Genomic DNA, 72089 nt, shown 5'->3' on the forward strand with positions numbered 1-72089 from the left:
AGGAGTTTTGAGAATATTATTGTTTGTTGTATAATATTAGTTATCATCATGGCACATCTTCTTTATTTTTTATCCAACTACTACATACCTGCTATATAGTATTTCTGCTCTCAAGGTGTGCAATTCATTAACACCGCAGAGACCATGCAACTTCGACCAAGTAAGAGCATTTCCATCTGTACTTACAAGGTGACTAGCACCTCCTTCTCTCTTCCACTCCCTCCCTCCCTCTCGGCATGCTGCACCTCCATCTTATTGGAAGTGAGCTTTGATGCATTGAGAAAACAAATAATTATGTACCTTCATCTGCATTATGACTGAAGACAGTTTGTGATTATGTACATCCTTCAGTTGCCTGTTGTAACCCGAGAAATTGGGAAGCACTCAGTTGTAACAGTCAGTCATGTATGTATGTTTATACATGATAGGTGTTTGGGCATGAGTCAATTGGTCATAGCAGCACTTAGCGCTACGGGAGATGTGGCTATTGTCATCATAGTGTATTTATTGCCGCTATTTACATAAGAACTACATTTACGCATGATTACATCATACTGTAACTCCATTCCTTAAATCCATGATCTGTTCTCTGCTCCATTGAATACAAGATTTGGAATCAAATAAAGTTTACTCTTATGATGTATATATAAAATTTCCTGTGCAGATAATTTAGGAACCATGCTGCACGTGTAATGTTAAATTCTTCTATCAATTTCTCTTCAACGGAAAGACGGACGTGATGCACAATCTCATGGGTTGCTGGCATACTAATGTATTACTTCATGATGGTACGCCTCCTTTTTGCTGTATTTTCTACAATAATCTTGCTCTTTGAGATTTTATCCGGTAGGGAAATAGATTGAGATCCTCTGGTCTTGCCTGGAGATGTTCTGTTATCCATAGTAATTAAGTTTCCAGACCGTGTAGATTGGTATGAATATGAGCCATCAGGGACCTTCTAGGTTTTTCCGTATGTTCGGTTATGCATTCAACGGTTGTGCATGTTAATTAACAAAAAATATTATGAAGTACTACACACTTGAAAGTATGCATATATAATTTGACTTTATGAAACAAACCATTCATCGGCTACTGAGTCAGATGATGATTTACGACAATCGACCTAGCACAAAAGAAATAGTAATTTCACTATTTTTTTAAATTGCACTCAGCTGAACTTTGGTGTAACTTCTTTCTTATTAGGGTATTTTAAATTTTAAGTGACAGTCCTAAACAAAAATATCGTTGGTTTCTTCAGATGGCTATTGGACACTCTCCTTAATCAATGGAAACAACACATGATTGCCTTCATATAAAAAACACAATCTGAACACGTACAAGGCGATGTATAGCAGGAATAGAAAAAAATAATACTGCGCGAAGGTGAGTGCAAGTGTATGATTTTCTAGAATTATTTTCTTGGCAGAAGTTACTATATTCTCAATATACATCATAAATAATTATAGAATTCAAAAAAGGCCCGAAAATTTTGAAAAAAGATAATTTTGAAATAAAATGTTTAATAAATCAAAAAATGTTTGTTGAGTCAAAAAATGTTCGCGATTTTGTAAGAAAAATGTATGCTTATTCAAAAAATGTTCCAAATTTTGAAAACCAATGTTCATGATTTTTTTAAAAGGTTCGTGTATTAAAAAATTGTAATGAAATTGAACAGAATTTTGCCAATTCAAAAAATGTTTATGAATGGAAAAATGTCCTTAAAATTTAAAAACTATTCATGACTTACAAAATAGTTTATTCATTCATTAAATGTTCATTGATTAAAAAATGATTATGCATTTCGGAAAATGTTCATGGATTTCAAAAATTGTTCCACCAATTTCCAAAATAATGTTCGTCGATTCTAGAAATGTTCACCGATTCAAGAAAATTGTTTAAGAAGTTGTTGACACTTAAAAAAATGTTTTAAAATAGAATACAAATGTTCATGAATCAAATAATGTTCTTGATTTTAGAAAATGTTCAGAAATTTGTAAAAGTGTCCACAAATTTGAGAAATGTTTACGATTTCAAATATGTGCACGAGTTTAAAAAATGGCATAATTTCACGAAATTGAGAGTGATAGTGTATCTCCCCGATGCAACAAAATGTGGTCATGACCATTGAAGATTATATATATATATTCTCCCGTTGCAACGCACGGGCCCTTTTGCTAGTTTCTCCGAAGAGGAAGGGATGATGCAGCACAGCGACGATAGGTACTTTCCTCAGTGATGAGACCAAGGTTATCAAACCAATAAGAGAACCAAGCAACACTACGTAAACAACACCTGCACACAAATAACAAATACTCGCAACCCGACGTGTTAAAGGGGTTGTCAATCCCTTTCGGACAATGGCGTCAGAAATTGGCAAATAGGCATGATAAAAATTTGATAGATGGGATAAATAGATCTCAAATAAAATAAAGTGCAGCAAGGTATTTTTGTTTTTTTGGTTTAATAGATCTGAAAATAAAAGCAAATAAAATAGATCGCAAAGGAAAATATATTAAAGAAGAGACCTGGGGGCTGTAGATTTCATTAGTGGCTTCTCTCGAGAAAATAACAAACGGTGGTGAACAAATTACTATTGAGAAATTGATAGAAATTCAAATAATCATGACGATATCCAGGCTATGGTCATTATATAGGAATCACATCCGAAATTAGTAGACCGACTCCTACCTGCATCTACTACTATTACTTCACACATCGACAGCTATCCAGCATGCATCTAGTGTATTAAGTTCATGCAAAACGGAGTAATGCAATAAGAACGATGACATGATGTAGACAAGATCTATTTATGTAGAAATAGACCCCATCTTGTTATCCTTAACAGGAACGATACATACGTGTCGGTTCCCCTTTTGTCACTGGGATCAAGCACCGTAAGATCGAACCCATTACAAAGCACCTTTTCCCATTGCAAGATAAATAAATTAAGTTGGCCAAACAAAATCCAAATATAGGAGAAGAAATATGAGGCTATAAGCAATCATGCATAAAAGAGATCAAAGAAGACTCAAATAACTTTCACGGATAAACTGATAGATCTGATCATAAACTCAAAGTTCATCGGATCTCAACAAACACACTGCAAAAAGAGTTACATCATATGGATCTCCAAGAGACCATTGTATTGAGAATCAAACGAGAGAGAGGAAGCCATCTAGCTACTAACTACAGACCCGTAGGTCTACAAAGAACTACTCACGCATCATCAGAGAGGCACCAATGAACATGATGAACCCCTCCGCGATGGTGTCTAGATTGGATCTGGTGGTTCTGGAACTTGCGGCGGCTGGAATTGATTTTCGTTGACTCCCCTAGGGTTTCTAAAATATTGGGGTATTTATAGAGAGAGGCGGTTCAGGGGGCACCCGAGGTGGGCAGAACCCACCTGGGTGCGCCTAGGCCTCCAGGCGTGCCCTGGTGGGTTGTGCTCCCCTCGGAGCACCCTCGGGTGCTTCTCTGGCCCACTAGATGTCTTCTGGTCCAAAACAAATCCCAAAAAAGTTTCGCTGCGTTTGGACTCCATTTGGTATTGATTTCCTACTATGTAAAAAAACATGCAGAAAACAACAATTAGCACTTGGCAGTATGTCAATAGGTTAGTACTAGGAAATGATATAAAATGACTATTAAACGATTGGAAAACATCCAAGAATGATAATATAACAGTATGGAACAATAAAAAAATTATAGATATGTTCGAGACGTATCAGCTATATGATGGAAAAGAATTAGCAAATGAGATGCAGAATAAGTGAAAAGATTTTGAAGACGGATATAAATGATTTCTTACAGGTGGGGCCGGGTTGAGCTTGCAGAACGGTAACATCCCTGTCTTGTTACAATTTTCTTGAGGTTCCCCAATCAAACTCTTCACTGTTTTATTTACCTCATCATCAGTAAAATTACTAGACTTGTACCGCTAAGGATAATTTGACTCGCCTGAGTATTCACACATCAAGCCAAGATGGTGACTTAAGGGGAGGATTCTCCATTTAACCTGACATCGGGCCAGATCAACTCCTGTTAGCCCATTGGCTAACATGACCTTCACCTTTGGGTAGGACAGGAGTGCTTCAGCATGTTCTTCTGGAATGAGTTTGCTGGGTGGGTTAAAGTCTATTGGAAGTCGGTCAGCATGATAACCCGGCAGAGGATTTTCATCAGCTGGGGCGGTATTTTTGCAATAAAACCAAGTCTTAACCTAGCCTTTAGGGTGACTTGGTAACTTAGCTGAAGGAAAGTCGCCGTCCTTGTGTCTCTGGATTGAGATTCCACCCAATTCCTGACTTGGGCCATCCGCACACTCAGTTTGGCGGTTCATGTAGAATAATTCTTTGAAGAGAGCGACAGTGGGCTCTATTTGCAGATATGCTTCACAGAAAAATTGAAAGTGTCAAAGATTTGATATCGAGTTTGGGCATATATCTTGAGGATGAAGATGGAAATAATGCCAGACATCTCAAAAGAACTTTGACTCGGGCGGTGTGAAGCCTACTTCCCCTTCGTCGGGTCTAGGGACATTTCTCCTTTACTGACCCGCCAGCCGATTTCCTCCTGAGTCGCCAAAATACTTTGGTCTTGAAAATCTTTAAGTATGGCTTCGGTGACTAGGGAAGGCCCCTAGTTGTAGAGACTGGCTTTTGACATATTGGGCCGCCTAAGTACGATGGAAAACTACAGAAATAGAGTATGGTGGGTTACTTGAGAAGAAATGACTCGACATCAATAGTTATATGAATAAGGTAGTATAATGTTAAGCCGCCTTAAAACATAGAAGCGGTTTAGCTACATATACATTTATTGAAACTTAGCGGGTTGCAAATAAGTGGGTAAGTCGCCTGAGTTCTAGAGGCGAGTTAACTAAGCTTGGGATTGCTGAATTTTTTCTAGGTCTGGAGCAAACAAGGTTCAGATTGAACAACTATATTTATGGATCTACAGGAAGGTCAAAATAGAAAAATAATCGCTAAACCTAAAGGTGCTGATAGAAGGGTTGATGAACTACCTATAGATTCTGAACGAAGCAGGGTCTATTCAAGGGCAAAACTAGTGTTGAGTCTATTGCCGCAATTTTTCTATAGTGGTTTTCATATTAAATACCAAGATTTATTCGGGATACTATGGAAAGAACATAAGAACGTCGCTGAACATGATGAACTCTAGCGAGATAATGTGGATCTCAGACGGGGAAATTTTAGTGCCTGGCGGCGGTGGCCGAAAGTGGAGAGGTGCCGCTGAACTCTGGTGAGGGCGGAGCGGCATTGCAACCCTGAGTGCGGCAGCTGGAGAAGGTTGACGGGCGCGGCGGAGCTCCAGTCGCAAAGAGGCTTTGCGAGGAAGAAGAAGAAGTGGAGTAGACAAGGTAAAAATGAAAGGAGGGGCCGTTGTGCCTATTTATTAGGAAAGGGTAATAGTAAATGGTAGGCATGAGAACCGAGGAGGTGCAGTAAATTTTGGAGCAAATGGCACCTCAATTTTTGGGATAAAGGGATTTGCACAAGATTTGCGATGACATCATAATGAAACTTCCTGAATTTATGGAGGTGACATCATCTTTCCATATGGCGGGTTGTGAAGGCTCTTTTAGAATTGAAATTTTGAAGGCCTTAAAAGAAGATTCGCTAGATTGAAGGGCAGAAGATTGGCATGAACAACTTCAAATCAATTTGGAGCCTAATGTTGGGGATATAACCCCACGGTGTAACCCGCCCTGAAAGGGCTGGGTCAAGACATTGGCGGCTCTTGAAGCTAGGCCTCAGAGAACTAAGACGATCAAGACACAGGGCCGGAGAGGGTGGCTAACGAGATGGGCCGGCTTAGGGCCCACGGTCAGAAGGCCGTAGGTGAACCGGAGGTATAAGTTTCCCTACAATGCCTTCTCGTAGAAGGCAAGGTGAGCTAGAGTTAGGCTTGGTCACGAATCGTGACCCGACCCGGACACTTGTAAGCCAGAGGTCTCGACCTGTATATAAAGGTGAGTCTCTGGCATAGAATAGGACAGGTGACAATCAATCGATAGCTAGGTCAAGCAAATCCGCTCCCTTGTAATTGGTACTGAAGCAATAAGCAACAAGAGCAGGAGTAGGCTTTTACCTCCACTGTGAGGGGCCGAACCTGGGTAATCTCGTGTCTGTCGAACCGCTCAACCCCGACAAGTTAATCACCGTGACGATGGCCTCATGTCTAAGCCCTTTCACAAGGATATCTGCCGTGACAAAACCACGACAGAACCGATGATAGTCGAAGTAGGGCACCATTAACATCAACACGGAAGTGTACTGCATTGCGAATGGGTAGAGACTTCGCATCCAGCGAGGCTTCTAGAAGCCATGCTGAATCGTCGATGGTGAAACAGAGAGCTCCAAAGCGGACTTCGTTGCTCGGTACCATCTCAACATCGAAGACCATAGAGGATGAAAAATCCACATGCACCAATGATTGCAAGATAGGAAACCCCACTGTGTGCGCCAACTATCATGAGAATGAATCTGATAGTGAGAAATAGGGGTACTAATCGGGGATAGATCCAGCTATGGCGCAAGAGTGACACAAGGATTTACGAGTTCAGGTGCCTTATGGCGGAGATAACGACACTAAGTATCGAGCTCTAGGCTATTGTTTTTCCTTTGTCTGATGATTACAAAGGATTGCAAACCCTTGAACTCGAGTCAGGGGGCAACTTATATAGAGTATGCTACCCCTTTGTTAGCGGCATTACAAAGGGTTTAAGACAGAGGGTATTGATAGTAAGCACTACAAATGATAACGCCTAAGTTACAGTGAAGGTATTACGTGTCTCTTGGCGGTCTAGATTCTCCGGCTGAAGGTTTAGCTCCCTGTCTCCGAGCAACTTGTATGGCCGAGCGGTTCTGGTATGACCGAGAACCGAAGGATCTCAAGGGTTTCTGACTAGATGGGTTCCTGGATGTCATCTCGCTAACAAGGGTACCGAGGTCTCTCGAGTAGATTAATGTCTTGAGTTCTTTGCCTTGTTGTTGCAGGTCCTATATGGCGGATACAGTATTTTTCATGGGCCTACTTGTTATGAATATCCCAAACATTTGGCGCTGACTGTGGGGACGAATCTGACAGTGGGAAGTGGGGTATGAACTGAGTGACACAAATATAAATTGGAGACCTCAATTGATTGTGAGACCTCTAAAATTAGGAAGCATAATGCATTATATAGATTAGAGCCTCGACAAATAATTTGTAATCTTACTTTTGGACTAATAAATGTTTCCAGACTTGTGCACAATGTAGTGTGTATGGTACCACCACAATACGGTATTTGTAATGCTAGATATCTTATCTTTCCTAATGTTGAAATAAAAAGGCCGCAATGGAGCAGAAGATGTGCGATATTCCGTAGTATACTCAACACAAAAGGCACCAAAATGCTAGGATCCCCACCCCCCACCTTCACTGGCGAAGCTACACGGATGACAAAAAAACACTGAAGAAAGATGGGAAAATCCCATCCCCTCCATCCTCCTACCACGAGGCACCAACTCGCCCCCCTTCTTCCTTAGCTTCCATCGGGTTTGTTCCCGAAACCAAAGATAGAAAACCAAAAGACAAAGGGGCAACAGAAAAACAAATACTCCTTGCACACGAACAACTTTGGGGGTTTCTCTTCGTGTTGTCCTCAAAAGAACAGACAAGAAAAGAAGCTTGTCCTCATCCATGGTTGCTCCCCGAATGAATCTAAACTAAGTTTGGACTCAGATCTGTCGAGTATCGTGATTGTTTAGAAAATATATCACTTAGGATTTATTATACCTTGTCTTATACTCCCAAAAAAGGTCATGTACTCACTATATATATACACCCACAAAGCTCAGCAATAATAATCGATTTCACCAATCTTTCCTTTATCCACTTACATGGTATTAGTCCAACCCCGATCCAAAACCCTAGCCACCGTCACTTGCACACCGCGCCGCCCCAGAGGCGGTTGATCTCTATGATCGCTAACGGAGACTGCACCGCCTGTACCAGGGCTCGTCCGCTGATTTTATTGATCGGCTGCTTTTGAGAGTCTTTTTTATGATCCTTTGATCTGGTTTTTTCATCTCTGGCTGATCGTCTTGTTTGGCATATTTTTGGTTTTTTGATTCAAGATTGATTTACGTCGCCCACCGCCCGTCGACCCTTCGCATGGCTCTACTTCGACCTCGCGGCGACTACAACAGCGTCTTCTTTGATTGGGCAGCCTGTCCTGATACGTAGCTCGGTCATCCGCGCGTCGGAGTTGTGCCACACATTAGGCGTGGCGGACGCGTGGATCATCGTCGTCCCGTGCCTTGTGGCCACTCATCCCCACGCGGGCGTAGTTTGATGCTCGGGTGCACGAGTGGCCCATGGATCATGTGTGCATGTCGTGCAGGTCCTGTTGCTCGCTCGTCGTTGCATCCTGTGCAAGTGTCACTGCTTGCATGCTAGCACGTCGTATGGGTCAGCTTCCACGATTGTGGTATGCTCCCATTCTACCGTTGTAGGTGCCTCCCGTATCTTCTCGGTTTCACATTCACTCATCGCGGCGCAGGCGGATTGATCATCTGACCGCACGCTATCTATTTCATATATGCCCTGTGACCGATCTAATCAGCTGTTTGCATGCGTCTTGGCCAGTTCCACAAATATCATCATAAAATACTATGTGTGTCTCTTCACCCATTTAGTTGTAGGCTGCCGTTGTATCATCCTTTCAGACCGCAGGGCAGCAGCCCTAAGATTTTCCCGACGATTGCAATGACACGCGCCTGTCCCTGCATCGTCCCTTCACGCCGTAGCGCTGTGGCACACGGTCCACATCGCCGCCATGACATCTTCTCGTCATTGACCTAGCACGCACGCTGCCGATACATTGTCCCTTTGAGCCGTGGCCGTGGCATGCAATCCATCCCGTCATCCCCGCATGTTGCATGGTATATGCATCGCGCCGCCTCCCTAGGAACGGGAACAACACCATCCATGCTTGGTCTTCATCATATTGTTGGGTTCTTCCTCGCCTACTTTGAGCACCACCGGCGCATTTCTACACGCGGTCGATGTGGCCCTTCACGGGCTACCTCTGGTTCCGCGGACCACATCTTCGTCTTTGTCTAACATCACCTCATCACCAGCGTCGTCGTTATCTTTCCTGACTACTTCATCTACTCCCACAATCGTGGGCAACATCGACACCTTCTACACCCCGCCGATTTGCGCCACAATTGTTATCGATTTCTCCTCCGCTAGTCCCTCTGACATGGCGTACAACTCGTGTTCGTCAGCATCTGTGCATATCTGGTGCTGGCAACACCGATGCATGCCTTCATCCACAACGTGTCCCCGGCCATGACAAACCTGGTGCGACGCCTCATCAACATTGACTTCTTCCCGTCTATGCATACCCGGTGTTGGCAACACCGACGATGCCCTCGTCCACGATGTGCCCCGGGCTTGGCAAACCCGGTGCGACACCTTGTCAACACCATCCTTTTTATCGCGCAATACTGCACCCCTGACTACATGACGCTTCCTTGCGGTCGCAGCTCCACGACGATTACCTCGACACTGGCCACCCCCGACTCAACATCGACCATGGCATCCCTCGCATGGCTCCCTCGACCACGACTACACCACCCTACGCTCCCGGTTACCTCGACATCGGCACAAAGGGCTATCGCCTTACTTGAGCAAACTCGTCGGTTTTCACTCCACCCATAACTTCCATGATGCATCGATCAGTACGACTGTGGGGGGATGTCCGTCGGCCTTCACCCTTCGGATTCTTCTCCAGTCTCACTGCACCGCTACCGTTGTGACTATGGGGCATGTTGAGTATCGTGATTGTTTTGGAAATGCAGAATAGTGTCCTATTTATACTATCTTGTTTTGTACTCCAAGAAGATCATGCACTCATTATATATACGCCTACGATGCTCAGAAATAATAATCGATTCTACCAATCTTCCCATTAATCCTCTTACAAGATCAACTCTTCTCGTGCCCAATTTTAAACTCTGCCATACATCATACTTTTCATGCTAAAAGATAGAGGTAATATCACCAGGAGTCATAGAACTTGTGTTGGATGTTTAATTTGGTGTTAGAGCTTCCAAAATACGGATTTGTGACCATCTAACTTGTTGTAAGGTGCAAATACGGTGCTTTCTACTATATCCAGGCGTACACATTGCCTTGCCAGCATGGCAGTGGCCCACATGTCAGTGAATGGGAGTACTTCCCGCAAAAAAAGGATGGGAGTACAATTTTTTTTAGTTAACTCCCTGGATTTATTTTAGTTATATAGAGAATCCCAAGTGAAGAGTATAAAGAGAAAAATTAAATATTACGCAGAGAAAGGGCGGAGTTCGAACCAACGTCCTTCTGATTGTGCGCTCGCCTGGTGAACATAACAATTTTTTTAGAGGGGTGGTGGGGGAGCATAAGGGCATGTACAATGGTTGATAAGATAGTCTTATCTTAAGTCTTGTATGTAATTTAAAGATGACAAAAAACATGTCTACCATGAGTCATCTCTTAGCCTTATCTTTAATAACTAGCTATTCATAAAAACACGGTGAGACATATTGTGATAAGAGATCATCTCTTGTCTTCTCTTGAATAAGAGAAGACAAGTCTTTTCTTATGATTTCTTTTCCCTCCACCTCATCAATTATCCTACGTGACATTCCTAAGATAGAACGATTGTTCATGCCGTAACAAAACTAATACTGTTGTTCAATTTTTTTAGGCAATATTGTTGTTCTACGTGGGTAACTACATTTGTATCCATTTCCCTAAAACACGTGGGCTCAGCAACTCTATGTTCAGTGCAGCCCATTTCACACCTTTGTTTTTAAAAACTTGTAGATACTACATCAATTATGATCTCAATAATAAAAATAACATTTAAACATTCATGTGTTATAAATATTTTAAATAAAAATGAAATAACTTACTTTTCTTTTTTTCATGTATTATTTGAAAATATGTATATATTTAAAATTATAGTTATGAATTTTAAAAATGTTTGTATAATTGAAAATAATACAAATATTTGTAAAATTAAAATATACAAGTATAATTTTAATTATAAAAACATTTCAATAATTATACGCACATTTTTATAGTTCAATGGTCATATAATTCAAAATATTCATAATTTAAATTTAAGCTACTGATATGGATATGGATAATCAATCATGTCTAATATTTCATTTTTGAATATAATCCATGAGTAATAAAATTACATATCCTTATTAACTAGACATTTTAATTTTTTGGATACATTAAACATATTTATTTATAAACATTTTAAACTTCTGTATTAACTAAACATTTTTATATAACAAAGAAGTTTATATTTAAATATGTTATTTACTGATTATCGTTTCTATGTACATTTTTAGCACATAAATATTTGAGCATGACTTTATTGCCTATGCTTTACAATTATCTTGTAGAAAATAGCATGTGCAAAATGGGTCGCGGTATCTGCAGCCCGTTTAAGCTCTGAACTGTGCTTGATTCAATAAGTGTAGTTATCCTTAATAGATGCATGAACTTGAATGGCGTAGTGGCTATAGCGGCTCGTGTGTTCATTCTTGGTTGCTGGTTCGAGATCTGTCGTCCACTTTATATTATATAGTGGTTTGTCTTTTCCTCAAACAAAAAATTCGAGGGGGTTTGGCGCAAAAGTCCGTTGCGGTGTTATTTTTTTGGTTAAAAAAACACAAATGCATCATCCACTCACTGACAGGTGGGGTCATACACACAGATTCGTCCGCATACGCGTGTTGTGACTGTATCTACACGCTTAAGTCAAGTTAGGTGATCACAAATCTGTATTTTTAAAATTCTAGCACCAAATTGAACATTCAACACAAGTTCTATGACTACTAGTGATATTATCTCTAAAAGATACTACTGTCGGCGTCGAAGAAAGAAAACGCTTGCATACAGGATGCATATTCTGACCAAATTCCAACTCATACATCATACTAGTTGATATTGCTAAAATATGAGGTACTGTCCAGAAAATGCTTGCATATGCATATGCAAATTCTGACCAAACACGGTCTCATATTGTCATTAGGGCTGCAAGAAAAGTTCGAGACTCATGGGCCGCTCGAGATCGACTCGTTTTTTGACTCGACTCGAGATCGACTCGAAAAGAAATAAGTCGAGTTTGAACACCTTATGCAGCTCGATCGAGAAATGAGCCGATCTTGAGCCAATGTTGGCTCGCTTGATTTTAGCTCGATAGCTCGACGGAATATCATTATGTTAAATGATCATGCCATATATTAAATGAAAATAAGATGATTTATTACCATATATGTTGTCCATATTTTATCTCCATTTTATTTACCAACGAATACGGAAACTTAATTAAGTGCAGAGAATATTTAAGCCTAATTATGGCATGTGGTTGACTATGTGTTAAATCCTATATTTTTGGCAAAGGTTCCGAGCATATTCACCTTAATTTTTTTTGTTTTTCATTCATAGATTTATAATTTTTACCATCTCATTTAGCTCGAAACTAGCTCGAGATCGACTCGAGATTGTTACAAGTTGAGCACGAGTCATGTTCTACAGCTCGATCATGAGCTTCACTTAGTTTGAGCCCGCTCGAATTTTCATATGAGTTGAGCTGAGCCAACTAGAACTCGCTCGAGCTCGACTCGTTTGCAGCCCTAATTGTCATACACAGACACATCAACTCATAGTCATAGATCAACTTTATTCTTGTTGTGCGTCCAAATTGGAACCCCCCATGTCCAAACGACTGTCGTCGAGCTCCTCACCATATGGCCCCAGCTCACCCACGATATCTTCCCGAAGTCCCACTACCCATTTCTTCCCGCCGTCTCGCTCTCGAACTGCACACTGTAGGTCATGCGCTTGTACATTTCACTGAACTTGAGAATTGATGGCGACACCATCTCCTTAACCCATGACGGCGCAGCTACCTTCATTGTGTAATTCTTCGGAGGCACTGAGACCTGGCCGAAGCAGTTGCCCCCGTCAGGGACGCCTAGGGGTGCGGGGGGGGGGGGGGGGCATCGTGGTACGGACGAATATTGATGTAGGTTAACGATCTTATATAGAGCTCTCGAAAGCCACCGCATGAGATAAGTTGATCAGTTGTAAATCCCCATTGTTTTTAACCTCACCCGATATAGTGAAGATTTGCTGGCTAGCACCCGTAGTTTTTTTTCCTTCTGTGTTAGAGGGGTTATCCACGTTATATCCTTGTGCCCCCTCTATGATTGATTTCGTTCTTCTTCGCTTCGTTTCGATCTCGCCATCCAACTTACGGCAGACGACGATTCCGCCCATCACCTTCTCGAGCATCAAGCCCTCCGGCTCACTACAGTTTCTCTTCACAAGTGCGATGCTCCTCCTGTCGTCGGCCCTTATGTTGTACAACGACTGGCCGATGAGCATCAGTCTGTTGTCGAGGTTGAGCTTCGCCAGGAAAATCTTATCCACGGTGGCTGTGCCGATCGTGGCCAGCCATGTACGACGCTATATTTGTGACCATCGACGGCCGCGGGCCGCTATTGTGACCAGTAACAATGACAAAGATGCCTCGCTACAATGCGCGAACGAGGGACACGACGACCACGTCGTCCTGCAACGGCTGCTCGGTCGCGTCCTTGTTGACGGCGACGCAGAGCACGTCGACGCCATCCCTCGTCACGGCGTCGATTGCCGCAATGAGGGCCGAATTGGGGTAGCCGTGGCAACCGTTTGGGGAAACCAAATGACCCCTGCAGAAGTAGCAAAGAAATTACCGGCATCGTTGCCAAAGAGTCTTATCATTTAGTGAGTCAATGATAAAGACGACATAACTAGGCAGGTGGGGGCGATGCCCCCCCATGGTACTGACCAATATTAATCTAGGTTAATGATATTATATAGAGCTCTTGTAATCCGCGGCACGGGATAAGATGATCAATTGTAAATCCTCACTGTTTTTAACCTCACCCGATATAGTGTTGATTTGTTGGCTAGCACCTGTGGTTTTTTTCCTTTCTGTTGGAGGGGTTATCCACGTTACAAAACCCTAGCCGCCGTCACTTGCACATCGCGCTGCCCCAGAGACGGTTGATCTCCATGATCGCTAACCATTAGTAGAAAAAGGGTCAAATGTGAAGCACATTAGTGCCGGTTTGAATTTGAGCCGGCACTAATGTGACCATTAGTGCCGGTTCCAACGGCTAGGCGGGCGGGCATCATTAGTACCGGTTCGTGGGCAACCTTTAGTACCGGTTCATGCCACGAACCGGTACTAATGTGGCCAATGCGGCTGTGGTCAGGCTGGGGCCCCCACGAAGACCTTTAGTACTGGTTCATGCCATGAACCGGTACTATAGTTTCTTAGTAAGCTGATTTTTAGTCCCACCTCGCCAAGAGAGAGGCATTATGAGCGGTTTATAAGCCGTGAGTGCACAGACAATGACGAAGAGGCGCAATGCTCACCTGCATGTTGATTAGCTTCAAGCCTTTCGGAATAGCATAGATTGCACTGAGCTATGTGCAGTGCAGTCTACACTATTCCAAAAGGCTTGAAGCAAATTAACCAGCATTGCACCTCTTTTTTATGTTTAATAACTTATTTGAACTCCGGACTTCTTTTGTGTTCAGTATGCAGCATTCAAAGCGACATCATCAATTTCCAACATGTTCTGACATCATTTGTTATTTTTCGGTCATTTACCTAATTGTTTAGAGAGCTAAATGACCGTGAAATTGAAAATCACTACAAAATGAGCTCTGAAAATGTTGAAACTTGGCATGGTATCATCATTTCACCCGCATAGCATGTGCGAAAGAGTAGAGAGGGTCACGGCAAAAACTGGACGCACTTCGTGTACAAACTGGACAAACTCTTTCGGAGTATCAGGGTTTCGGACGAGAACTCATCTGTTACACGGGCACTTCAATGTTTTTTAAACTTATTTGAACTCCGGACTTCTTTTGTGTTCAGTATGCAGCATTCAAAGCGATGTCATCAATTTCCAACATGTTCTGACATCATTTGTTGTTTTTCGGTCATTTACCTAATTGTTTAGAGAGCTAAATGACCGTGAAATTGAAAATCACTACAAAATGAACTCTGAAAATGTTGAAACTTGGCATGGTATCATCATTTCACCCGCATAGCATGTGCGAACGAGTAGAGAGGGTCACGGCAAAAACTGGACAAACTCTTTCGGAGTATCAGGGTTTCGGACGAGAACTCATCTGTTACACGGGCAGTTCAATGTTTTTTAAACTTATTTGAACTCCAGACTTCTTTTGTGTTCAGTATGCAGCATTCAAAGTGACGTCATCAATTTCCAACATGTTCTGACATCATTTGTTAATTTTCGGTCATTTACCTAATTGTTTAGAGAGCTAAATGACCGTGAAATTGAAAATCACTATAAAATGAACTCTGAAAATGTTGAAACTTGGCATGGTATCATCATTTCACCCGCATAGCATGTGCGAACGAGTAGAGAGGGTCACGGCAAAAACTGGACAAACTCTTTCGGAGTATCAGGGTTTCGGACGAGAACTCATCTGTTACACGGGCAGTTCAATGTTTTTTAAACTTATTTGAACTCCAGACTTCTTTTGTGTTCAGTATGCAGCATTCAAAGCGACGTCATCAATTTCCAACATGTTCTGACATCATTTGTTAATTTTCGGTCATTTACCTAATTGTTTAGAGAGCTAAATGACTGTGAAATTGAAAATCACTACAAAATGAACTCTAAAAATGTTGAAACTTGACATGGTATCATCATTTCACCCGCATAGCATGTGCGAAAGAGTAGAGAGGGTCACGACAAAAACTGGACGCACTTCATGTACAAACTGGACAAACTCTTTCGGAGTATCAGTGTTTCGGACGAGAACTCATCTGTTACACGGGCACTTCAATGTTTTTTAAACTTATTTGAACTCCGGACTTCTTTTGTGTTCAGTATGTAGCATTCAAAGCAACGTCATCAATTTCCAACATGTTCTGACATCATTTGTTATTTTTCGGTCATTTACCTAATTGTTTAGAGAGCTAAATGACCGTGAAATTGAAAATCACTACAAAATGAACTCTGAAAATGTTGAAACTTGGCATTGTATCATCATTTCACCCGCATAGCATGTGCAAAAGAGTAGAGAGGGTCACGGCAAAAACTGGACGCACTTCGTGTACAAACTGGACAAACTCTTTCGGAGTATCAGAGTTTCGGACGAGAACTCATCTGTTACACGGGCACTTCAATATTTTTTAAACTTATTTGAACTCCGGACTTCTTTTGTGTTCAGTATGCAGCATTCAAAGCGACGTCATCAATTTCCAACATGTTCTGACATCATTTGTTGTTTTTCGGTCATTTATCTAATTGTTTAGAGAGCTAAATGACCGTGAAATTAAAAATCACAACAAAATAAACTCTAGAAATGTTGAAACTTGGCATGGTATCATCATTTCACCCGCATAGCATGTGCGAAAGAGTAGAGAGGGTCACAAAAAAACTACTCAGAAATAAATAGAAGAAAATAAATAAAGCAGAAAAGAATAAAACTATACAAAAAATTACTCAAAAATAAATAGAAGAAAAAATAATGCAGAAAAGAAAAAACTATATAAAAATTACTCAAAAATAAATAGAAGAAAATAAATAATGCAGAAAAGAAAAAACTATATAAAAAATTTGTTGGCGCGCTGCCTAGTGGGCCTGCCAGACTTAGGGTGTGCAAATGCAGGCCCAGAAGGGCCAGCAGACTCACAGGGCAGCGCGCCCTAGTTAGGCCCAGAAGCCTGCTATATAGAGAAGCTCGAAGGAGTAGCCGCGGCTGGGTTTATAAACCAGTGCGGCTGCCCTTCGCTCGGCGAGGTGGGACTAAACTTTGCGCACCGCAGCGCGCCCTTTTAGTACCGGTTCGTGGCTCCAACCGGTACTAAAGGCCACCCTTTAGTACCGGTTGGAGCCACGAACCGGTACTAAAGGGGCCGTTTCCCGATCCTTGGCCTGGCAAAAATTGGCATTTAGTACCGGTTGGTGGCTCCAACCGGTAGTAAAGACCCCTCCTATATATATGGCACTTACGGAAAAATCAGTTTCATCGATCACCAGTACTTCTTCTCGATCCAACTTCTTCGCCGCGCCCGTCGCCCATCGCGCGCCGCCCTCGCCGCCCCCGCCGCCCGTCGTCGCCGTCACCGCCGTCGCCCACGCCACCCGTCGTCGCCGTCACCGCTGTCGCCCCCGCCACCCGTCGTCGCCGTCACCGTCGTTGCCCCCGCCGCGCCCGTCGCTGCCACCTCTCGCCCGCCGCGCGCCCGTCCCCGTCGTCGCCCGCCGCCGCCCGTACGCTGCCGCCTCCCGCTCGTACACACACACACACACATTATTTTTACTTATTTTCTATTTTCTGTTGTTTAGATTAATGTTAGATAAATTACGTAGATAATAATGTTAGAATGTTAATGTTAGATGAATTATATGGAAAAGATGTTAAATATTAATGTCAAATATATTTTACATGAATTAGAACAAGTTGAACTAGTTGAATTAGTATAGCTAGATATTAATTAGGTATATATATGAGATTTGAACTAGTTGAATTAATATAACTAGTTTATTTTTAGTATGAAAATTAATAGAACAAGTTTATTTTTAGTAAGAAAATTTAGGTATATGAGATTTGATGATCTAATCAAAATATTACTATATAGAACTACCTACTTTATTTTAGTAAGAAATTAATAAAACTAGTTTATTTTTAGTAAATGCTTAGTTAAATTAATAGAACTAGTTTATTTAGTTGAATTAATAGAACTAGTAAGTGTTTAATGTTTCACCTATATATGAACATATGTTAGATATTAATGTCAAATGTTAGATGAATTAGATATAAATTATATGTTAGATATATATTTAATTTAGTTATATGAGATTTCATTATCTAATTAACATTTTATTATATAGAACTAGCTACCTTGTTTTTAGTAAGAAAATTAATAGAACTAGTTTAGTTGAATTAATTAGTTGAACTAGTTAATTGAATTAGTTCAATTAATTAGGTATATTTTTCGTAAGTGCTTAGTTGAATTAGTTCAATTAATTAGTTGAACTAGTTGAATTAACATAATTAGTTGAATTAATAGAACTAATAAGTGTTTAATGTTTCACCTATGAACATAGGAATGTTGTCTGACGACGAACATGATTTCATTATGTGCGAATACTGCGAAGACCAGCGCGGCCTGTGCGGCAGAAATTTTCTAGTTGATGATAGACGCTTCAGCATCAAGCTGGATGAGAACTTCGAAGTGGATACAGTAAGTCACAACGACAAGTCTTTTTTCGTAATTAAGCATGACTTATGCTTCATTTGCTTCAACTTTTAATTTTAATTTTTCACTATTCTACCAGTGTATCCCCTGCCATGCAAAATTTTTTGTCTTGGATAAGATAGGTTTCAGTCCTAACGAAACTATGGAGGTAAAAAGAGTTTACTTGAAGACCTAGCATGGTTATACCTTCAACGTCAAATTATACAATGCAGACACATACACCTATTTTGAATGCAAAACTTGGCAAGCACTATGCAAGGCTTATGCATTTGAGCCTGATATGGTTATCACCTTTGATATTCGTCCGGAAGATGATATTGAAGGTAATAGAGACATCTGGGTCGATGTGCAGACGCCTTCAGTTTTACCATTATGTGAGTTTCTCAACCATATTTATGTCTTCGATATGAGATTATTTGAACCAGTTGAATAATTAATAGATCTCAATTTATATTGACAGCTTACTTCCAATCAAGCAAACATGTCCGGCGCTTGGTAGACAGGACCGTCCACTTTCCCGGGGCTGAACTAAACTGCGAGGAGACAAGTCATTATGTTTCATGGCTTGAGGATCTTGATGCTGTCAAGACAAATTTCTTTCCTGCACTTAGAAATGTTAGTACTCAAAACGTGCGACCATTAGTGTTCGTACTGAACTACGGTCACATATATTTAGGAAAGATGGTAAGATTTCTACTATTTCTCCTGAGTGCATCTTTTGCATACATTATTTTTTAAGCTAAACTTTATTGCTAAGTATGTTACTATACTATGTTCTTCAACAGGGACTCCCGATAAATGTTGTGCCTGATTGGATCGAGACTAAAGGTACCGTGAATATTGTTAGCTTACGGCCAAGATATCCTACAATGCACTTTAGTGCATTCAGGATTTCTAATAGCGAGGAATGCTTAATAGTAAAAGACTGGAGCGAAATTGTGAACGATCACAGAGAAGTACTAGGGGGCAGCAATCAGAAGCGCAACCCACGATTAGGAGACAGGTTCATCTGCATGCTCCAATATGATGAATCAGCAAAGCTATACATGTTCTATGCTATTTTACCTATGAGAGAGTAGCAGGAGTGATTAATTAGCTAGTTCATGCTCTTAGTACTTGTCCTCTCATGTCCGTGTTCTTCGTCCTGAACTTAATCTTAAAGAGTGATTTGCTTTTGTGGTGTCATGAACGCTTATAATATCACTACCATGTTGAACTCGATGATATCTTTGCTATGAAAACCGTTGAGATGATATATATGATGCAAGAGTTTTTATATTAATTAATATGATGATGATGATGAGTTATTATATCATTTATGAAATAAATTGCATATTAGTTTCAACTGGATGGATTCTAGCTAAGTGATCAAGTATATGCCATATCCATATTACCTCGATCACTTAAGTAGGTGATCAAGTATATATAATATGGATATGACATATACTTGATGACTTAGCTAAGATCCACGCATCCAGTCAAACTAATCACCTAATGATTTAACAACTCATTATAATGTAAAACAATCACTAAATTAAATTGAAAACACAAAATTAAAGTAAAAATAAAAAATAAAACCAAAACACACCCAAACATTTAGTACCGGTACTAATGTCCTACACGTCCACGGAGCTCGCTTGTGCCACGTGGTTGCCCTTTAGCACCGGTTCATGCTGAACCGGTACTAAAGGGGGGCTTTAGTGCCCACAATTTAGTGCCGGTTACTGAACCGGCACTAAAGGCCCTTATGAACCGGTGTTATTGCCCGGTTCTGCACTAATGAACGGAGGCTGCACTGCCTGTACCAGGGTTCGTCCGCTGATCCTATTGATCGGCTGCTCTAGAGTCTTTTTTTGATCCTTTGATCTGATTTTTTTATCTCTGGATGATCGTCTTGTCTGGCACTTTTTTTGATTTTCCGATTCAAGATTGATTTACGTCGCCCACTGCCCGTCGACCCTTTGCATGGCTCTACTTCGACCTCGCGGTGATTACAACAACGTCTTCTTTGACTCGGCAGCCTGTCCCGGTACGCAGCTCGGTCATCCACGCGTCGGAGTTGTGCCACGCATTAGGCGTGGCGGATGAGTGGATCATCGTCGTCCCGTGCCTTGTGGCCACTCATCCCCGCGCGGGCGTGGTTTGATGCTCGGGTGCACAAGTGACCATGGATCATGTGTGCATGCCGTGCAGGGCCTGTTGCTAGCTCGTCGTTGCATGCCGTGCAAGTGTCACTGCTTTCATGCTAGCACGTCGTATGGGTCAGCTTCCACGATTGTGGTATGCTCCCTTTCTACCATTGTGGGTGCCTCCCGTATCTTCTCCGTTTCACATTCACTCATCGCGGCGCGGGCGGATTGATCATCTGACTGCACGCTATCTATTTCACATATGCCCTGTGACCAATCTAATCAGCTGTTTGCATGCGTCTTGGCCAGTTCCACGAATATCATCATAAAATACTATATGTGTCTCTTCACCGATTTAGTTGTAGGTTGCCGTTGTATCATCCCTTCAGACCGCAGGGCAGCAGCCCTAAGATTTTCCCGACGATTGCAATGACATGCGCCTGTCCCTGCATCGTCCCTTCACGCCGTAGCGCTGCGGCACACGGTCCATATTGCTGCCATGACATCTTCTCGTCATTGACCTAGCACGCACGCTGCCGCTACGTTGTCCCTTTGAGCCGTGGCCGTGGCATGCAGTCCATCCCGTCATCCCCGCATGTTGCATGGTATATGCATCGCACCGCCTCCCTAGTCACGGGAACAACACCATCCATGCTTGGTCTTTATCATATTGTTGGATTCTTCCTCGCCTACTTTGAGCACCACCGGCGCACTTCTACACGCGGTCGATGTGGCCCTTCACAGGCTACCTCTGGTTCCGCGGACCACATCTTCGTCTTTGTCTAACATCACCTCATCACCAGCGTCATCGTTATATTTCCCGACTACTTCATCTACTCCCACAATCGTGGGCAACATCGACACCTTCTACACCCCGCCGATTTGCGCCACAATTGTTATCGATTTCTCCTCCGCTAGTCCCTCTGACATGGCGTACAACTCGTGTTCGTCAGCATCTGTGCATATCTGGTGCTGGCAACACCGATGCATGCCTTCATCCACAACGTGTCCCCGGCCATGACAAACCTGGTGCGACGCCTCATCAACATTGACTTCTTCCCGTCTATGCATACCCGGTGTTGGCAACACCGACGATGCCCTCGTCCACGATGTGCCCCCGGGCTTGGCAAACCCGGTGCGACACTTTGTCAACACCATCCTCTTCATCGCGCAATACTGCACCCCTGACAACATGACGCTTCCTTGCGGTCGTAGCTCCACGACGACTACCTCGACACCGGCCACCCCTGACTCAACATCGACCATGGCATCCCTCGCATGGCTCCCTCGACCACGACTACACCACCCTACGCTCCCGGTTACCTCGACATCGGCACAAAGGGCTACCGCCTTACTTGAGCAAACTCGTCGGTTTTCACTCCACCGATAACTTCCACGATGCATCGATCGGTACGACTGTGGGGGGATGTCCGTCGGCTTTCACCCTTCGGATTCTTCTCCAGTCTCACTGCACCGCTACCGTTGTGACTATGGGGCATGTTGAGTATCGTGATTGTTTAGGAAATGCAGAATAGTGTCCTATTTATACTATCTTGATTTGTACTCCAAGAAGATCATGAACTCATTATATATACACCTACGATGCTCAGAAATAATAATCGATTCTACCAATCTTCCCATTAATCCTCTTACAAGATCAACTCTTCTCGTGCCCACTTCTAAACTCTGCCATACATCATAGTTTTCATGATAAAAGATAGAGGTAATATCACCAGGAGTCATAGAACTTGTGTTGGATGTTTAATTTGGTGTTAGAGCTTCCAAAATACGGATTTGTGACCATCTAACTTGTTGTAAGGTGCAAATACGGTGCTTTCTACTGTATCCAGGCGTACACATTGCCTTGCCAACGTGGCAGTGGCCCACATGTCAGTGAATGGGAGTACTTCCCGCAAAAAAAGGATGGGAGTACAATTTTTTTAGTTAACTCCCTGGATTTATTTTAGTTATATAGAGAATCCCAAGTGAAGAGTATAAAGAGAAAAATTAAATATTACGCAGAGAAAGGGCGGAGTTCGAACCAACGTCCTTCTGATTGTGCGCTCGCCTGGTGAACATAACAATTTTTTTAGAGGGGTGGTGGGGGAGCATAAGGGCATGTACAATGGTTGATAAGATAGTCTTATCTTAAGTCTTGCATGTAATTTAGAGATGACAAAAAAACATGTCTACAATGAGTCATCTCTTAGCCTTATCTTTAATTACTAGTTATTCATAAAAACACGGTGAGACATATTGTGATAAGAGATCATCTCTTGTCTTCTCTTGAATAAGAGAAGACAAGTCTTTTCTTATGATTTCGCTCCCTCCATCTCATCAATTATCCTACGTAGCATTTCTAAGATAGAACGATTGTTCATGCCCTAACAAAACTAATACTGTTGTTCAACTTTTTTTAGGCAATATTGTTGTTCTACGTGGGTAACTACATTTGTATCCATTTCCCTAAAACACGTGGGCTCAGCAACTCTATGTTCAGTGCAGCCCATTTCACACCTTTGTTTTTAAAAACATGTAGATACTACATCAATTATGATCTCAATAATAAAAATAACATTTAAACATTCATGTGTTATAAATATTTTAAATACAAATGAAATAACTTACTTTTCGTTTTTTTCATGTATTATTTAAAAATATTTATATATTTAAAATTATAGTTATGAATTTTAAATTTTTTTGTATAATTTAAAATAATACAAATATTTGTAAAATTAAAATATACAATTATAATTTTAATTATAAAAACATTTCAATAATTATACGCACATTTTTATAGTTCAATGGTCATATAATCCAAAATATTCATAATTTAAATTTAAGCTACTGATATGGATATGGATAATCAATCATGTCTAATATTTCATTTTTGAATATAGTCCATGAGTAATAAAATTACATATCCTTATTAACTAGACATTTTAATTTTTTGGATACATTAAACATATTTATTTATAAACATTTTAAATTTCTGTATTAACTAAACATTTTTATATAATAAATAAGTTTATATTTAAATATGTTATTTACTAATTATCGTTTCTATGTACATTTTTAGCACATAAATATTTGAGCATGACTTTATTGCCTATGCTTTACAATTATCTTGTAGAAAATAGCATGTGCAAAATGGGTCGCGGTATCTGTAGCCCGTTTAAGCTCTGAACTGTGCTTGATTCAATAAGTGTAGTTATCCTTAATAGATACATGAACCTGAATGGCGTAGTGGCTATAGCGACTCGTGTGTTCATTCTTTGTTGCTGGTTCAAGATCTGTCGTCCACTTTATATCCAGAAACAAGCACGACAGTGGATACCCAGGCTTCTTCCCGCTCGGGATTCCTGGCCGTCGGATCTTCCTTTGATGCATTATGGACCGTATGATCTCGCCTTCGGATGACCTCAGCCGTCGGATCAAGCCTGGATCACTGCTACAATGAATAGTGATGAATAGTAGCCTCCATTCGATTTTTCTTACTGACTTTTCTTACTCCAAAATTACTTTACTACCTCACTGACATGTGGGGACCCTGGCTGGTGGGCCGCGTCGGTCAGCGTCTATGGCTGCGAGTGTGGCTAGTGCGGTTCGTCGGCGCCCTCCAGGTCGCGCCACCGCCTGTAAAATTGGGTGGCCACCTAGGGTATTTTAGACATTTCACGTGGTTAGGAAAATATCCAATAGCAAGGGCTGAGAGCCTAGCCGTCGCTCCCTTCCGCACTCTCGCGTCGCATCTCCTCCTCTCCCTCTCTCGAACCCTGACCCCGCGCTGGCACGGTCCCTGCCACGCCGCCGCCGCTGCCGCCTTCGCTCGCCGTCGCGTCCTCTCCTCCACCACGCCCCCTTGGTGCGCCGCCGCCGCCGCCTCCGCTCGCCGTCGCGTTCTCTCCTCCTCCACGCCACCTCCCACACCTCTCCAGCCAGCCTACTCCCTCCTTCCTTCCCTCCCCACTCCTCCCCATGTCCCTCGTTGCTGCACCACGCCCTCCCCCACCTTCAAAGGTAGCCTGGACCTGATCCGGAGGAAGAAGAAGAGGGCACAAGAAGAGGAGAACAAGAAAGCTTCCCCAACTTCCCCCTTCACCAAATATTTGTGATTTGATCATAAAGGTGAGATTCCCCATCATCTATGAGCTCTTATCCTCTGTAAGTGATGATTCTTGGAGAATAGGGCTAGGATTAGGAGCCCTAGGTGAGGGAACTAGGGGGGGGGTCATTGTTGCTGCTGTTCTTAGGTATTCAGCTTCAGAAATCAGCAATTTCGAGTTCCTAGATGGCAAAATGAGAGGAGGAGCATGTGGAATATTTTGTAGGTGTTGTTCCCATGATCGTTTTGAGTGGTCATTCACTCAATTTGGTTCAGCCGTTTAGCCGTGGCGATAAAAACAAGTTGCTGGGAATCATTGTTGCTGCTGTTCTTAGGTATTCAGATTCAGAAATCAGCGATTTCGAGTTCCTAGATGGAAAAATGAGGGGAGGAGCATGTGGAATGTTTTGTAGGTGTTGTTCCCACGATTGTGTTGAGTGGTCATTCACTCAATTTGGTTCAGCCGTTTAGCCGTGACGATAAAAACAAGTTGCTGGCTGTTTCTGCAAAGCAGTAATTTTCTCATAGCTTTTGTCCATAGTGTTTCATGATATTTGAGGGTTCATAAATTGGTGTTATACAATGGTATGGCTACCTGGTATCTTATAGTTCATAGATCAATTCCATTTACTTGATTCCCATGAGTATTTTTGTTACTATGAACTTCAAAAGATGGCTGCTCAATATTTCTGAAAATGAATATAGCAGAGCAGTTTTTGTCGTTTCTGATGTGCAGGTACTCATCCAGGGGTGTGTTGTTTTTCAGGGGTCTATTTAGGGTTTGCTTGCTCGTCCATCTTGGTCGGGGTCTGTTTCTGCTCTTGGCTGCTGGGCTGGTATGTCGTGCCATTGCTAGTGCTCGAGGTTGCTTCACTCGTCTCTTTGAAGGTGATTCTTTACTCTCGCCTAGCCTCCTCTATGTCTTTTGAGGTTGTTGGGTTCACGAAGAAAGTGTTCAGAGGGTGTAGCTCTTATAGCATATCACAGAGAAAGTGTGCAAAGGGCGTGGCTCTCGTAGGTTAGGCGATCTTGTGCAGATTTTATCATCCCTTGTTTCTTTAGTTCAGGCACGGATGAACATCAAGATGCAGAAAATGAATATAGGCTTGACTTTGGTTTTATTAGGTGTCTTAAAAATCGAGTTTGACTTTAGTTAAGGCAAGGATGAGCATCAGGATCTAATTGTGTTTGGTTTACCTATTAAGTGAAGTTGAATCGGTGCTCTGGAGATGTCATGTCTAGGTTATTGCACACGGATAAGAGTTCTCATATTCCGTTACGATGATGGAGATATCCAGCATCTTTTAAAAATAATGTTACAATATTGGTTGGTTTTGGTTATCAATCCTGAATTAGAAACTTAGAAAATATAAAACATCTTCATCTGGTTGTATTTAAATATCTGCTTTATGGCGGCAGATGCTATATGCTGGGTTGATCTCCATCGCCTGTAGCTTTTAGATGTACTTTCTGTATAGGGTGTCTTCTCTTCGGAGTGGTTGTCTGATGGTCGTCTTCTCCTGAGTCGGGTTGATATGCATTCAGGTTGCTGTGCATGTATACTATGATTAGTGGCTGGTTGTAGTAACTCGCGGATATTCATTGTTCTTTTATTCAATGTGTATCTTATCCTTTGCCTGACCATGTTACTGGTACATGGGTATAATGTAAGATGGTTTATGCACTTGAATGCCTGATGTTATGCTATGTAGGGTTATATCGGTCCTTCTTCTAATGTTATGCGTCTTGCTTCTTATTTGCCCAGCATTCCGGTATGACGTTGTCTGGTCATTGACATGGCACGTGCCCCGGTTGCGGCTCGTGGTCAAGGCGCGTTTGAAGCTGTCGCTGGGTTGGTAGGTGGTCGTGGGCGTGGCCGTGGGCGGGCTGCTGGTGGTCGTGGACGTGCCATCGGCCGTGGAGGTTCTAATACTGGGTGTGCCCTGTTTCTGATTGTGTTGCTGGCCGTGTGGATGCTACTCGTCGGGTGCCTGTCGCTGGAGCCCAGCCTATCGCCAGGCGTCGGGGTCCTGCTCGGCGGGTGCCTGCCGCTGGAGCCCAGCATGTTGCCGGGCGCCGGGGTGCTGCCTGGCCGGTGCCTGACGTTGGGGTCCAGCCTGTCGCCGGTCGTGGGGGTGCTGCTCGGCGGGTGCCTGCCACTGTAGACCAGCCTGTCGCCGGGCGTGGGTGTGCTGCTCGGTGGGTGCCTGCCGCTGTAGACCAGCCTATTGCCGGGCGTGGGGGTGCTGCTCGACCGGTGACTGGCACCGGCCGTGCTGTTGGACTTGGGGCTGCTGTCCCTGCTCGACGGGTGCCTGGCGCTGGGATTGCTAGGCATTACGTGCCGCGTCAGCCTATTGGGTTTCCTCCTCGCAGGCGTACATGTAAGTCTCTGTCCATAGTTTTTCTTCCTTGTTTTGTCTCTTAGGGTGCTCTACCAATTACTTCATTTCCGTGTTGTTTATGACGTGGTAGGTGATGGTTGGTTTCCTTATCTGAGCTTGGCCGTGGCGGCTGCAAATCGTAGAAAACGGAAAGGGTGCGTTGAGTTTCGGCGTGCTCACTATGAAGGTGCGTGTGAGTTCTTAGTTTGTTGTTAGTTGTTGTCATTTGGGTGTGTGATGCCTTACCTGTTTCTACATGTTCTGTTAGAACGTGTCGCCGACGGCACCTTGCCGAAGGATTGGCATGGTTTCTCGGTTTATGTGAGCTCGGAGGTTACCGGGGTGGATCGCAACAAACGGAAAAGGCGTAAAGTGTCGATTAGACTGCGTCGTCCTGGACATGAAGGTGCATGGAATTCCTTGATTTCTTCTTGCTTTTGGTTGTTTCCATGTAGTCTCTTATTTGGTCGTACGTGTCTGGTTAGATGTTATTGTCAAAGGGCCTTTGCCGAAGGATTGGCAAGGTTTCTCGGTTGGATTTGCTGAGTCTCTTAAAGGTACCTACTAAAAAATCATTATTTCCCTGGTCATGTCATTGTTGTTTTTCCTTTACGCATGGTTTGTGCCTGATAGTCTTGTGCTTTGGTGGTTGTTAGCTTGCTATGCAGATAGGTCATACTGTGGCCCTCCAGATTTCTTATGCCGGTATTGTGGTGCCTCCTTCTGGTTTTCTGAGTGTTCCAAGTCCGGGTCATCCTGGACACAACGTAAGATGGTTTACAATCGCTGTTGTAAAGGCGCTAAGGTCTATATTCCTCCCTTTAAGCATCCCCCGGCCTATCTCCGGGAGCTCCTTCGATTCGATGGTACTTCTCATGCTAAAAAATTCATCCGGGCTATACGTGAGTACAATTGTATGTTCGCTTTTACTTCGACGGGTGCTACCGTTGAACGCTCTTTTGGTGTCAGCCATGGGCCTAATATCTTCAAGATCAGTGGTCAAGTGTCTCATCGTATTGGTTCCCTGGTGCCCAGCGGTGATGATGCTCCTAAGTTTGCTGAGTTGTACATACATGACCCCGCTAATGAGATTAGACATAGGATGAATGCTTTAAATCCGGACGATAAACCTACTGGGGGGGTCGATGAGAGTATTGTGGTTGGCCTTAGAGATATGCTTAATGAGTCTAACCCATTGGTACAGACCTTTAGGGAGGCAAGTAAGATGATAGAGGATCGCGGTGATGAACCTATAGAGGATATCTCGATTCGTATTATAGGGCCTTCAGAGGGTGATAGTCCACAATTTAGCTTGCCTACAACTACTGGGCTTGCTACTTTGGTTGTCGGTGGTGGGTTCACGTTAGAGGCGTCTTCCCGGGATATTGTTGTCCGCAGTCGTTCTGATGGTTTGCAGCAGATATCTTCTCTGAACACTGCGTTCATGCCTCTGCAATACCCGTTGCTTTTTCCTTATGGTGAGAGGGGGTTCCAGATTGATGTTCCTCACCTGATTGTTCCTGAAGAAGGTGATGATGATGGGGCTGTAGATCCTGATCCTGCACCTGGAAGTCCGTCTGTTGAGGCGTCTTCTTCGTATCCTTCTGGGGGTGGTGACTCGGACATGAATAGTCGGAATAGGATGACCATGCAAGATTACTATCGTTTTATGTGCCATTACAAAGGTGATCAGCCCAATCCATATATATGCTATGGTCTCCTCTCCTCCCAGTCCGTTGTTGATGCACGTGCGTGCATCGATGAGAGTAGACTGTGGTATATCATAAGAAATCAGGACATGTTCAGATCAGAGCATATGCAGGGTATTACCGATGCAGTAGGTGATGGCTGTGTAGATGGCGACGTTGTTGGAAAGAGGACCATTGTGCCCTCCAGTCACATAGGTGGTCGTCGTTATTTTAATGAGAACTTCCATGATGGCATTGCCATTTGTCGGGTGCATGGTGCACCAGACGTATTTACCACTTTCACTTGTAATCCCAAGTGGCCCGAGATCACCACTACATTAGAGCCAGGGCAGGCGCCTTCTGATAGGGCAGATGTTGTTGTTAGGGTCTATCACATGAAGCTTGCCGAGTACTTGGATGAGATCAAGTCAGGCCGGGCTTTTGGCTCCATTAAAGCTGGTACTATGTGCTGTTGTGCTTTGTGTGTGGTTGGTGTTTCTGATCGGCCTTTTATTTATTTTGCTTGCTAGTCTGGCTGACTTATCTTTTTTATTTCCTTTTCAGTCCTATATACTGTTGAGTTCTAGAAGCGTGGGCTGCCACACGCGCATATACTTGTCTGGCGGATAGGGGGCAACGGTGAGATTGGTGTTGAAAATATTAATTCATTAATATCTGCTGAGATACCTGATGTTGCTTGATCCTCTAGGGTATGCTTTAGTTTCCGAATTTATGATGCACGGTCCGTGTGGTGAAATGAACGATAAATGTGTCTGCATGAAAAAAGGTGTTTGTTCTAAATATTTTCCAAAGGATTTTAGAGATGCTACTGTCATTGATGATAACGGGTTTGTTTTATATCGACGTCGCGACGACGGTCGAAGGGTTTATAAAAATGGTCAATTTCTTGACAATAGACATGTTGTTCCTTATAATATGGCGATGCTCAAGAAATTTTAGGGTCATATAAATGTAGAGTGGTGTAATAAGACACAAGTGATGAAATACCTCTTCAAGTACGTCACCAAGGGTGCTGATTACTCTAAGGTCATGTTAGAAAGGTTAAAAAAATTGACTAAATCTGGTTGTCGTACAGTGGACGAGGTTTGGGAGTATTTGATATGTCGTTATATATGTGAGTATGATGCATTATGGCGCATATTTGGGTTTGAGATACACTTTAAAATGCCGTCGGTTCAAAGGCTCACTGTTCATATGCCTGGCATGAATACTGTCTACTATCGTGCTGGTGCTGACCTCACGAAAATTGTTGGTTCTGACTTCTTGCAAAAGACTATGCTTACCGAATGGTTTGTTGTGAATGAGATGTTCGAAGAATCTCGGTCATTTACGTACTGTGATTTTCCAATTGCTTGGACATGGGATGTTAAAAGTAGGTCATGGCATCCAAGGGGTAGGGGTGAAAAGATTGGCCGCGTATATTATGTGCATCCTTTGAGTGGTGAATTATATTATTTACGCATGCTTTTGATGATTGTTAAGGGGGCTAGGTCTTTCGAAGATCTCCGAACGTATGCTGGTCGTCTTTATCACACCTTTAAAGAGGCTTGCGCTGCGCGTGGTTTATTAGGAGATGATAGTGAGTGGTACACAACGTTTGATGAAGCGGTTGTCTGGGGGTTTGGGCATCGGCTTAGGCAGCTGTTTGTGACCATGCTCATGCATTGTTCTATCAGGGATGAACTGGGTTTCTTTGAACGTTATTGTGTTAGCATGTACGATGATATCCAGTATAGGTTGCGTCACGCCCTAGGTAATCGAAATTATGTTGTTCCTCCTGAGAGACTAAGAGATATGCTTCTCGATGAGCTGGCCGACATTTTTTTGAAACACGGTTCTGATATAAGAAACTTTAATTTACCGCCCCGCTCTTGCGAAAGTGAACAATCTGATGATAATCGTCTAATCCGTGAGGAATTGTCTTATGATGCATGTGCTTTAGCAGAACAGTCCTTACTTATGTTCGATAGTTTAAATGAGGACCAGTTGTTTGCTTATAAGACGATTGTGGGGTGCGTACAGGCGGGGGAACCAGGCTTTTTTTTGTCCCTGGGTACGGCGGTACTGGGAAGACTTACCTGTGGAGTGCAATATGTGCTTTCCTTAGGGGTGAGAGGAAGATAGTGCTTACTGTTGCATCGTCCGGCATTGCATCGCTGTTGTTGCCTGGTGGGAGGACTGCTCATTTTCGCTTTAAAATACCTATTCTTTTTGAGGATAATACACAATGTGATATTAAAAGAGGTTCTAGGCTTTGTAAGTTGATGATGGTATCTTCGCTTGTTATTTGGGACGAGGCGCTTATGACACACAGGAAATGCTTTGAGGCCGTAGATAGAACGTTGCGTGATGTCCTCTCTGTGGGTAATCCAGATCTTGCAGATGTTCCGTTCAGTGGAATAGTAATGGTCTTGGGTGGTGACCTTAGACAAATCTTACCGGTCGTCGAGGGAGGTACTAGGCCTCAGATTATTGATGCAGCGATCACAAATTCCCCGCTGTGGCGCTCTGTTCGGAAATTGTCTCTTTCTATTAACATGCGCTTATTCGTCCCTGGGGCGGATATTCAGGCGCGGCAGGATGTTGCCTTGTTTAGCAGATGGGTTCTAGATCTGGGGGAGGGGAAGCTGCCTGTTACAAAGAGAGGTGATGATGTCGAGGCTTCTTGGATACAGATACCGGACGACCTCTTGGTTCGTACGACCGGTGACCCAATAGCTGCTATTGTTTCTTCTGTCTATGGTGATTTTTTACTCAACTACCTAAACTCTGGCTACTTGCAAGAGAGAGCCATTTTAGCTCCTACCAACGACCATGCTGAGGATATTAATGACTATATTATTAAATTGGTTCCTACTGATAGCAGGGACTATTTAAGTGCTGATTCTATTGACGACTCTGCAGATTCTGTTAGAGACAAAGAAGTTTATTATCCAGTTGAGTACCTGAATGCAACTAAAATTATAAACTTCCCAAACCATAGGCTGACTCTTAAGGTTGGTGTTCCAATTATGCTTCTTAGAAACCTTAGCCAGGCAAATGGTTTGTGTAACGGTACCCGGCTGATCGTAAAAGAATTGGGCGACCGGCTTATCAAGGCTGTTATTATGACTGGCTCCAATGTGGGTGATACCGTTTATATCCCCAGGATTGAGTTATTGGCGAAGAAAGGAAACGCACCCTTTGTGCTTAGGCGACGCCAGTTTCCTGTTCATTTGTGCTATGCCATGACAATCAATAAGAGCCAGGGACAGACCCTGTCTGCTGTTGGCATATATCTTAAGGGTCCTGTTTTTACGCATGGGCAGCTGTATGTGGCAGTGTCTCGTGTTACTTCAAGAGCTTCTTTGAAAATCCTTATATTAGATGCTAATGGCAACTGTGGTTCTGAGACCAAAAACATTGTTTTCCTGAGGTCTTTCGGGCCGCAGGGATGGCCTAGGTTTGTATACAACGCCCGTCTTCATTTTGGTAGTCAGTGCCATGCTTTTTTGAGTTGGATGATATCTTGTTACATGGCATTTGGCGATGGCTGAATAAGTGTGTTCCGTATGGTGGGGTTGATATTTTGAGTGTTTGCATGTATTGGCGTGGGTTATGTCATACTGGTTTATTTAGTTTAACGGTGGTCGTGTGTTTTGGTGATGACCCTTTTGTTGTAGATGGCGATGGCTGGTCTGCAGTCTCTTGTTCTCGGGGACAGGAACTTGACCATCCGTGTGTATGTTTCGCGTTTCTGGCAGCATCATGGAGACGCTGATGACGGTCCTATCAAACACAATGACATGGTCCTTTTGGATGCCCAGGTATATGATTTCTCCAGCCTCAGTGCCTGCATTGGTTGTAATTTTCTTTAGCCTTCTATGCTTGGTAATTGATGCATGTTGTTTCTTGGCAGGGCAACCACATCTATGCTGAGATTGGTGAGAAGCTTGTGCCTAAGTTTATGGGCAAACTGAAGGCAGGATGTGCATATGACATTTCACAGTTCTTGGTGTTCCTGAACAAACCTTGTTTCAAGCCTGTCTATGCGATACACATGATCAGGTTCAATAGGTTCAGTACGGCCGATCCTAATACTGATCTAGAAGCTCAGTTTCAGGTTCAATAGGTTCAGTACGGCCGATCCTAATACTGATCCAGAAGCTCAGTTTCCCTTCTGCACCTACTGACTCACTAAACTGTCACGCCTCCCTGCACCTCTTGAGACACCTGAATTCTTCACATGTGTGTTGCCTACACGATCATTGTCTTTGTTTGTTTGTTGTGTGTGCCCGTAAGATGTTTTCCTTTTCTCTGGTTGTCTAGATGTGCTCGCCATTATCACTGGTGTATCCAATGTTGTTCAGCATCATAGCTCGAGCAGGAGCGATCCTTCCACAAAGCGTTCTATTAGTATCATGGACCTAAGGTATGCCATCTTGCCCTGTCAGGTGCTTGTTGTTTGTGTTGTTGTCTCTATTAGCCTTCCATTGCTTTCAGTATATTTTGTTTATATTTTGTGCAATGGGTGCCAGATAACTGTTGTGCTCTGGGGCGAACGTGCTAGAACCTTTCAGGGAGACTACATCATCGAGTTGGGCTCGACTGAACCAGTGGTTGCACTATTTGTTGGAACTCTGGTGAAGGCCTATGAAGGTAAGAACTCTTGTTAGGTTGACTAGATGGCTACTCTTTTGCCCATGTCTGTTTATGTGATGTGCTAGTCTTTGGTTGCGGTCTGTAGGTCGAAGGGGTGTGAGCGTAAGTGCAGCGTGTCGGTGGTACATAAATGATGACACTTCTGAGATGATAGACTTCCATAAGAGGTACATGCTATCTTTTTATCTCCGTGCTAATCATGTGTTGTCCTTTGCCTGATTTGGTCATATGCTTATGTTCTTGATCTTATTGCTAAAGGCTCCAGGGCAAGTTCTCTCCTGTAGAAAAGATTGTCCTCCAGGGACAGACAACAACTATGCATTTGCCTTGACCGTATTGATCTACTGCCGCATGTATTTTTTTGATGAATGTGGGCGTGTTGGTTAGCGTGGCGGCGGCCATGGCCGAGCTCGAGCCTGGGTGCACTGGCAAGGGTACTAGGGGATTTCACCATGATCTCCTCCTCCTCATCGGTCAGGTGATGGTCCTCGCGATCCCGTCTTGGCTCCTTCGAGGCGTTCTTCTGGCTGGTCCTCACTTCCCCTCTTTTCCTTTTTCATTAGTTGTCTTGCAGGTAGTTCGAGGGTGTGACCTCTTGGCCGTGCGGTTTGCTTGCCGTCACCTTGGCCGCCGGCGTGCCATTGAAGAGTGTATTGTTCTGGTCCCTTTCCTAGCCCTGTGCTACCTTTGCTGGTTCCTTCCCTGCCCGATTCTGATGATTACCTAGGTCCATTTTTGCCTGTTTGGCAGAGATGTTATTAGGATTTGTTTTGCTGGTTAGTGACCAGTAGTGTTCTTCCTCTTGCAGCCAGTAGTGTTCTTCCTCTTGCAGCGGATAAGTTGTGGCTCTTCGAGGATAGCTCACATTGCTTAGTTGCACAGGTGACTGCCTTTTTTGGATCCTACAGTTTTGGCATTATGTGGATTTATTATGGCATTATATCCCATCTTGTTTCTATTGTTTTGGCAAAGTGTGTGTTTACTTTGGAATTACATGCTCATAGTATTTGTATAAGGATAAAATTTGTTTTGTCGTCACATTCTCATACTGTTTGTTTAAGGAACGGGTTCTCATGCATCTGTCTGTATATTTTTCAGCATCAGATGGGCTATTTTAGCATTTCCGGTTCATATTGAGAAATTGAGAACTATAACAAGCGTTGCTTATTTTTTTCACCCTGCATTTTGTAGAGAACTAGGAGATCTCATCTAACTATCTTGGCTGAGCTTGTTCAGTTGACAAGGTATCTCTCTCATCCTGTATTTTTTCCGATCATGTTTGAAAGTACAGTGTACCTAACGTCCTAACCAATGCCATCCTATTCGTGTAGGCGGTGGTAACTTCAGAATTTCATGAATGAGAATATTGTTTATATTGTCAGAAGTTCACATCATGTGCCTTCCCTTCAGTTTTCACATGAAACTAATTTTTCTCCCATGTTTAGAATTTATACGTAAGTGTTGACCGACTCTTCATGTTCATTGCCTACTTTGACATTATTTTTTTAAGAATGTCTTTTAATGGTGTTTGATCAATCTTATCAGTTAACCACACTACATGTTCTACATTCTTGCTTTGTTTGCTGGCTATATTTCTTGGCTGGGTTGGTGTGCAGGATAATATGGGTGAATTAACAATCAAAAATGAAAAACGGTGCAGGGCTAGGGGCTAGACAGTGGTGAATTAACACACTATTAGTGACAAAGTAAAAAGAAACCGGTTCCGAGCATTCGGGTTGCAGGTTCTGAGGTGTGATCGTTGAGGTGGGTTAGCAAATATAGTTAGCAGTATTGTATCCTAACCTGGAGAACATCCATTTACTAATTTTGGGTCCGGAGTTCTGTTAGTGAATTAGAAAATAGTGAGCCCCTGCTCCGAGGCCAAGGTACGCCAATGATCGTCCAAGGTACGCCAATGATCAAAAGAACACCTGAATGAAAAAAAGTTCTTCCATTTGCAGCGAACTTTCAGTAGATATCGACTCTATTTCTTTTACATGTGGATATTGTTGTTTCAAAGCAAATTTCACCATTAAGTTTTACCAGGTTTTGTTACCTATAATCTTTTTTATTAGGTTATTTTTTTGGTTTTATTAGGTTTTGTCACCTATAATCTGTTTTTTATTAGTTTTTCTTGCTTATTCTCTCTAATCAGAAAAGGAGCCTGAAAATCTGCATTTACATTTGCAGATACGGCAGGAAAGTACAGCTTATCCAGAGACACCAATTGGGAGAGGTACAACATATGCATTTCAAAGAGAACTGGACTCTGCTATTTCTGATTTCACCAAGGTTGAAATTTTAAATTCAGAACTTCAGTGATGCTTACTGTTCTCTTTCCTTGACAATGTTTGCACAATATATTGTTGGAAATATGCCCTAGAGGCAATAATAAATTGATTATTATTATATTTCCTTGTTCATGATAATCGTTTATTATCCATGCTATAATTGTATTGATAGGAAACTCAGATACATGTGTGGATACATAGACAACACCATGTCCCTAGTAAGCCTCTAGTTGACTAGCTCGTTGATCAATAGATGGTTACGGTTTCCTGACCATGGACATTGGATGTCGTTGATAACGGGATCACATCATTGGGAGAATGATGTGATGGACAAGACCCAATCCTAAGCCTAGCACAAAGATCGTGTAGTTCGTATGCTAAAGCTTTTCTAATGTCAAGTATCATTTCCTTAGACCATGAGATTGTGCAACTCCCGGATACCGTAGGAATACTTTGGGTGTGCCAAACGTCACAACGTAACTGGGTGGCTATAAAGGTACACTACAGGTATCTCCGAAAGTGTCTGTTGGGTTGGCACGAATCGAGACTGGGATTTGTCACTCCGTGTAAATGGAGAGGTATCTCTGGGCCCACTCGGTAGGACATCATCATAATGTGCACAATGTGATCAAGGAGTTGATCACGGGATGATGTGTTACGGAATGAGTAAAAGAGACTTGCCGGTAACGAGATTGAACAAGGTATCGGGATACCGACGATCAAATCTCGGGCAAGTACAATACCGCTAGACAAAGGGAATTGTATACGGGATTGATCGAATCCTCGACATCGTGGTTCATCCGATGAGATCATCGTGGAACATGTGGGAACCAACATGGGTATCCAGATCCCGCTGTTGGTTATTGACCGGAGAACGTCTCGGTCATGTCTGCATGGTTCCCGAACCCGTAGGGTCTACACACTTAAGGTTCGATGACGCTAGGGTTATAAAGGAAGTTTGTATGTGGTTACCGAATGTTGTTCGGAGTCCCGGATGAGATCCCGGACGTCACGAGGAGTTCCGGAATGGTCCGGAGGTAAAGATTTATATATGGGAAGTCCTGTTTTGGTCACCGGAAAGGTTTCGGGTTTTATCGGTAACGTACCGGGACCACCGGGAGGGTCCCGGGGGTCCACCAAGTGGGGCCACCAGCCCCAAAAGGTTGCGTGGGCCAAGTGTGGGAGGGGACCAGCCCCAGGTGGGCTGGTGCGCCCCCCCACCAAGGCCCAAGGCGCAGGGAGAGTGGGAAGGGCAAACCCTAGGTCTAGATGGGCCTTAAGGCCCACCCTAGGTGCACCCCCCTTCTCTCCCCCCTTGGTCGCACCCTAGATGGGTATTGGGGGCTGCCGCCCCCCTAGGGAGGGAACCCTAGATGGGGGCGCAGCCCCTCCCCTTCCCCTATATATACTTGAGGTTAGGAGGGCTGCAACACATGAATTCTTCCTCTGTTGGTGCAGCCCTACCCCTCTTCCTCCTCGTCTCTTGCGATGCTTGGCGAAGCCCTGCTGGAGTACCACGCTCCTCCACCACCACCACGCCGTTGTGCTGCTGCTGGATGGAGTCTTCCTCAACCTCTCCCTCTCTCCTTGCTGGATCAAGGCATGGGAGACGTCACCGGGCTGTACGTGTGTTGAACGCGGAGGTGCCGTCCGTTCGGCACTAGGATCTCCGGTGATTTGGATCACGACGAGTACGACTCCTTCAACCCCGTTCTCTTGAACGCTTCCGCATAGCGATCTACAAGGGTATGTAGATGCACTCTCCTTCCCCTCGTTGCTGGTTTCTCCATAGATAGATCTTGGTGACACGTAGGAAAATTTTGAATTTCTGCTACGTTTCCCAACAGTGGCATCATGAGCTAGGTCTATTGCGTAGATTCTATGCACGAGTAGAACACAAAGTAGTTGTGGGCGTTGATTTTGTTCAATATGCTTACCGTTACTAGTCCAATCTTGATTCGGCGGCATTGTGGGATGAAGCGGCCCGGACCGACCTTACACGTACTCCTACGTGAGACTGGTTCCACCGACTGACATGCACTAGTTGCATAAGGTGGCTAGCGGGTGTCTGTCTCTCCCACTTTAGTCGGATCGGATTCGATGAAAAGGGTCCTTATGAAGGGTAAATAGCAATTGGCATATCACGTTGTGGTTTTTGCGTAGGTAAGAAACGTTCTTGCTAGAAACCCATAGCAGCCACGTAAAACATGCAAACAACAATTAAAGGACGTCTAACTTGTTTTTGCAGGGTATGCTATGTGATGTGATATGGCCAAAGGATGTGATGAATGATATATGTGATGTATGAGATGATCATGTTCTTGTAATAGGAATCACGACTTGCATGTCGATGAGTATGACAACCGGCAGGAGCCATAGGAGTTGTCTTAATTTATTTATGACCTACGTGTCAACATAAACGTCATGTAATTACTTTACTTTATTGCTAAAGCGTTAGCCATAGTAGGAGAAGTAATAGATGACGAGACAACTTCAAGAAGACACGATGATGGAGATCATGATGATGGAGATCATGGTGTCATGCCGGTGACAAGATGATCATGGAGCCCCAAGATGGAGATCAAAGGAGCTATATGATATTGACCATATTATGTCACTATTATTTGATTGCATGTGATGTTTATCATGTTTTTGCATCTTGTTTACTTAGAACGACGGTAGTAAATAAGATGATCCCTCATAATAATTTCAAGAAGGTGTTCCCCCTAACTGTGCACCGTTGCGACAGTTCGTTGTTTCGAAGCACCACGTGATGATCGGGTGTGATAGATTCTAACGTTCACATACAACGGGTGTAAGACAGATTTACACACGCGAAACACTTAGGTTGACTTGACGAGCCTAGCATGTACAGACATGGCCTTGGAACACAAGAGACTGAAAGGTCGAGCATGAGTCGTATGGTAGATACGATCAACATGAAGATGTTCACCGATGATGACTAGTCCGTCTCACGTGATGATCGGACACGGCCTAGTTGACTCGGATCATGTAATCACTTAGATGACTAGAGGGATGTCTATCTGAATGGGAGTTCATAAGATGAACTTAATTATCCTGAACATAGTCAAAAGGTCTTCGCAAATTATGTCGAAGCTCGCGCTTTAGTTCTACTGTTTAGATATGTTCCTAGAGAAAATTTAGTTGAAAGTTGATAGTAGCAATTATGCGGACTAGGTCCGTAAACTGAGGATTGTCCTCATTGCTTCATAGAAGGCTTATGTCCTTAATGCACCGCTTAGTGTGCTGAACCTCGAACGTCGTCTGTGGATGTTGCAAACATCTGACATACACATTTTGATAACTACGTGATAGTTCAGTTAAACGGTTTAGAGTTGAGGCACCGAAGACGTTTTTGAAACGTCACGAAACATATGAGATGTTTCGAGGGCTGAAATTGGGATTTCAGGCTCGTGCCCGCATCAAGAGGTATAAGACCTCCGACGATTTTCTTAGCCTGCAAACTAAGGGAGAAAAGCTCAATTGTTGAGCTTGTGCTTAGATTGTCTGAGTACAACAATCATTTGAATCAAGTGGGAGTTGATCTTCCAGATGAGATAGTGATGTTTCTCCGAAGTCATTACACCAAGCTGCTAGAGCTTCGTGATGAACTATAATATATCAGGGACATATATGATGATCCTTGAGATATTCGCGATGTTTGACACCACAAAAGTAGAAATCAAGAAGGAGCATCAATTGTTGATGGTTGGTGAAACCACTAGTTTCAAGAAGGGCAAAGGCAAAAAGGGATGCTTCATGAAACGACAAATCAGCTGCTGCTCTAGTGAAGAAACCCAAGGTTGAACCCAAACCCGAGACTAACTGCTTCTGTAATAAAGGGAACAGCCACTGGAGCAGAATTACCCTAGATACTTGGTAGATAAGAAGGCTGGCAAGGTCAATAGAAGTATATTGGATATACATTATGTTAACGTGTACTTTACTAGTACTGCTAGTAGCACCAGGGTATTAGATACCTGTTCGGTTGCTAAGTGTTAGTAACTCGAAATAAAAGCTACGGAATAAACGGAGACTAGCTAAAGGCGAGATGACGATATGTGTTGGAAGTATTTCCAAGGTTGATCAAATATCGTACGCTCCCTCTACCATTGAGATTGGTGTTTGCGTTGAGCATAGACATGATTGGATTATGTCTATCGCAATACGGTTATTCATTTAAGGAGAATAATGGTTACTCTGTTTATTTGAATAATACCTTCAATGGTCTTACACCTAAAATGAATGGTTTATTGAATCTCGATCGTAGTGATACACATGTTCATGCCAAAAGATATAAGATAGTAATGATAGTACCACCTACTTGTGGCACTGCCACGTAAGTCATATCAGTATAAAACACATGAAGAAGCTCCATGTTGATGGATCTTTGGGCTCACTCGTTTTTGAAAAGTTTGAGACATGCGAACCATGTCTATTGGTGTATATGCATGAAGAAACTCCATGCAAATGGACCATTTGGACTCACTTGGTTTTGAATCACTTGAGACATGCAAATCATACCACATGGGCAAGATGACTGAAAGCCTCGTTTTCAGTAAAATAGAACTAGAAAGCAACTTGTTGGAAGTAATACATTTTGATGTGTGCAGTCCAATGAGTGCTGAGGCGTGTAGTGGATATCGTTATGTTCTTACTTCACAGATGATTTGAGTAGATGTTGAGTATATTTACTTGATGAATCACGAGTCTGAATTATTGAAAGGTTCAAGTAATTTTAGGGTGAAGTTGAAAGATCGTCGTGACAAGAGGATAAAAGATCTATGATATGATCATAGAGATGAATATCTGAATTACAAGTTTGGCATAGAATTAAGACATTGTGGAAATTGTTTCACAACTAATACAGCCTGGAACACCATAGTGTGATGATGTGTCCGAACATCATAACTGCACCCTATTGGATATGATGCATACCATGATGTCTCTTATCGAATTACCATGATAGTTTATGGGTTAGGCATTAGAGACAACCACATTCACTTTAAATAGGGCACCACGTAATTCCGATGAGATGACACCGTATGAACTATGGTTTAGAGAAACCTAAGCTGTCATTTCTTAAAAGTTTGAGGGCTGCGACGCTTATGTGAAAAGTTTCAGGCTGATAAGCTCAAACCCAAAGCGGATAAATGCATCTTCATAGGACACCCAAAAACAGTTGGGTATACCTCCTGTCTCAGATCCGAAAGCAATAAGGGATTGTTTCTAGAATCGGGTCCTTTCTCGAGGAAAAGTTTCTCTCGAAAGAATTGAGTGGGAGGATGGTGGAGACTTGATGAGGTTGTTGAACCGTCTCTTCAACTAGTGTGTGGCAGGGCACAGGAAGTTGTTCCTGTGGCACCTACATCAATTGAAGTGGAAGCTTATGATAGTGATCATGAAACTTCAGATCAAGTCACTACCAAACCTCGTGGGATGACAAGGATGCGTACTACTTCAGAGTGGTACGTGATCCTGTCTTGGAAGTCATGTTGCTAGACAACAATGAACCTACGAGCCATGGAGAAGCGATGGTGGGCCCAGATTCCGATAAATGGCTCGAGGCCATAAAATCCGAGAGAGGATCCATGTATGAAAACAAAGTGTAGACTTTGGCAGAACGGCTCGATAGTCGCAAGGCTATTGAGTACAGATGGATTTTAAAAGGAAGACGGACAATGATGGTAAGTATCACCATTAAGAAAGCTCGACTTGTCGTTAAGATTTTTTTTCCGACAAGTTCAAGGAGTTGACTATGATGAGACTTTCTCACTCGTAGCGATGCTAAGAGTCTGTTGGAATTATATTAGCGATTACTGCATTATTTATGAAATCTTGCAGATAGGATGTCAAAACATTGTTTCCTCGACGATTTTCTTGAGGAAAGGTTGTATGTGATACAACCGAAAGGTTTTGTCAATCCTGAAAGATGCTAATAAGTATGCAAAGCTCCAGCAATCCTTCTAAGGACTGGAGTAAGCATCTCGGAGTTGGAATGTATGCTTTGATGAGATGATCAAAGATTTTGGGTGTATACAAAGTTTATGAGAAACTTGTATTTCCAAAGAAGTGAGTGGGAGCACTATAGAATTTCTGATGAGTATATGTTGTTGACATATTGTGGATCAGAAATGACTTAGAATTTCTGGAAAGCATATAGGGTCATTTGAAAGGTGTTTTTCAATGGAAAACCTGGATTAAGCTACTTGAACATTAAGCATCAAGATCTATAAGGATAGATCAAAACGCTTAATGGTACTTTCAAATGAGCACATACCTTGACATGATCTTGAAGGTGTTCAAGATGGATCAGCCAAAGAAGGAGTTCTTGCCTGAGTTGTAAGGTATGAAGTTAAGACTTAAAGCTCAACCACGGCAGAAGAAAGAGGAAGGACGAAGGTCGTCCCCTATACTTTTGTCATAGGCTCTATACGGTATGCCATGCTAAGTACCGCACCTGATGTGTGCCTTGCCACATGTCTGGCAAGAGGGTAAAAGGTGATCCAGGAGTGGATCACTAGATAGCGGTCAAAAATTGTCCTTGGAGTAATAAGGACATGTTTCTCGATTATGGAGGTGATAAAGAGTTCCGCGTAAAGGGTTACATCGATGCAAGCTTTAACACCTATTCGAATGACTCTGAGTAGCAAACCGGATACGTATAGTGGAGCAACCATTTGGAATAGCTCCAAGTGGAGCGTGGAAGCAGCATTTATAATATGACCTAGAGATTTGCGAAGTACATACGGATCTGAATGTTGCAGATCCGTTGACTAAAACCTCTCTCACAAGCAAAACATGATCAAACCCAGAACTCATTGAGTCTTAATCACATGATGATGTGAACTAGTTTAGTGACACTAGTAAACTCTTTGGATGTTGGTCACATGGCGATGTGACCTGTGAGTGTTAATCACATGGCGATGTGAACTAGATTATTGACTCTAGTGCAAGTGGGAGACTGTTGGAAATATGTCCTAGAGGCAATAATAAATTGATTATTATTATATTTCCTTGTTCATGATAATCGTTTATTATCCATGCTAGAATTGTATTGATAGGAAACTCAGATACATGTGTGGATACATAGACAACACCATGTCCCTAGTAAGCCTCTAGTTGACTAGCTCGTTGATCAATAGATGGTTACGGTTTCCTGACCATGGACATTGGATGTCGTTGATAACGGGATCACATCATTGGGAGAATGATGTGATGGACAAGACCCAATCCTAAGCCTAGCACAAAGATCGTGTAGTTCGTATGCTAAAGCTTTTCTAATGTCAAGTATCATTTCCTTAGATCATGAGATTGTGCAACTCCCAGATACCGTAGGAATACTTTGGGTGTGCCAAACGTCACAACGTAACTAGGTGGCTATAAAGGTACACTACAGGTATCTCCGAAAGTGTCTGTTGGGTTGGCACAAATCGAGACTGGGATTTGTCACTCCGTGTAAACGGAGAGGTATCTCTGGGCCCACTCGGTAGGACATCATCATAATGTGCACAATGTGATCAAGGAGTTGATCACGGGATGATGTGTTACGGAACGAGTAAAAGAGACTTGCCGATAACGAGATTGAACAAGGTATCGGGATACCGACGATCAAATCTTGGGCAAGTACAATACCGCTAGACAAAGGGAATTGTATACGGGATTGATCAAATCCTCGACATCGTGGTTCATCCGATGAGATCATCGTGGAACATGTGGGAACCAACATGGGTATCCAGATCCCACTGTTGGTTATTGACCGGAGAATGTCTCGGTCATGTCTGCATGGTTCCCGAACCCGTAGGGTCTACACACTTAAGGTTCGATGACGCTAGGGTTATAAAGGAAGTTTGTATGTGGTTACTGAATGTTGTTCGGGGTCCCGGATGAGATCCCGGACGTCACGAGGAGTTCCAGAATGGTCCGGAGGTAAAGATTTATATATGGGAAGTCCTGTTTTGGTCACCGGAAAGGTTTCGGGTTTTATCGGTAACGTACCGGGACCACCGGGAGGGTCCCGGGGGTCCACCAAGTGGGGCCACCAGCCCCAGAAGGTTGCGTGGGCCAAGTGTGGGAGGGGACCAGCCCCAGGTGGGCTGGTGCGCCCCCCACCAAGGCCCAAGGCGCAGGGAGAGTGGGAAGGGGCAAACCCTAGGTCCAGATGGGCCTTAAGGCCCACCCTAGGTGCGCCCCCCTCTCTCCCCCCTTGGCCGCACCCTAGATGGGTATTGGGGGCTGCCGCCCCCCTAGGGAGGGAACCCTAGATGGGGGCGCAGCCCCTCCCCTTCCCCTATATATACTTGAGGTTAGGAGGGCTGCAACACATGAATTCTTCCCTCTCCCGTGGTGCTTGGCGAAGCCCTGCAGGATTACCACGCTCCTCCATCACCACCACGCCGTTGTGCTGCTGCTGGATGGAGTCTTCCTCAACCTCTCCCTCTCTCCTTGCTGGATCAAGGCATGGGAGACGTCACCGGGCTGTACGTGTGTTGAACGCGGAGGTGCCGTCCGTTCGGCACTAGGATCTCCGGTGATTTGGATCACGACGAGTACGACTCCTTCAACCCCGTTCTCTTGAACGCTTCCGCATAGCGATCTACAAGGGTAATAGATGCACTCTCCTTCCCCTCGTTGCTAGTTTCTCCATAGATAGATCTTGGTGACACGTAGGAAAATTTTGAATTTCTGCTACGTTTCCCAACATATATATATATTTTAGAGACAGTAAATATTTGTGCCTTGTGAGAATAGGTCTGCTGTCAAGTGACATCATGCAACATAGATTTAGAACGAAGATTAAGATATGTTTCTGTACAGCGACTACTGGATCGATAGTACAAAATAAATAGCTTGAATGGATTTAGCATTAAGAACAAAATAAGATACATAAATTCTAAAGCTACCCTTCTTGTGGATCGACTGATAAATCCATGTAATATTTTGAGAAAGAGTTAAATCCGTATATGTTGTTTGAGTGCCTTTTAATTAAGATGCTGGACTATGTTGGTACACATATATTTGGATGCTTGTGATTGGCTGGAAAGAAAAGAAACTTAGATTTGTTGTTGGACTAAACTGAGACTGGGTAGTCATAGCCTTTTGGCTGATGCATCCTTCAGTATACCAAAACACTTGCTATTTTTCATGTTCTTGTACGCGATGGGTTTAGGACACAAACAATTATTTGTTTTACCTACGAAAAACTTTTGCTTCAAGATTACAATGTGTTGAATGCCTTTCGTGCTTAGTTAAAGTATAAGTACTGCTTATATGTGATTTCAGTTCAGCTTGACCAATTTTCTTTGCTCTGCTTTTTCCCTCCCTCTCCACTGAATATGACCATGTTCAAAATAAAATGCGCATTAACACTTATGAGAGTAACCATATTTTATTTTTGTTGGGACTCTTCTCTCTAGATTTGCGTTGATCCCACTCTCTTGCATTTTTGCTTTCACAATTACTAGGACTCCAGTAATAACCACATTATGAAATGGGCGATAATCAGCGACGCTATTTACATCAGTGATGACGAAGGTATGGGTGTATATATAGAGTACCAGCGTCGTTGTCTCTAATTCCTATTAACGATGTTGTATCCGACGCTGGTTGTCTCAAATATTCAGGTATGCACCGCCATAAACGCCAACGTGCCAAAAAGACAAGGGGTCGAGCTCCATGTAGCGAACCATGTCTTTGTGAGAGGACCTTAACAAGAGGTAGCATGCTGGCCTTATGCCATTGTTCAATACTTTGCATGTTAAATGAACTCTTACACACCATTGTTCAATAGATTGTTCTTCAAAAGTTAGACTGAACTCTTACGCATAGGACCAATATGGTGCGAACTATGGGGCAAACCATCGCTCACTATCCACAAGCGGTCAGTTAAAAGAACATAACCGTATTATCCGTGATTTTTTTGGCTATGGCTTGATTGGTTAAACTAAATACTCGCAGCAGGTTCATGTGACGTGCCATGTGAGAAGTCAAACGTGAAGACAATCAAGTGAAGTTATCAGATAGTATGCTTTAGTTGAACTGTATAGATGCGCTCTGGCTTGATTTTGTTGTCTAACTCTACTCTGTGTATCTAACTTAATGTGAATTGATCGTCCTGCCTTAGTTTTGGAACAAAGAAATGTTTCCCTTTTATTATGAGCCTCCAGATCATTTGTTGTACTGATTAAATATTTCCTACTCACCTTGCTTTTGGTATACCCAACATTGTTCTTGATTTACTTTTGGAACACAATATATGTTTCCCCTTATTCATGAGCTTCCAGATCAACTGTTCTACTGAATAAATATATCAGGTTTGCCTTTCTTTTGGTATATCTAATTGCTTTGGCCTTTGGCATATATAACTTTGACAAAATTGTATGTACTGGACTTGGTTATCCTGCCTTTTTTATGGTACATCCTTGATGTAGTGAGATAATCCATCGTGACCAATCTGTCTAATTCCCTTTGGGAGTACTAAACACTTTGATTAAATGCTGGGACAATGCAATGAGCCAGGCACCCTGCGCGGATATTATAACTGCTCTGTCATGTATGACATTTGTTGCCTATTTTGGTATGGTCAAATTTTATGGAAAACACCGCCGTACAAAGTAATGGAAGGTTTAGATCACATGTAGTGAACCATGTCTATGTGACAGGACCTTGGCAAGTGATAACACCCTAATCTCCATTGCTTGCATTTAGAAATCCTTTTCAAACGTTTGACTAAACATATATAAGCAAAGATTATTTTTTGATAAACATATAGGGCCACAGTTGGGTAGTTTCAACTTCTTAAGACATGAATGTGTCTATGCAGGTGAATTGAACATCTCCCCATTCGAAATCAAGCGACTACTCAATTCTGCCTAATAATCTCACATGTCGATGTTGAACTACATAATGTCTTCCTTGTATCACATGTGATTTTTTCTTCTTTTATTTTGTGATCATGTTTGAATGCGTATGTTAAAGCTGAATTCCTACTAACTTGAGCATTAACTACTTGACCACAACGTTAGGACCGGCACCCTCGCGCCAAGGCGCGCTCCCGATCTAGTTATACTAGACCATCGATGGCGCGCGTTGCTGCGCCCGTCTTTCAGCAATAGTAAATATTAGGGGTTGATGCAATAATGTGGAAGTATTTTATCCAAATGTCAAAAGTTAGTACTCTAGTATCCAATTATGTGTATATACTTTTGCATAATTTCATTTTAACAAAACATATTGGAGGCAATCATTTTAATGTTAGGGACTTAGTCGAATGCCAAGCGCCTTGCCACATTCAAAAGGCATGTGACATGAAAGCGAAAAAAAACTATATCGTTGATCAATGAGTTTAAAAGTACGTGCTTTAAATGTTGCAGGGACAATCTTCAGTACGATTGTCTATTCTTATATAATATTTTTTTGGAGGTGATATTCTCATATAACTTTGCATGCTAAGGCAGAAATGTTGCGGGTGATACATTTTAGTTTGATATGGTGTATCAGAATGTGATGGCAAATATTGATATTTATATAAGAAACCAGAGCCATGTACATGGGTAAGTATTGACTGAAGGGATATCATGAATGTATATTTGACACACCAATGTTTTCTCTAAATCTTGCTAGTCTACGAAAATATGTGTCTCAATACAATACATTTGAGCCTAAATATCCTTTGGGAGCGTTTGACTAAAATAATGTAGGAAATATTTCATAGGCACAAAACCAATTTAATACGCAGCACATCAGCAGGATATAATTCTTGCAACAAACGTTTTACTATTCTTTTGCATAATCCCCTGCTTACGTGTCTTGCTAACAATATTTCTGTTGGCATGTGCCTGTAACAGATCTGATCTCCGCGCATGGAAAAAGGCATGAACACCCCGAGCAAAATGCTGCAAAATATGAATGTAAAAACATCAATTAATCATGCAAAATAAGCTGATATTCCAAATAAGATCATGGTGCCCTCTCAAAGTTAAAATTAAAATGACTAAATGAAAATGGACAAATGAGACCTGAAACTTCTAAGTTATCACCCTCTAACAAGTTCAGGAGTACAACATAATTCGGTAATAATCAGAGCAATTTCGACATTGTTCTTTACTCCAATTTCAACACTGCCAATGGCTCAATGCATTACATATACAAGACTTCAATGGGCTGAATCAGAAAGGCTAGTGAATATCGGTACTTTCACTACACAGCAATCAAAGTATTCGGGATTCAGTATCTATTCTTATAGAAAAACTACATTTCTGAGAGGAAAAACCCTGCTGAAGACTGGCTTTCAGAGTAGTCCATACCAAGAACACCAGCCATCTCGCCTTCAATCTAGCAGAATTGGCTTGGTTGCGGAGGAAAAAACAATATGCCAGTGAGGGCGGAAAATCCCATTCATCGCCTTTTCTGACGTATTGTCGCTATAACGCACATGCAAACCACTATAGGGCCGGCCCATGTAGCTGTTGTTTTCCTTTTTGTGTGAATTAAAATATTCTCTATTGTGTTAAACTCAAATGTAGCATGCCTCAAAATAAAATCTCTGGTACAATAAACCTTCAGGAGGTAATTTTTTAAGCATCCAAAAATACCCGGAGAAAAATAATGTGGGCATGCAATAACATGGATCATGGAACAAGATTACAAATCTTCGTAAATTCTAGTACAATACTAACACATGATTTAAAGACTTAGTATTGCTCCACGTACCTAACAAAGTTAATTATATTTTCTTGTTTAGCTTCCTGCTAGTAAAATTATAATCGTATATTGGCAGACTGCTCAAGTGCTCAACTATATGGTAACAAATTGATTGACCATTGAGAAATCCAGACATATAGAAACTTCAGTACTCAGTGGTTGGAGAAGTCAAAGGTTTCTTATGTACAAATAAAAATGGAGAAGCCAAAGATTTCTTATGTTAACAAATAAAAATGTATGATCAGCTGTGAACTGATACAAAATTATATCCAGAACAAGTAGGCATTGCTATTTCTTTGCAATATATATCAAATCACACTTCATAATATATGTAGGTGCCAACATATATTTAAAACTCATCTTATAGCAACTATGATATAGTAATTGTGATCATCAAATGGTAAAATAGGCAGGAACCTAGGAATAGTCAAGACAACATGCGTATTTCCAAAGCCAAGGTTCATAGACTTTGAGAAGAGCTAATCACAAATCTATAACCTGCACCAGCTCAACATTATTCGAATAATATTCAGGACTCCATGGAGGGAAAAGGAAAAGGGACTGACACAAAATACATAACAGCAAGGAAATTTAATGGTAGCTAGTGAATCACGTAAAACTATAGGTTCTGTTTCTGTTAAATTTCTTGTAGCGACAAGAGGAACAGAATAAAAATAAGCTTTTATATACAACAGGAAGGCTTAGCGATCAACAACCTGAGAAATAAATCTTACATGTACTTGAGGTTCTTGAGATAACAAACTGAATTAGGGTGCTGCTACCTAGATGCCTTTCTCACCAAGTAATTGGGCCAGAAATTGAATTGTTCTGCCATAGCATGTTCATGAAGAACAAACACAATCACTTCGATTAATTACTGTCGAGATATTAGCGGCAGCTCGCCCAGACTCACCACCTCGCATATGAAATTGGCTGCCACTGCCTCCTTGTCGTTCTCTTGTGGTCAGAAATTCTGCACGATACAGAGAGAAGTGGCAAAGAAATGGAAGATCGACAAGAATTCAGCTTTGGAGAGCCATGACTGATCTAGGAGGTATCGCAGGAGTAGTGGAGACATCGAACACGACGACGGAAGACCGGGTGATCAGGCGGGTGATGACATATAAATAGGAGCAGGAGGGAGGCATAGGAGTGGCGCACCTCCACTACCATTAACGGCAGCTTAACTCGTTAATTCAACGGTGCACTTCTGATCGAAGCACCAGAACGATCGGAAAAGAAATGTCCAATATGTGAAACTGAATCTGCATGGTATATGAAAAATAGTTACTTGCTGACCTGAAAATCTGTTTTGTGAAGTAGGAACTCAACCACAAGAGTACCTTGTACCGAAAAAATACGCCTGAAATGAAAGGGCAACGGAAACATAGATGCTCGTTGGTCAGTGGTCACCACTCACCAGGGAATGAACGGAGCGCGGACACACAACAACTGCAAAAATTGATAGAAGCAGAGGGATAATCCTAACGCTTTGTTGCTATTAAATTCAGAATCAGTGTTAGCAGCCTCCGTCATGAACTGAATCAGGTGGGCAGGATTGAATTTCACGAGATACCTTAGTCGTTGGCCTTCACTCTGCAGACGGCTGTTAAATGCATCGATGGCAGGGACATCGAACTGCAATCAGGACGCGAGAGTTATTCGTCGCGCCTTGTCTCTCCTGACCGTCAACCTTCACGAACGTCTCTATGAAGGGGCGGCCGCCGCCGCCTCCGGGGTTGCAAGTGTAGCACTTCTCCTTCGAATTTCCTTGCGCATCGGCGACATCTCGCAAAAGTGGCGGCACACAAAGGATTCACCCTCGGTCACAAGAGGAGAAGTATTGGGAGGGTCGGGGTTTGGGGATGAGTGGAAACGACGGCTGAAAGGGTAGCAGTGTTCCAGGCGAAAGGAGATCGGGGGAGGCGGCGTACCGCGTACCGCGTACCTAGGTTTACCCGCATCGCCGCGCTCCGTACCTTTTTCTCCGGAGCATTCGCTGTGTGCGGGGAAGCCAGGGAGGTTGCTAAAGGCCCATTATGCCCATATTAACCTGGAACGCCCAAAAAAGTTACGGGAGCAGCGGCCCGACATGGTTAGCGATTATTATTAGCGAAGGAGCCGGATTATGAGCGATTCATTGCAAATTTGATGGCTGGAAATGCTAAAAAGTGTCGATCCGACGGCTGGGAGCGTTGATGGCCTGAGAGGGCTGGGAGGATGCTCAGTTTTATGTATTTAAATAGTGGTTTGTCTTTTCCGCACACAAAAAATTTGAGGGGGTTTGGCGCAAAAGTCCGTTGCAGTGTCACTTTTTTAGTTAAAAAAACACAAATGCATCATCCACTCACTAACAGGTGGGGTCATACACACAGATTCGTCCGCATACGCGTGTTGTGACCGTATCTACACGCTTGAGTCAAGTTAGATGATCACAAATTTGTATTTTTAAAATTTTCTAGCACCAAATTGAACATTCAACACAAGTTCTATGACTACTAGTGATATTATCTCTAAAAGATACTACCGTCGGCGTCGAGAAAGAAAACGCTAGCCTACAGGATGCATATTCTGACCAAATTCCAACTCATACATCATACTAGTTGATATTGCTAAAAGATGAGGTACTGTCCAGAAAATGCTTGCATATGCATATGCAAATTCTGACCAAACACGGTCTCATATTGTCATACACAGACACATCAATTCATAGTCATAGATAAACTTTATTCTTGTTGTGCGTCCAAATTGGAACCCCTCATGTCCAAACGACTGTCGTCGAGCTCCTCACCATATGGCCCCAGCTCACCCACGATATCTTCCCGAAGTCCCACTACCCATTTCTCCCCGCTGTCTCGCTCTCGAACTGCACACTGTAGGTCATGCACTCATACATTTCACTGAACTTGAGAATTGATGGCGACACCATGTCCTTAACCCATGAGGGCGCAGCTACCTTCATTGTGTAATTCTTCGGAGGCACTGAGACCTGGGTCGAAGCAGTTGCCCCCGTCAGGGACGCCTAGGGGTGCGGGGGAGGGGGCATCGTGGTACGGATGAATATTGATCTAGGTTAACGATCTTATATAGAGCTCTCGAAAGCCGCCGCATGAGATAAGTTGATCAGTTGTAAATCCCCATCGTTTTTAACCTCACCCGATATAGTGAAGATTTGCTGGCTAGCACCCGTAGTTTTTTTCCTTCTGTGTTAGAGGGGTTACCCACATTATATCCTTGTGCCCCCTCTGTGATTGATTTTGTTCTTCTTCGCTTAATTTCGATCTCGTCATCCAACTTACGGCAGATGACGATTCCGCTCATCACCTTCTCGAGCATCAGGCCCTCCGGCTCACTACAGTTTCTCTTCACAAGCGCGATGCTCCTCCTGTCGTCGGCCCTTATGTTGTACAACGACCGGTCGATGAGCATCAGTCTGTTGTCGAGGTTGAGCTTCGCTAGGAAAACGGGATCCACGGTGGTTGTGCCGACCGTGGCCAGCCATGTACGGCGCTATATTTGTGACCATTGACGGTCGCGCGCCGCTATTGTGACCAGTAACAATGACAAAGATGCCTCGCTACAATGCGCGAACGAGGGCCACGACGACCACGTCGTCCTGCAACGGCTGCTCGGTCGCGTCCTTGTTGACGGCGACGCAGAGGACGTCGACGGCATCCCTCGTCACGACGTCGATTGCCGCAACGAGGGCCGAATTGGGGTAGCCGTGGCAACCGTTTGGGGAAACCAAATGACCCCTGCAGAAGTAGCAAAGAAATTACCGGCATCGTTGCCGAAGAGTCTTATCATTTAGTGAGTCAACGATAAAAATGACATAACTAGGCAGGTGGGGGCGATGCCCCCCCCCATGGTACTGACCAATATTGATCTAGGTTAATGATATTATATAGAGCTTTTGTAATCCGCCGCACGGGATAAGATGATCAATTGTAAATCCTCACTGTTTTTAACCTCACCTGATATAGTGTTGATTTGTTGGCTAGCACCTATGGTTTTTTTCCTTTCTGTTGGAAGGGTTATCCACGTTACAAAATCCTAGCCACCGTCACTTGCACACCGCGCTGCCCCAGAGACGGTTGATCTCCATGATCGCTAACGGAGGCTGCACTGCCTGTACCAGGGTTCGTCCGCTGATTTTATTGATCAGCTGCTCTTGAGAGTCTTTTTTATGATCCTTTGATCCGGTTTTTTTATCTCTGGCTGATCGTCTTGTTTGGCATTTTTTTGGTTTTCTGATTCAAGATTGATTTACGTCGCCCACCGCCCTCGACCCTTTGCATGGCTCTACTTCGACCTCGCGGTGACTACAACAACGTCTTCTTTGACTCGGCAGCATGTCCCGGTACGCAGCTCGGTCATCTACGCGTTGGAGTCGTGCCACGCATTAGGCGTGGCGGACGCGTGGATCATCGTCGTCCCGTGCCTTGTGGCCACTCATCCCCGCGTGGGCGTGGTGCACGAGTGACCCATGGATCATGTGTGCATGCCGTGCAGGTCCTGCTGCTCGCTCGTCGTTGCATCCCGTGCAAGTGTCACTGCTTGCATGCTAGCAGGTCGTATGGGTCAGCTTCCACGATTGTGGTATGCTCCCATTCTACCGTTTACCGTTGTGGGTGCCTCCCGTATCTTTTCGGTTTCACTCTTCGCGGCGCGGGCGGATTGATCATCTGACCGCACGCTATCTATTTCATATACGCCCTGTGACCGATCTAATCAGCTGTTTGCATGCGTCTTGGCCAGTTCCACGAATATCATCATAAAATACTCCTTTTGTCCGAAAAAGCTTGTTCAAAACTTGTCCCTCAAATGAATGTATCTAGCACTAACTTGGTGGTAGATACATCCATTTAAGGGACAAGCTTTTCCGGACAGAGAGAGTATGTGTGTCTCTTCACCGATTTAGTTGTACGCTACCGTTGTGTCATCCCTTCAGACTGCAGGGCGGCAGTCATAAGGTTTTCCCGACGGTGCAATGACACACGCCTGTCGCTGCATCGTCCCTTCATGTCGTAGCTCTACGACACACGGTCCACATCGCCGCCATGACATCTTCTTGTCATTGACCTAGCACGCGCGCTGCCGCTACGTTGTCCCTTTAGGCCATGGCTGTGGCATGCAGTCCATCCCGTCATCCCCGCATGTTGCATGGTATATGCACCGTGCCACCTCCCTAGGCACGGGAACATCACCATCCATGCTTGGTCTTCGTCAACATTGTTGGATTCTTCCTCGCCTACTTTGAGCACCACCGGCGCACTTCTACACGCGGCCGATGTGGCCTTTCACGGGCTACCTCTAGTTCCGCGGACCACATCTTCGTCTTTGTCTAACATCACCTCATCACCAGCGTCGTCGTTATCTTTCCCGACTACTTCATCTACTCCGACAATCGTGGGCAACATCGACACCTTCTACACCCTGCCGATTTGCGCCACAATTGTTATCGAGTTCTCCTTTGCTAGTCCCTCTGACATGGCGTACAACTCGTGTTGGTTCCCATCTACGCATATCTGATGATGGCAACACCGATGCATGCCTTCATCCACGACATGTTCCCGGACATGACAAACCTGGTGTGACGCCTCATCAACACCGACTTCTTCCCGTCTACGCATACCCGGTGTTGGCAACACCGACGCATGCCCTCGTCCACGACGTGCCCGCGGGCTTGGCAAACCCGGTGCGACACCTTGTCAACACCATCCTCTTCATCGCGCAATACTGCACCCCTGACTACATGACGCTTCCTTGCGGTCGCAGCTCCACGACGACTACCTCGACACTGGCCACCCCCGACTCAACATCGACCATGGCATCCCTCGCATGGCTCCCTCGACCACGACTACACCACCCTACACTCCCGGTTACCTCGACATCAGCACAAAGGGCTACCGCCTTACTTGAGCAAACTCGTCGGTTTTCACTCCACCCATAAAATTCACGATGCATCGATCGGTACGACTGTGGGGGGATGTCCGTCGGCTTTCACCCTTCGAATTCTTATCCAGTCTCACTGCACCGCTACCCTTGTGACTGTGCGGCATGTTGAGTATCGTGATTGCTTAGGAAATGCAGAATAGTGTCCTATTTATACTATCTTGTTTTGTACTCCAAGAAGATCATGCACTCATTATATATACGCCTACGATGCTCAGAAATAATAATCGATTCTACCCATCTTCCCATTAGTCCTCTTACAAGATCAACTCTTCTCGTGCCCAATTTTGAACTCTGCCATACATCATAGTTTTCATGCTAAAAGATAGAGGTAATATCACCAGGAGTCATAGAACTTGTGTTGTATGTTTAATTTGGTGTTAGAGCTTTCAAAATACGGATTTGTGACCATCTAACTTGTTGTAAGGTGCAAATACGATGCTTTCTACTGTATCCAGGCGTACACATTGCCTTGCCAGCGTGGCAGTGGCCCACATGTCAGAGAATGGGAGTACTTCCCGCAAAAAAAGGATGGGAGTACAATTTTTTTAGGTAACTCCCTGGATTTGTTTTAGTTATATAGAGAATCCCAAGTGAAGACTATAAAGAGAAAAATTAAATATTACACAGAGAAAGGGCGGAATTCGAACCAACGTCTTTCTGATTGTGCGCTCGGCTGGTGAACATAACAATTTTTTAGAGGGGTGGTGGGGGAGCATAAGGGCATGTACAATGGTTGATAAGATAGTCTTATCTTAAGTCTAGCATGTAATTTAGAGATGATAAAAAAAACGCAAGTCTACAATGAGTCATCTCTTAGCCTTATCTTTAATTACTAGTTATTCCTAAAAACACAGTGAGACATATTGTGATAAGAGATCATCTCTTGTCTTCTCTTGAATAAGAGAAGACAAGTCTTTTCTTATAATTTCTCTTCCCTCCACCTCATCATTTATCCTACCTGACATTCCTAAGATAGAACCATTGTTCATGCCCTAACAAAACTAATACTGCTGTTCAACTTTTTTTAGGCAATATTGTTGTTCTACGTGGGTAACTACATTTGTATCTATTTCCCTAAAACACGTGGGCTCAACAACTCAGATGGGTTATGTTCAGTGCAGCCCATTTCACACCTTTGTTTTTAAAAACTTGTAGATACTACATCAATTATGATCTCAATAATAAAAATAACATTTAAACATTCATGTGTTATAAATATTTTAAATACAAATGAAATAACTTACTTTTAATTTTTTTCATGTATTATTTAAAAATATTTATATATTTAAAATTATAGTTATGAATTTTAAAAATGTTTGTATAATTTAAAATAATACAAATATTTGTAAAATTACGATATACAAGTATAATTTTAATTATAAAAACATTTAAATAATTATACGCACATTTTTATAGTTCAATGTTCATATAATTCAAAATATTCATAATTTAGATTTAAGCTACTGATATGGATATGGATAATCAATCATGTCAAATATTTCATTTTTGAATATAATCCATGAGTAATAAAATTACATATCCTTATTAACTAGACATTTTATTTTTTTGGATACATTAAACATATTTATTTATAAACATTTTAAACTTCTGTATTAACTAAACATTTTTATATAATAAGTAAGTTTATATTTAAATATGTTATTTACTAATTATCGTTTATATGTACATTTTTAGCACATAAATATTTCAGCATGACTTTATTGCCTATGCTTTATAATTATCTTGTAGAAAATAGCATGTGCAAAATGGGTCGTGGTATCTGCAGCCCGTTTAAGCTCTGAACTGTGCTTGATTCAATAAGTGTAGTTATCCTTAATAGATACATGAACCTGAATGGTGTAGTGGCTATAGCGGCTCGTGTGTTCATTCTTGGTCGCTGGTTCGAGATCTGTCGTCCACTTTATATAGTGGTTTGTCTTTTCCGCACACAAAAAATGTGAGGGGGTTTGGCGCAAAAATCCGTTGCAGTGTCACTTTTTTGGTTAAAAAAGAGTAATGCTACATCTACGTAATAACTATTACGTGACTAACGTAATCATCAACTTGGGGAGTTTTGATTGGAGATTGGGGGAGGCTAGTGCCCACATCCCTGAAAATCAGGGGGAGAGAGGGTTTAGTTAGGTAGTTTACGTAAAACTGTTCGTAGACGTACGTAGGTCTAGCATTATTGGTTAAAAAAACACAAATGCATCATCCACTCAGTGACAGGTGGGGCATACACACAGACTCGTCCGCATACGCGTGTTGTGACCGTATCTACACGCTTAAGTCAAGTTAGATGATCACAAATCTGTATTTTCAAAATTCTAGGACCAAATTGAACATTCAACACAAGTCTATGACTACTAGTGATATTATCTCTAAAGATACTACCGTCGCGTCGAGAAAGAAAACGCTTGCATACAGGATGCATATTCTGACCAAATTCCAACTCATACTCCCTCTGTAAACTAATATAAAAACATTTAAATTATTAAAGTAGTGATCTAAACGCTCTTACAATAGCTTACGAAGGGAGTATATCATAGTAGTTGATATTGCTAAAAGACGAGGTACTGTCCAGAAAATGCTTGCATATGCATATGCAAATTCTGACCAAACACGGTCTCATATTGTCATACACAGACACATCAACTCATAGTCACAGATCAACTTTATTCTTGTTGTGCGTCCAAATTGGAACCCCTCATGTACAAACGACTGCTGTCAAGCTCCTCACCGTATGGCCCCAGCTCACCCACGATATCTCCCCGAAGTCCCACTACCCATTTCTTCCCGTCGTCTCGCTCTCGAACCGCACACAGTAGGTCATGTGCTTGTACATTTCACTGAACTTGAGAATTGATGGCGACACCGTCTCGTTAACCCCTGACAGCGCAGCTACCCCCGTTGTGTAATTCTCTGGAGGCACTGAGACCTGGGCCGAAGCAGTTGCCCCTGTCAGGGACGCCTAGGGGTGGGAGGGGCATCGTGGTCCGGACGAATATTGATCTAGGTTAGTGATCTTATATAGAGCTCTCGAAAGCCGCCGCACGAGAAAAGTTGATCAGTTGTAAATCTCCATCGTTTTTAACCTCACCCGATGTAGTGAAGATTTGCTGGCTAGCACCTGTGGTTTTTTTCTTCTGTGTTAGAGGGGTTATCCACGTTATATCCTTGTGTCCCCTCTGTGACTGATTTCGTTCTTCTTTGCTTCGTTTCGATCTCGCCATCCAACTTACGGCAGACGACGTTCCGCCCATCACCTTCTCGAGCATCAGACCCTCCGGCTCACTACAGTTTCTCTTCACAAGCGCGATGCTCCTCCTGTCGTCGGCCCTCATGTTGTACAACGACCGACCGATGAGCATCGGTCTGTTGTCGAGGTTGAGCTTCGCCAGGAAAACACGATCCACGGTGGCTGTGCCGACCGTGGCCAGCCATGTACGACGCTATGTTTGTGACCATCGACGGTCGCAGGCTGCTATTGTGACCAATAACAATGACAAAGATGCCTCGCTACAATGCGCGAACGAGGGCCACGACGACCACGTCGTCCTGCAACGGCTGCTCGCTCGTGTCCTTGCTGACGGCGATGCAGAGCACATCGACGGCGTCCCTCGTCGCGGTGTCGATTGCCGCAACGAGGGCCGAATTGGGGTAGTCGTGGCAACCGTTTGGGAAACCAAATGACCCCTGCAGAAGTAGCCAAGAAATTGCTGGCGTCGTTGCCGAAGAGTCTTATCATTTAGTGAGTCAATGATAAAGATGACATAACTAGGCAGGTGGGGGCGATGCCCCCCCCCCATGGTACTGACCAATATTGATCTAGGTTAACGATGTTATATAGAGCTCTTGTAATCTGCCGCACGGGATAAGATGATCAATAGTAAATCCTCACTGTTTTTAACCTCACCCGATATAGTGTTGATTTGTTGGCTAGCACATGTGGTTTTTTTCCTTCTGTGTTGGAGGGGTTATCCACGGTATATCCTTGTGTCCCCTCTGTGATTGATTTCGTTCTTCTTCGCTTCATTTAGATCTTGCCATCCAACTTACGGCAGACGACGATTCCGCCCATCACCTTGTCGAGCGTCAGGCCCTCATGTTGTACAACGACCAGCCGATGAGCACCAGTCCGTTGCCGAGGTTGAGTTTTGCCGGGAAAATGCGATCCACGGTGGCTGTGCCGACCGTGGTCAGCCATGAACGGCGCCATGTTTGTGACCATCAACGGTCGCGGGCCGCTATTGTGACCAGTGACAATGACAAAGATGCCCCACTACAACGTGCGAACGAGGTCCACGACGACCACGTCGTCCTGCAACGGATGCTTGGTCGCATCCTTGCTGACGGCGATGTAGAGTACATCGACGGCGTACGTCGTCGCGGTGTCGATTGCCGCGACGAGGGCCGAATTGGGGTAGCCGTGGCAACCCTTTGGGGAAACCCTATAACCTTAGGAAGTAGCAAAGAAATTGTTGGCGCCGTTGACGAAGAATCTTCTTCTACCAAATAAGGAACCTGCACACAAACTTCTTATTTACTTGTTTTATTCCTTGCCTAGTTATGCCATCTTTATCGTTGACTCACTAAAACAAAAGACCAAAAAATTATTGGATATGGATGCTTCTCCATTATATGGACTTTTCAAAATAATACTCCCTCCTTCCATCTATACAGGGCCTAAGTTTTGAATCTCTCATACCAAGACTGTTGCATAAAAAGAGGAGCAAATATTGGGAATAGTACTTGGCCATGTAGCCCGCTCTCCTCCCTCTCTATTATTCCCTCGCATGCAACTTCCTCTCCCTCTTTTTCTGCATGCAGCCCAACAATAACTCCTCCACTCATGCATGCATCTATTTATATATAAAAAGTAATTGACAGGTTCACCAGAAAAAAGAGAATATGCTAGAAAATCTAACAATAATCAGAAATATCAGACCATCAATTTATTAATAGACAAATTTTTTTTATAACCATTAGATTAGGATTAAGTGTACAAAATTGCCCACCACTGCCATTACGAAGAAAAACGTTTCATCCAACATTGCGTTATTATAATAGGATAAAACGTTCCACCATTGCCTTATTATACTAGGAAAATAAATTGGTGTACGTGCCAACTAATCAGGACGTGTGTTGCCTCCTAAAGAAAAGGTGAACGGCCAACTCGAAAGGGAAGAAAATAAAATGAAGACGTGGGCTCATGTAGTGTGGAAAAAATATGGGCTCACCTTACTCCAATAAAAAAGGGAAAAAAGGACTGGGCTGATGCCTTCCTCAGAAAAATGGCTCACGCCTGCCTTACTATATACGTGAATGTATTTTTGCACCATATATGTGAAGGAAATATGGCCTAGAGGCAATAATAAAGTTATTATTTATTTTCTTATATCATGATAAATGTTTATTATTCATGCTAGAATTGTATTAACCGAAAACATGATACATGTATGAATACATAGACAAACAGAGTGTCACTAGTATGCCTCTACTTGACTAGCTCATTGATCGAAGATGGTTATGTTTCCTAACCATAGACAAAGAGTTGTCATTTGATTAATGAGATCACATCATTAGGAGAATGATGTGATTGACTTGACCCATTCCGTTAGCTTAGCACTCGATTGTTTAGTATGTTGCTATTGCTTTCTTCATGACTTATACATGTTCCTATGACTATGAGATTATGTAACTCCCGTTTACCGAAGGAACACTTTGTGTGCTACTAAACGTCACAACGTAACTGGGTGATTATAAAGGTGCTCTACAGGTGTCTCCGAAGGTACTTGCTGGGTTGGTGTATTTCGAGATTAGGATTTGTCACTCTGATTGTCAGAGAGGTATCTCTGGGCCCTCTCGGTAATGCACATCACTTAAGCCTTGTAAGCATTTGCAACTAATGAGTTAGTTGCGGGATGATGTATTACGGAACGAGTAAAGAGACTTGCCGGTAACGAGATTGAATTAGGTATTGAGATACCGACGATCGAATCTCGGGCAAGTAACATACCGATGACAAAGGGAACAACGTATGTTGTTATGCGGTCTGACCGATAAAGATATTTGTAGAATATGTGGGATCCAATATGAGCATCCAGATTCCTCTATTGGTTATTGACCGGAGACGTGTCTCAGTTATGTCTACATAGTTCTCGAACCCGTAGGGTCCGCACGCTTAACGTTTTGATGACAGTTATATTATGAGTTTATATGTTTTGATGTACCGAAGGTTGTACCGAAGGTTGTTCGGAGTCCCGGATGTGATCACGGACATGCCGAGGAGTCTCAAAATGGTCGAGACATAAATATTGATATATTGGAAGCCTATGTTTGGATATCGGAAGTGTTCCGGGTGAAATCGGGGTTTTACTGGAGTACCGGGAGGTTACCGGAACCCCCCGGGAGCTTAATGGGTCATAGTGGGCCTTGTGGAGTAGAGGAGAGGCGGCCAGGGCAGAGCCGCGCGCCCCTCCCCCCTAGTCCGAATAGGACAAGGAGAAGGGGGTGGCGCCCCCCCCCCTTTCCTTCCTCTCTCCCTCCTCTTTCCCCCTCCTCTCCTAGTCCAACAAGGAAAAGGGAGGGAGTCCTACTCCCGGTAGGAGTAGGACTCCTCCAGGCGTGCCCCCTCTAGGCCGGCCACATCTCCCCCCTTGCTCCTTTATATACGGGGGCAGGGGGCACCCTAGAGACAACAATTGATCATTTGATCTTTTAGCCGTGTATGGCGCCCCCCTCCACCATAGTCCACCTCGATAATACTGTAGCGGTGCTTAGGCGAAGCCCTGCATCGGTAGAACATCATAATCGTCACCACTCCGTCATGCTGATGAAACTCTCCATCAACGCTCGGCTGGATCGGAGTTTGAGGGACGTCATTGGGCTGAACGTGTGCTGAACTCGGAGGTGCCGTGCGTTCGGTACTTGATCGGTCGGATCGTGAAGACGTACGACTACATCAACCGTGTTGTGCTAACGCTTCTGCTTTCGGTCTACGAGGGTACGTGGACAACACTCTCCCCTCTTGTTGCTATGCATCACCATGATCTTGCGTGTGCGTAGAATTTTTTTTTGAAATTACTACGTTCCCCAACAGTGGCATCAGAGCCAGGTTTTATGCGTAGATGTCATATGCACGAGTAGAACACAAGTGAGTTGTGGGCGATATAAGTCATACTACTTACCAGCATGTCATACTTTGGTTCGGCGGTATTGTTGGATGAAGCGGCCCGGACCGACATTACGCGTACGCTTACGCGAGATTGGTTCTACCGACGTGCTTTGCACACAGGTGGCTGGCGGGTGTCAGTTTCTCCAATTTTAGTTGAATCGAGTGTGGCTACGCCCGGTCCTTGCGAAGGTTAAAACAACACCAACTTGACAAACTATCATTATGGTTTTGATGCGTAGGTAAGAATGGTTCTTGCTAAGCCCGTAGCAGCCACGTAAAATTTGCAACAAAAAAGTAGAGGACGTCTAACTTGTTTTTGCAGGGCATATTGTGACGTGATATGGTCAAGACATGATGCTAAATTTTATTGTATGAGATGATCATGTTTTGTAACCGAGTTATCGGCAACTGGCAGGAGCCATATGGTTGTCGCTTTATTGTATGCAATGCAATCGCCCTGTAATGCTTTACTTTATCACTAAGCGGTAGCGATAGTCGTAGAAGCATAAGATTGGCGAGACGACAACGATGCTACGATGGAGATCAAGGTGTTGCGCCGATGACGATGGTGATCATGATGGTGCTTCGGAGATGGAGATCACAAGCATAAGATGATGATGGCCATATCATATCACTTATATTGATTGCATGTGATGTTTATCTTTTATGCATCTTATCTTGCTTTGATTGACGGTAGCATTATAAGATGATCCCTCACTAAAATTATCAAAGTATAAGTGTTCTCCCTGAGTATGCACCGTTGCGAAAGTTCTTCGTGCTGAGACACCACGTGATGATCGGTGTGATAGGCTCTATGTTCAAATACAACGGGTGCAAAACAGTTGCACACGCGGAATACTCAGGTTAAACTTGACGAGCCTAGCATATAACAGATATGGTCTCGGAACATGGAGACCGAAAGGTCGAGCGTGAATCATATAGTAGATATGATCAACATAGTGATGTTCACCATTGAAACTACTCCATCTCACGTGATGATCGGACATGGTTTAGTTGATTTGGATCATGTGATCACTTAGAGGATTAGAGGGATGTCTATCTAAGTGGGAGTTCTTAAGTAATATGATTAATTGAACTTAAATTTATCATGAACTTAGTAACTGATAGTATCTTGCTTGTCTATGTTGATTGTAGATAGATGCCCCGTGCTGTTGTTCCATTGAATTTTAATGCGTTCCTTGAGACAACAAAGTTGAAAGATGATGGTAGCAATTACATGGAATGGGTCCATAACTTGAGGATTCTCCTCATTGCTGCACAGAAGAATTACGTCCTGGAAGCACCGCTGGGTGCCAGGCCTGCTGCAGATGCAACTGATGACGTTAAGAAAGTCTGGCAGAGCAAAGCAGATGACTACTCGATAGTTTAATGTGCCATGCTTTACGGCTTAGAACCGGGACTTCAACGACGTTTTGAACGTCATGGAGCATATGAGATGTTCCAAGAGTTGAAGTTAATATTTCAAGCAAATTCCCGGATTGAGAGATATGAAGTCTCTAATAAGTTCTATAGCTGCAAGATGGAGGAGAATAGTTCTGTCAGTGAGCATATACTCAAGATGTCTGGGTACTGCAATCACTTGATTCAACTCGGAGTTAATCTTTCGGATGATAGCGTCATTGACAGAATTCTTCAATCACTGCCACCAAGCTACAAAAGCTTCGTGATGAAGTATAATATGCAAGGGATGGATAAGACGATTCCCGAGCTCTTCGCAATGATAAAAGTTGCGGAGGTAGAAATCAAGAAGGAGCATCAAGTGTTGATGGTCAATAAGACCACCAGTTTCAAGAAAAAGGGCAAAGGGAAGAAGAAGGGGAACTTCAAGAAGAACAACAAGCAAGTTGCTGTTCAGGAGAAGAAACCCAAGTCTGGACCTAAGCCTGAGACTGAGTGCTTCTACTGCAAGCAGACTGGTCACTGGAAGCGGAACTGCCCCAAGTATTTGGCGGATAAGAAGGATGGCAAGGTGAACAAAGGTATATGTGATATACATGTTATTGACGTGTACCTTACTAATGTTCGCAGTAGCACCTGGGTATTTGATACTGGTTCTGTTGCTAATATTTGCAACTCGAAACAGGGGCTACAGATTAAGCGAAGATTGGCTAAGGACGAGGTGACGATGCGCGTGGAAAATGGTTCCAAAGTCGATGTGATCGCGGTCGACATGCTACCTCTACATCTACCTTCGGGATTAGTATTATACCTAAATAATTGTTATTTGGTGCCAGCGTTAAGCATGAACATTATATCTGGATCTTGTTGGATGCGAGTCGGTTATTCATTTAAATCAGAGAATAATGGTTGTTCTATTTATATGAGTAATATCTTTTATGGTCATGCACCCTTGAAGAGTGGTCTATTTTTGTTGAATCTCGATAGTAGTGATACACATATTCATAATATTGAAGCCAAAAGATGCAGAGTTGATAATGATAGTGCAACTTATTTGTGGCACTGCCGTTTAGGTCATATCGGTGTAAAGCGCATGAAGAAACTCCATACTGATGGACTTTTGGAACCACTTGATTATGAATCACTTGGTACTTGCGAACCGTGCCTCATGGGCAAAATGACTAAAACGCCATTCTCCGGAACTATGGAGAGAGCAACAGATTTGTTGGAAATCATACATACAGATGTATGTGGTCCGATGAATGTTGAGGCTCGTGGCGGATATCATTATTTTCTCACATTCACAGATGATTTAAGCAGATACGGATATATCTACTTAATGAAACATAAGTCTGAAACGTTTGAAAAGTTCAAAGAATTTCAGAGTGAAGTTGAAAAATCATCGTAACAAGAAAATAAAGTTTCTACGATCTGATCGTGGAGGAGAATATTTGAGTTATGAGTTTGGTCTTCATTTGAAACAATGCGGAATAGTTTCGCAACTCACGCCACCCGGAACACCACAGCGTAATGGTGTGTCCGAACGTCATAATCGTACTCTACTAGATATGGTGCGATCTATGATGTCTCTTACTGATTTACCGCTACCGTTTTGGGATTATGCTTTAGAGACAGCCGCATTCACGTTAAATAGGGCACCATCGAAATCCATTGAGACAACGCCTTATGAACTGTGGTTTGGCAAGAAACCGAAGTTGTCGTTTCTGAAAGTTTGGGGTTGTGATGCTTATGTGAAAAAGGTTAAACCTGATAAGCTCGAACCCAAATCGGAGAAATGTGTCTTCATAGGATACCCAAAGGAGACTGTTGGGTACACCTTTTATCACAGATCCGAAGGCAAGACTTTTGTTGCTAAATTCGGAATCTTTCTAGAGAAGGAGTTTCTCTCGAAAGAAGTGAATGGGAGGAAAGAAGAACTTGATGAGGTAACAATACCCGCTCCCCTATTGGAAAGTAGTTCATCGCAGAAACCGGTTTCTGCGACACCTACACCAATTAGTAAGGAAGTTAATGATGATGATCATGGAACTTCAGATCAAGTTGTTACTAAACCTGGTAGGTCAACCAGAGTAAGATCCGCACCAGAGTGGTACAGAAATCTTGTTCTGGAAGTTATGTTACTAAACCATGACGAACCTACGAACTATGAAGAAGCGATGGTGAGCCCAGATTCCGCGAAATGGCTTGAGGCCATGAAATCTGAGATGGAATCCATGTATGAGAACAAAGTATGGACTTTGGTTGACTTGCCTGATGATCGGCAAGCAATTGAGAATAAATGGATCTTCAAGAAGAAGACTGACGCAGACGATAATGTTACTGTCTATAAACCTCGACTTGTTGCGAAAGGTTTTCGACAAGTTCAAGGGATTGACTAAGATGAGACCTTCTCACCCGTAGCGATGCTTAAGTCTGTCCGAATCATGTTAGCAATTGCCGCATTTTATGATTATGAAATTTGGCAAATGGATGTCAAAACTGCATTCCTGAATGGATTTCTGGAAGAAGAGTTGTATATGATGCAACCGGAAGGTTTTGTTGATCCAAAGGGAGCTAACAAAGTGTGCAAGCTCCAGCGATCCATTTATGGACTGGTGCAAGCCTCTCGGAGTTGGAATAAACGCTTTGATAGTGTGATCAAAGCATTTGGTTTTGTACAGACTTTTGGAGAAGCCTGTATTTACAAGAAAGTGAGTGGGAGCTCTGTAGAATTTTTGATATTATATGTGGATGACATATTGTTGATTGGAAATGATATAGAATTTCTGGATAGCATAAAGGGATACTTGAATAAGAGTTTTTCAATGAAAGACTTCGGTGACGCTGCTTATATATTGGGCATCAAGATCTATAGAGATAGATCAAGACACTTAATTAGACTTTTACAAAGCACATACCTTGACAAAGTTTTGAAGAAGTTCAAAATGGATCAAGCAAAGAAAGGGTTCTTGCCTGTGTTACAAGGTGTGAAACTGAGTAAGACTCAATGCCCGACCACTGTAGAAGATAGAGAGAAAATGAAAGATGTTCCCTATGCTTAAGCCATAGGCTCTATCATGTATGCAATGCTGTGTACCAAACCTGATGTGTGCCTTGCTATAAGTCTAGCAGGGAGGTACCAAAGTAATCCAGGAGTGGATCACTGGACAGCGGTCAAGAACATCCTGAAATACCTGAAAAGGACCAAGGATATGTTTCTCGTTTATGGAGGTGACAAAGAACTCATCGTAAACGGTTACGTTGATGCAAGCTTTGACACTGATCCGGACGATTCTAAATCGCAAACTGGATATGTGTTTACATTGAACGGTGGAGCTGTCAGTTGGTGCAGTTCTAAACAAAGCGTTGTGGCGGGATCTACGTGTGAAGCGGAGTACATAGCTGCTTCAGAAGCAGCAAATGAAGGAGTCTGGATGAAGGAGTTCATATCCGATCTAGGTGTCATACCTAGTGGATCGGGACCAATGAAAATCTTTTGTGACAATACTGGTGCAATTGCCTTGGCGAAGGAATCTAGATTTCACAAGAGGACCAAGCACATCAAAAGACGCTTCAATTCCATCCGGGATTTAGTCCAGGTGGGAGACATAGAAATTTGCAAGATACATACGGATCTGAATGTTGCAGACCCATTGACTAAGCCTCTTCCACGAGCAAAACATGATCAACACCAAGGCTCCGTGGGTGTTAGAATCATTACTGTATAATCTAGATTATTGACTCTAGTGCAAGTGGGAGACTGAAGGAAATATGCCCTAGAGGCAATAATAAAGTTATTATTTATTTCCTTATATCATGATAAATGTTTATTATTCATGCTAGAATTGTATTAACCAGAAACATGATACATGTGTGAATACATAGACAAACAGAGTGTCACTAGTATGCCTCTACTTGACTATCTCATTGATCGAAGATGATTATGTTTCCTAACCATAGACAAAGAGTTGTCATTTGATTAATGAGATCACATCATTAGGAGAATGATGTGATTGACTTGACCCATTCCGTTAGCTTAGCACTTGATCGTTTAGTATGTTGCTATTGCTTTCTTCATGATTTATACATGTTCCTATGACTATGAGATTATACAACTCCCGTTTACCGGAGGAACACTTTGTGTGCTACCAAACGTCATAGCGGCGCCCCCCCTTTCCTTCCTCTCTCCCTCCTCTTTCCCCCTCCTCTCCTAGTCCAACAAGGAAAATGGAGGGAGTCCTACTCCCGATAGGAGTAGGACTCCTCCTGGCGCGCCCCCTCTAAGCCGGCCGCACCTCCCCCCTTGCTCCTTTATATACGGGGGCAGGGGGCATCCTAGAGACAACAATTGGTCGTTTGACCTTTTAGCCGTGTGCGGTGCCCCCCTCCACCATAGTCCACCTCGATAATACTGTAGTGGTGCTTAGGCGAACCCCTGCGTCGGTAGAACATCATCATCGTCACCACGCCATCGTGCTGATGAAACTCTCCCTCAACACTTGGCTGGATCGGAGTTCGAGGGACGTCATTGGGCTGAACGTGTGCTGAACTCAGAGGTGTTGGGGAACGTAGTAATTTCAAAAATTTCCTACGCACATGCAAGATCATGGTGATGCATAGCAACGAGAGGGGAGAGTGTTGTCCACGTACCCTCGTAGACCGAAAGCGGAAGCGTTAGCACAACGCGGTTAAATGTACTCGTACGTCTTCACGATTTGACCGATCAAGTACTGAACGCACGACACCTCCGAGTTCTGCACACGTTCAACTCGATGACGTCCCTCGAACTCTGATCCAGCCGAGTGTTGAGGGAGAGTTTCGTCAGCATGACGGCATGGTGACGATGATGATGTTCTACCGACGCAGGGCTTCCCTAAGCACCGCTACGATATGATCGAGGTGGATTATGGTGGAGGGGGGCACCGCACACGGCTAAGAGATCAAGAGATCAATTGTTGTCTTTGGGGTGCCCCCTGCACCCGTATATAAAGAAGTGGAGGAGGGGGAGGGCCGGCCCTCTCTATGGCGCGCCCTAGGGGAGTCCTACTCCCACCGGGAGTAGGATTCCCCCTTTCCTAGTAGAACTAGGAGCCCTTCCAAGTAGTAGGAGTAGGAGGGAAGGAAAGGGAAGGGAAAAGGAGAAGGAAGGAAGGGGACGCCCCCTCCCTAGTCCAATTCGGACCAGCCCATGGGGAGGGGTGCGCCCACCCTTTGAGTCCTTTCTCTCCTTTCTTGTATGGCCCATTAAGGCCCAATACGAATTCCCATAACTCCTCGGTACTCTCGAAAATACCCGAATCATTCGGAACCTTTCTTATGTCCGAATATAGTCGTCCAATATAGCGATCTTTACGTCTCGACCATTTCGAGACTCCTCGTCATGTCCCCGTTCTCATCCGGGACTCCGAACACCTTCGGTACATCAAAACACATAAACTCATAATATAACCGTCATCGAACTTTAAGCGTGCGAACCCTACGGGTTCGAGAACTATGTAAACATGACCAAGACACGTCTCCGGTCAATAACCAATAGCGGAACCTGGATGCTCATATTGGCTCCTACATATTCTACGAAGATCTTTATCGGTCAAACCGCATAACAATATACGTTGTTCCCTTTGTCATCGGTATGTTACTTGCCCGAGATTCGATCGTCGGTATCTCAATACCTAGTTCAATCTCGTTACCGACAAGTCTCTTTTGTCGTTCCGTAACACATCATCCCGCAACTAACTCATTAGTTGCAATGCTTGCAAGGCTTGTAGTGATGTGCATTACCGAGTGGGCCACAGATACCTCTCCGACAATCGGAGTGACAAATCCTAATCTCGAAATACGCCAACCCAACAAGTACCTTTGAAGACACCTGTAGAGCACCTTTATAATCACCCAGTTACGTTATGATGTTTGGTAGCACACAAAGTATTCCTCCGGTAAACGGGAGTTGCATAATCTCATTGTCATAGGAACATGTATAAGTCATGAAGAAAGCAATAGCAACAAACTAAACGATCAAGTGCTATGCTAACGGAATGGGTCAAGTCAATCACATCATTCTCTAATGATGTGACTCCATTAATCAAATGACAACTCATATGGCTAGGAAACTTAACCATCTTTGATTCAACGAGCTAGTCAAGTAGAGGCATACTAGTGACATATTGTTTGTCTATGTATTCACACATGTATTATGTTTCCGGTTAATACAATTCTAGCATGAATAATAAACATTTATCATGATATAAGGAAATAAATAATAACTTTATTATTGCCTCTAGGGCATATTTCCTTCAGTCTCCCACTTGCACTAGAGTCAATAATCTAGTTCACATCGCCATGTGATTTAACATCAATAGTTCACATTACCATATGATTAACACCCATAGGTCACATCGTCATGTGACCAACACCCAAAGGGTTTACTAGAGTCAATAATCTAGTTCACATCGCTATGTGATTAATACCCAAAGAGTACTAAGGTGTGATCATGTTTTGCTTGTGAGGGAATTTTAGTCAACGGGTCTGCCATGTTCAAATCCGTATGTATTTTGCAAATTTCTATGTCAACAATGCTCTGCACGGAGCTAATCTAGCTAATTTCTCCCACTTTCAATATGTATCCAGATTAAGACTTTGAGTGATCTGGATCAGTGTCAAAACTTGCATCGACGTAACCTTTTACGACGAACCTTATGTCACCTCCATAATCGAGAAACATATCCTTATTCCACTAAGGATAATTTTGACCATTGTCCAGTGATCTACTCCTAGATCACTATTGTACTCCCTTGCCAAACTCAGGGCAGGGTATACAATAGGTCTGGTACACAGCATGGCATACTTTATAGAACCTATGGCTGAGGCATAGGAAATGACTTTCATTCTCTCTCTATCTTCTGCCGTGGTCGGGTTTTGAGTCTTACTCAACTTCACACCTTGTAACATAGGCAAGAACTCCTTCTTTGACTGTTCCATTTTGAACTACTTCAAAATCTTGTCACGGTATGTACTCATTGAAAAACTTATCAAGCGTCTTAGTCTATCTCTATAGATCTTCATGCTCAATATGTAAGCAGCTTCACCGAGGTCTTTCTTTGAAAAACTCCTTTCAAACATTCCTTTATGCTTTGCAGAATAATTCTACATTATCTCCGATCAACAATATGTCATTCACATATACTTATCAGAAATGTTGTAGTGCTCCCACTCACTTTCTTGTAAATACAGGCTTCACCGCAAGTCTGTATAAAACTATATGCTTTAATCAACTTATCAAAGCGTATATTCCAACTCCGAGATGCTGGCACCAGTCCATAGATGGATCGCTGGAGCTTGCATATTTTGTTAGTACCTTTAGGATTGACAAAACCTTCTGGTTGCATCATATACAAATCTTCTTTAATAAATCCATTAAGGAATGCAGTTTTGTTTATCCATTTGCCAGATTTCATAAAATGCGGCAATTTCTAACATGATTCGGACAGACTTAAGCATAGATACGAGTGAGAAACTCTCATCGTAGTCAACACCTTGAACTTGTCAAAAACCTTTTTGCGACAATTCTAACTTTGTAGATAATAACACTACTATCAGCGTCCGTCTTCCTCTTGAAGATCTATTTAATCTCAATGGCTCGCCGATCAATGGGCAAGTCAATCAAAGTCCATACTTTGTTCTCATACATGGATCTCATCTCAGATTTCATGGCCTCAAGCCATTTCGCGGAATCTGGTCTCATCATCGCTTCCTCATAGTCCGTCGGCTCGAAATGGTCAAGTAACATGACCTCCAGAACAGGATTACCGTACCACTCTGGTGCGGATCTCACTCTGGTTTACCTACGAGGTTCGGTAGTAACTTGATCTGAAGTTAAATGATCATCATCATTTGCTTCCTCACTAATTGGTGTAGTAGTCACAGGAACAGATTTATGTGATGAACTACTTTCCAATAAGGGAGCAGGTACAGTTACCTCATCAAGTTCTACTTTCCTCCCACTCACTTCTTTCGAGAGAAACTCCTTCTCTAGAAAGGATCCATTCTCAGCAACGAATATCTTGCCTTCGGATCTGTGATAGAAGGTGTACCCAACAGTTTCTTTTGGGTATCCTATGAAGATTTACTTCTCCGATTTGGGTTCGAGCTTATCATGTTGAAACTTCTTCACATAAGCATCGCAGTCCCAAACTTTAAGAAACGACAGCTTAAGTTTCTCGCCAAACCACATTTCATAAGGTGTCATCTCCACGGATTTAGATGGTGTCCTATTTAACGTGAATGTAGCTGTCTCTAATGCATAACCCCAAAACGATAGTGGTAGATCGGTAAGAGACATCATAGATCGCACTATATCTAATGAAGTACAGTTATGACGTTCGGACACACCATTACACTGTGGTGTTCCAGGTGGCGTGAGTAGTGAAACTATTTCACATTGTTTTAACTGAAAGCCAAACTCGTTAACTCAAATATTTTACTTCTATGATCATATCATAGAAACTTTTATTTTCTTGTTACGATGATTCTCCACTTTACTCTGGAATACTTTGAACTTTTCAAATGTTTCAGACTTGTGTTCATCAAGTAGATATACCCATATCTGCTCAAATCATCTGTGAAGGTCAGAAAATAATGATATCCGTCGCAAGCCTCAACACTCATCGGACCGCATACGTCAGTATGTATTATTTCCAATAAGTCAATTGCTCGCTCCATTGTTCCGGAGAACGGAGTTTTAGTCATCTTGCCCATGAGGCATGGTTCGCAAGTATCAATGATTTATAATCAAGTGATTCCAAAATCCCATCAGCATGGAGTTTCTTCATGCGCCTTACACCAATATGACCTAAACGGCAGTGCCACAAATAAGTTGTACTATCATTATTAACTTTGCATCTTTTGACTTCAATATTATGAATATGTGTATCACTACGATTGAGATCCAACAAACCATTTTCATTGGGTGTATGACCATAGAAGGTTTTATTCATGTAAACAGAACAACAATTTATTCTCTTACTTAAATGAATAACCGTATTGCAATAAACATGATCCAATCATATTCATGCTCAACGCAAACACTAAATAACATTTATTTTAGGTTCAACACTAATCCCGAAAGTATAGGGAGTGTGCGATGATGATCATATCAATCTTGGAACCACTTCCAATACA

The 72089-nt window shown here is 43.0% G+C and overlaps 2 protein-coding genes and 1 pseudogene across 9 annotated transcripts; all 3 read left to right on the forward strand.

The window, feature by feature from the left end:
* The first annotated feature begins 26406 nt into the window (after positions 1 to 26406).
* Positions 26407 to 29269, forward strand: LOC147960420 (uncharacterized). Its single transcript, XM_087533342.1, has 6 exons — positions 26407 to 26771; positions 27039 to 27181; positions 27263 to 27400; positions 27450 to 27551; positions 27651 to 29141; positions 29247 to 29269. The coding sequence occupies exons 1-6, from the start codon at positions 26407 to 26409 to the stop codon at positions 29267 to 29269; spliced, it is 2262 nt and encodes a 753-aa protein (XP_087389468.1).
* Positions 29270 to 29681: 412 nt separating this feature from the next.
* Positions 29682 to 32239, forward strand: LOC147960421 (ATP-dependent DNA helicase PIF1-like; annotated as a pseudogene).
* A 1570-nt stretch (positions 32240 to 33809) lies between these two features.
* On the forward strand, positions 33810 to 45795 carry LOC125506441 (uncharacterized). 8 transcript variants are annotated; one of them, XR_015611713.1, is made up of 8 exons: positions 33810 to 33994; positions 34153 to 34226; positions 34536 to 34588; positions 35535 to 35580; positions 45121 to 45190; positions 45280 to 45372; positions 45447 to 45536; positions 45614 to 45795. XR_015611713.1 is itself a non-coding variant. In XM_087537025.1 (8 exons), the coding sequence occupies exons 1-8, from the start codon at positions 33826 to 33828 to the stop codon at positions 45624 to 45626; spliced, it is 570 nt and encodes a 189-aa protein (XP_087393151.1). In that variant the 5' UTR covers positions 33810 to 33825; the 3' UTR covers positions 45627 to 45795. The 8 variants fall into 8 exon arrangements, 3 of the variants coding, with proteins under 3 accessions (XP_087393151.1, XP_087393152.1, XP_087393150.1); XM_087537025.1 differs by having other exon boundaries at positions 45485 to 45536; XM_087537026.1 differs by having other exon boundaries at positions 45447 to 45795.
* Positions 45796 to 72089: the final 26294 nt, after the last annotated feature.

The sequence above is a fragment of the Triticum urartu genome, chromosome 7A (genome assembly GCF_056163025.1).
Source record: "Triticum urartu cultivar PI428250 chromosome 7A, HENAU_Tu73, whole genome shotgun sequence".
Taxonomy (NCBI): Eukaryota; Viridiplantae; Streptophyta; class Magnoliopsida; order Poales; family Poaceae; genus Triticum; species Triticum urartu.

Bases quoted from the DNA above. Each gene is read 5' to 3' on its own strand.
- LOC147960420 (XM_087533342.1), top strand. From the start codon at position 26,407: ATGGCACGTGCCCCGGTTGCGGCTCGTGGTCAAGGCGCGTTTGAAGCT. The intron at 27,401-27,449 runs GTGCATGGAATT...GTTTCCATGTAG, and splicing joins GCGTCGTCCTGGACATGAAG to TCTCTTATTTGGTCGTACGT. The intron at 29,142-29,246 runs GTACTATGTGCT...TTTCCTTTTCAG, and splicing joins TTTTGGCTCCATTAAAGCTG to TCCTATATACTGTTGAGTTC.
- LOC125506441 (XM_087537024.1), top strand. From the start codon at position 33,826: ATGGTCCTCGCGATCCCGTCTTGGCTCCTTCGAGGCGTTCTTCTGGCT. The intron at 33,995-34,152 runs GTATTGTTCTGG...TTCCTCTTGCAG, and splicing joins CCGGCGTGCCATTGAAGAGT to CCAGTAGTGTTCTTCCTCTT. The intron at 35,581-45,120 runs GTACAACATATG...CACAATTACTAG, and splicing joins AGAGACACCAATTGGGAGAG to GACTCCAGTAATAACCACAT.